The sequence below is a fragment of the Herpailurus yagouaroundi genome, unplaced genomic scaffold, assembly GCF_014898765.1.
Source record: "Herpailurus yagouaroundi ecotype Mexico unplaced genomic scaffold, PumYag 216, whole genome shotgun sequence".
Lineage (NCBI taxonomy): Eukaryota > Metazoa > Chordata > Mammalia > Carnivora > Felidae > Herpailurus > Herpailurus yagouaroundi.
Window position 1 is genome coordinate 9,039,371 of NW_024412447.1, and position 68,945 is coordinate 9,108,315.

Below are 68,945 nucleotides of genomic sequence, written 5' to 3' on the forward strand. Positions count from 1 at the left end.
TCGCGCTCTTTCTCTCTAAAATAAAACAAAACAACAAGAACGACACAAACCTGGGTTTCCCTGTTTGGTAAGTAGCACTACCAACCACTAGCTTAAGCCATGAACCTGGGTGTTATCCCCAACAATCTCCACCCCCCAAAACCAATTAGTCACCGAATGTTACTGATTCTATCTCCCAAACCTTGCTGGAATCTGTTCACTTCTCTCAGTCCCCCCCCCCCCCATTTCTTACTACGGCTTCTTCACTGTCTCCCCGTCTCTAGCCTGTTCCCCATGCCACAAGAACAGTGAGCTGTTTACAACCCCGACGGTACCACTCCCCTGCTCAAACCCCTCCCATGGCTCCCCAGTGCTCTTCCTCAACTCTTCAGCTCGGTTTGCAAGGTCCTGTCCAGGCTGGCTCTGCCTGCGTTTCCGGCATCATCTCTTGCCACTTGCTGCCAGGATCTCGCCAGGCTGAACTACTTTCAATTCCTCTAATGTCTGGGCTCTCTTCCCACCAGGCCTCTGCACATGCTGTTCTCTCTGCCTGGGATACGCGTCACCCTCTCCCCTCCTTCCCCTGAGTCAACTCTTTTTAGCCTCATGTCTCAGCTTTCATTTTCTCCAGAAGGCCTTCTCTGATACCACCTCCTCTCGGTCTGGACTAGAAGCAGCCAACATCGCACCCTGTACCTCCCTGGGGACAGCACTCACCCCTGCTGAGACTGCTGACTTGGCTGTCTCCTCTCCTAGCTCAGGGGGCCTTTGTGGGCTGCGGCTGGGGCTGTCGTGCCCAACTTCGTGCACAGGACTACACATAGTAGTTGCTCAAATAATATTTGTTGGGTGAATGGAGGACATGAGCAAATATTTCTGGAGCACCTGTGTGCTAGGTCAAGCACAGTGTCGTGCTCTGGGGCTCCAGAGCAAGAAGAAATCTAAAGCAGCTTCCTGTCTGCATGGCACAGGGATTACCTTCAAGAGGAGAAGACCAGTGATAAGCCATTGAACATATAAATAGTTGAGAGAGAGGCGCCTGGGTGGCTCAGTCAGTTAAGTGTCTGTCCCTTGATTTTGGCTCAGGTCATGCGGCTGGGGCTGTGACTCCTGCCTTTTGGTCATTGCGCTTTTTTTTTCTCTTTTAAATAAGTTTCATCGAGATAAAATTTGCTTATTGTAAAGCTCACCCTTTTCAAGTACACAGTGCAGTGGTTTTTTGAGTATATCCACAGGGTTGTGCAACCATCACCACCACCTAACTCCAGAACGTTTCATCACCCCTCCCCCCAAAAAACCCTTATGCCCATGAGCCATCGCTCTTCATTCCCCTTCCCCCAGCTCCTGGCAACCACTAATCTACTTTCTCTGTGGATTAGCCGATTCTAGACATTTCATAGATGTGGAGTCATGCAATAAATAGGTGGCCTTTCTAGTCTGGCTTCTATCACTTAGAATAAATAATGTTTTCAAGGTTCATCTGCGTTATAGCATGTATCAGGACGCCATTCATTTTCTTTTTCTTTCAATTTTTAATTTTTTTAAATTTACATCCAAATTAGCATAAAGTGCAACAATGTTTTCAGGGGTAGATTCCTTAGTGCCCCTTCCCCATTTAGCCCATCCCCCTCCCACAACCCCTCCAGTAACCCTCAGTTTGTTCTCCATATTTATGAGTCTCTTCTGTTTTGTCCCCCGGACGTCATTCATTTTCTGGTGGAATAATATTCCTTTGTGTGGACTCAGCCAATTGTGTTTATCCATTCGTCTGTTGATGGATAGTCGGGCTGTTTGTACCTTCTGGCAATTATGAATAGTGCTCTGTGAATATTGACGTACAAGTATCCATTTGAGAATTTCTTTTCAATTCTCTTGGGTACGTACCTACGAAGGGAATTCCTGAGCCATGCGGTAATTCCCTGTTTGACATTTTGAGGCACCACCAAACTTTTCCACACTGGTTGCACCTCTTACATTCCCACCCGCAATGACCTGGGTTCCAACACTCCACATCCTATTAAAAAAAAAAAAAATTCTAAGACAAAAACAAATGAAATTCCAGCCAGCCTAGTGGTTGTGAAGCGGTACCTCCTGGTTTTGATTTGCGTCTTTATTTTTTAAACATTTTGGGGGCACCTGGGTGGCTCAGTCAGTTAAGTGTCTGACTCTTGGTTTCAGCTCACGTCATGATCTCACGATTTCGTGGGGCCAAGCCTGGCATCAGTCTCTGGGCTGACAGTGTGGAGCCTGCTTGGGATTCTCTCTCTCCCCCCTCTCTGCTCCCCCTCCACTCATGCTGTCTCTGTCTCTCTCAAAATAAATAAATAAACTTAAAAAAAAAAAAAGTGTCGCATGCTCCACTGACTGAGCCAGCCAGGCACCCTACACCTTTTTAATGACTAATTATGTTGAGTATCTTTCCTTGTTCTTATTGGCTATTTATATATCTTCTTTGGAGAAATGTCTATTCAAGGCCGTTGCCCACTCTTCAATTGGGTTCTTGCTCATTTCTCATGCAGAACCGTCTAGCTATCTTATCCAAAGCCTAGCCTCCAGGGCTAGCTTTCCAAAACTGCCCTTTTTGTTTTGCTCATCAAAGCTGGCTGTCCTAATTGGAATTTTGCTGCCTTCTGTGTATCTATGTCATTTTGTCTTATTTTCACCATCACAACCAGAGGATGAAGGTAAAATCCTTCTCTGATTTTACACACGAGTCTTTGGCGATTGGCCAGGATCCCACAACTGGTTAACTAGGGGGAGGGATTTGCAACCAGAGTAAATTCCCAAAAGCCCCACGCTCTTTCTGCTAACTAGCTAGTCCTAGCTTGTCTCAAGATCTCCCAGTATTCTTATCTCTACTGCAGAAAAGGGAAACTACAGAGAAGGCTCTGGAGCTTCTCCGGATCACATAGAAAGATCGGGGAATCAGATGTAGGAACTCCCACCCCAACCCACAAATCCTTGCCCGAATCCCACCCGCTCAGTGCTCAGTGCCGCGGGCCCGGAGGGAGCCACACGGCTTGGCCTTTCCGGCCCAGTCGGGTCGCGCCTTCCAGCTGAGTCACCGCCCTGGCGCTGGCGGGGCATGGCGGACAGAGAAAAAGGGAGTAGGAGCCCGTCCCGCGTGGGAACTGAAGCCCCACCCCTGGCTCCGCGCTGGCCTCCCGATTGGAGAGCCTGGGAACGGCACAGCCAATCACAGCAAGCTGCGAAGTGCCGTTGAGACGAACCTAAAGCAAAGGAGACGCCCTCTCCTCCCCTGGAAATAGCCCCTCCCGGGCGCACCCGTTGGAGCTTTTGGGAGTGTTCGGCCCCGGCCACTGGACGGGTGGGGCTGGCCGGAACCTGGGCCAGGGAGCCCTGGTGCAGCCTATCTCGGCGGCGTGGGAAGGAACGATGGGGAATGACCGCCGGGAGCTTGGAGTGCAGGCGACATTTTCTAGTCTGTGAGGCCTTTCGCAGCTTAAAAGACTGGCCCACCACTCGGGCCCGGCTGGGGTCTCCACTCTTGTTTCCAGAGGGGAGGATTAACCTACAGAGGCTTGTTAAAACTGTAAAGCCAGTTTTTGAGTGAACAAATTAGAGAAGGGCACCCTTGAACACTCCCAGACATGCACACTAGACTGAGAGTCTAGCAACCAGCCGCGCTCTTAGAGGCACCCGAGCAAAGGCACGGGGAGGGGCGCAGGGTCATACTCTGAGGATGTGGCCCATGTGGTCTCTGGAGTTGGCTCTCAGGGCTTTCGTGATACAGGCAAGGCTGGGAAGGTGATCTCTGGCTCTTAGTGGATTCTCAAACTCATAGTCAAGGCCAGATGCTCTGTCTCGGAGGCTGGCTCTGCCCCTCTCTCCGGCCACCCATCCTGGCCTCTGCTCCTGCTTGCGCTTACTCTCAAAGACTCCCTGCAGTCTTTCTTTCCAGCTCACTCAGCTACTCATCAAATATTCTGAGCCCCTTCCTTGTGCCAGGCAGGGATGAAAAGCTCCATCGCAGGGCAAACCAGGTCTATGCTCTTCAAGAGTTTACAGTCCAGGCGGGAGATGAAGCAAAGATTCCATCAAAGCCCGATGAGCATTGCAATGGGAAAGAACAGTGTTAAGTGAGGGTCAGGTTACAGGGGCCCCTAATTTATACTGGGGGGAGAGGCCAGGGAAAACTTTGAGAGGAAAGTTACTTTTCAGAAGAGGAAAAGGAGGCTGGCCTTATTGGGGTGGGAGGAAAATCGGATGGCTGGAATGGAGGTTCAATCGAGATGGTGGGTTTAGAAGGGAGGAGAGCCTTGTAGGCTCATTAAAGATTATGGAGATTATCGTGAGGGTACCAGTTGGCTAACTAGCGGTTTATAAGCAGAGGAGAGACATAAGATCTGAATTTTATAAAGATCACCCTGGGCATCCTATGGAGAAGAGAGAGCTTGTCGGGTAATAATATAGAAGTAGAGAGACTAGAGACTGCCGCATTAATGCAGGGGAGGCGAGGGTGGTTGGACTCTGGTGGGAGTGGTAGACAGTGAGCACAGGATGAGCTGTTGACCTGTCTAAAGGGAGCTCTAATGCTTCCTGGGTTCCTATTCATTCATTCATTCATTCGTTCGTTCATTCTCCCATTCAGCAAGTATTTGAGCACCACTCTGGCCCAGAAATGAATGCCCAGTCTGCCAGGGAAAGGGGCTGCTGTCTGACCCAGTCAGGATAGAAGGCAAGAGGCGATGTCTGCAGAGGGGTTGGCGCACTCCTCTTCTGTGACCCCACAAGTGCACAGTATTTGGACACTGATGTGGGGGTTCCTACGCATTGCAGCCCTCACCGGGGCCTCGCCTCCTCTCTGCTGCCCAGCCCGGAATTACTATTCCCGCTTGGCAGATGGATAACCTCATGCTCAGAAAAGGGACTACCCCGACCAAGGTCACTCACCTTGAGCTAAAGGCAGACTTGGAAACTGGGTGTCCGGGTTCCCACAGCTTCTCTCCTGCCCCTGCAGTCTGGCTGCCCACATTTGGGTTGTTTCAGGCTCAGAGAACCCCTCCACACCGTCAGGCAGGGGAAGCTGCAGACAGAGGGGCGCCTGCTCCCTGCCTCTCTGAGCCCAGCTCCGGCCCTGAGATTGCTATATTATTAGCAACAGCCCATGGCTGCAAGGAGTGTAGGGCCTCCAGCTTGCCAGGGGACCTCGCATGCAATATCTCATTTGATCCATCTGGCCACACTGGCAAGTGACGATTATTGTCCTCACTTTACAAGTGAAAAGACTGAGGTTTAAAGACAGTAATTATTATGCATCGTTGGGGTTCAAAGACTGGCAAATATGTATCCTTCGAACCCTGACCCCTTGCTACTGTGCTGGGCTCTGTAGGAGGCAAAGATGAACGGGGAGTGGGCTCTGCCTCCAGAAAGGAGACCATCTACAGGGATATAATGCATATACGTTCCTAGACCTTGTATAAGACCCCAGGGTGTGGGTCTTTGGAGAAGTGTTATGGGCTCAGAGGTGGAAAAAGGCCTCAATCCTAGTAGATGTTATGGGAAGCCTTCTGGAAGAGGGAACATTTAAGCTGAGGTTTGGATAGGCGGGGAGAGGGTGATTGATCCCCTCTGTGTCCTCTTCCCGCATCCTGGGCTCATCACACCTACCAGTGCACCTGGTAGATGTTCGATGTTTGAGTGAATGAAGGGGTAAATGAATGGCAGAGAGACTGGATGAGGCTAGGGTGCAGGTGGCCTTGGTGACCAGGAGCAAGAGTCTCTCCCAGTCCTGCTGCTGAGGGCTACTGTCTGGAGTAGAGCCCTTGGATGGTTAGGACAGAACGATGAAACTTGCCCCTGTCTACTTCCCTGTTGCTGTGGGGGTTGGCACCGAGCATAAGTGCCGGGGTTTGGAAGTAAGGGGAGCTGGATAGGAGCCCTTTACTGGTGGGATCTTTATCAGTTGTGCAACTCTGGGACCTGGGGTCACAACCTATTCTCCTGACTCACCACCACCCTCAGCCCAAACTGCTTGGCCAGATTTTTGGAACTAGCCCCAAAGGGTGCCAGGCACAGAAGGCATCTGTTCCCTTCATGTTCCTGTTGGACCTGAAGGACACTGTGACGTCCCAGCTCACCCAGGTCCCTGTTTCTGCGGAGCAGGTGAAAACATGTCAGAATCACTGAGGACCGGGGTGGTGGTTCTCATTTTAGAGCTGGGAGTGAAGACAGCCCAGGGAACTCGATGGCCTCGAGACCTCACAGCTAGTGAGAGGCAGAGCTGGGGTCCGTGTCTCCAAAGCAGAGCCCTTCCTCACCCTCCTGCTGTCCTTGAGGAAGCTCCGAGGGCGCACCCCACCATCGGCCTATTGGGAAACAGGGTCAGCTGGCCGGGCTTTCTGCAGCGCGTCGTGCAGATGGGAGAGACGGCCCAGCTGCCCTGCCTGGCGGCCTCTCGCCCTCCCAAAGCAGCCATCCATCTTGCACTGATTGGGTCCAGCCCAGCAGCTTCCCGGATGAGCCGTGGGCACCTGGCCAGCCTGCTCAGCACCTTCTCTCCCCGTCTCTGTCTCAGGCGGTCTGTCTTCCTGTCCGTCCCTCTGCTGAATCCTTGTCTCTCTCCTTCTCTCTCTCTCTCTGGGTCTGTTGTCTCTACTACAGTGTGTCTATCTCTCTGTCATTACTGTTCTCTAATCTCTGTTTTTTTCCGGGGGGGTGGGGAGACGGAGCTCAGCCTCAGGACCTTCTCCCTGCTCTTTCCCCTCCCTTGGGAGGATCCCCAGGACATCCAGCCCCTTGGGAATGCTCTCTACTCTGCATAACCCAGTGGATAAAAAAACTACTAAAAACAAAACACCCCCCCCCAAAAAAAACCCCAAAAAACAAAAACAAATAAAAAAACCCCACAAACGACCAAGCAGGGTGCACCGTGGTCACGCTCCTATTTGTTCAAGCCCTTGACTTCCTCTTCCCTTTGTTATGAAGCTCAAGAGGGCCTGAATCGTACCCATCTCGGAGGCGGAAGTGTGCCCCAGAGATCAGTTAGGGGAACAAGACGTGTGAGTGGCAGGCCTCTGTGCCAGGCAGAACGGAGAGGTATGATGGTCCAAGCCATGAGGTGTCCTGCCAGTTCTGCTCCTTCCAAATGCCTCGAGCAAGTCCCCTTCCTTGGGGCTCAGGCCTTGCAGCTCTGTGACTCGTCCCTTTGCCTAAACAGCCGGTCCCGGGTGGCATTCCTGAGGCCTGTGGCCTGATGGGAGTTTGCCTTTTCCCCAGGCCCTGCCTCCTGGGATTCCAGCATCCACAGGACAAGCGTCTTGCATCAGAGCCTCTCGGGGAAGCTCTTTAACCTTTAACCTTAGCCATGACTACTCCCCAGAATTTTCTTCAGGCCTTGGGGGTCCTCTGAGAATGACGACACTCCTATGTCACATCCACTTCCCTCCTCCCCACTCCCTGCTCTTCCCTGTCCCTGAGGCCTCCCGTGCCTGACTCCCTCCTGGCCTCTATTTCCCTTACCTAGCTCAGTCCTTGGCCCATCTGGGCCCTCACTCCTTTGCTATATCAGGCTCCCTCCCTGTCCCCCAGACCCTTGGCCCCTCAACAACTTGGCCACAGCTGACCACTGCCTGCTCCGGGTGATCTGACCTTCGCCTTCTTAGCTAAGACTCACATTGCCAGGGCTGCAGGTGAAAAGCACAAGTCTGTGCGGACAGGGGCCCTGTGTGGTGGCCTCTGGGTCCAGCCAGTCCTGGAATGGCCGGTCTTTCCCCAGCTCACTCCCCCATCCTCCCCAGATACTTCCTCAAACCTCCCTCCTCCTCTCATGACTCAGCAGCGAATGACTTCAGCTTCTCCTTCTCAGAGAAAGAGGTTCCCAGGAACCTCCCTGCTTTTCACTCGGAGACCCATCCACCCACCTGCCATCCCAGCTGACCCCTCATCTGGGGACCCTGCCCTCTCCCACCTCAGCTCACTCCCCTGTCCCTCCCAGTCCTTTCCTCTTCCAGCCACTCCTCTGAGCATTGAAACAACCCTCAGCCTCCTCCGGAACAAATAAAACCCTCCCTCTGCCTGAGCTGCCAGAACATAGGCTTCTCTCTCCTTCATCTGACCATTAAATCGCTGATGAAAGCGGTCGGCTCCACATTTTAACTCTTCACCCCTTTACCCCTTGCTGTCCAAATTGCTGGCCTAGGTCAACAAGGACGCCCTAACTCAAGAAAAGGCCTTCCTGGGGCTCCTGGGTGGCTCAGTGGGTTGAATGTCTGACTTCGGCTCAGGTCATGATCCCGTGGTTCGTACGTTTGAGCCCCGCATCGGGCTTTGCACTGACAGCGTGGAGCCTACTTCAGATCCTCTGTCTCCCTCTCTCTCTGCCCCTCCCCTGCTTGCTCTCTCTGTCTCTCAAAAATAAATATTGAGAAAGAAAGAAAGAAAGAAAGAAAGAAAGAAAGAAAGAAAGAAAGAAAGAAAGAAAAGGTCTTCCTTTCTGCCCTCACATGAGTTTTCTGCAGGCATCTAGCAACATGGCCATAGAGCACCAGGAGGATCTGGTGATCACATCATTCCATGATCCCTGAGACACAGGAACTCTGGTTTTCCTGGTGCTCCCTCCAGGTCTCCTCTTTTTTTTTTTTTTTTTTTTTTTAATTTTTTTTCAACGTTTATTTATTTTTTGGGGGGAAGAGAGAGAGCATGAACGGGGGAAGGGCAGAGAGAGAGGGAGACACAGAATCGGAAACAGGCTCCAGGCTCTGAGCCGTCCAGAGAGCCTGACGCGAGGCTCGAACTCCCGGACCGCGAGATCGTGACCTAGCTGAAGTCGGACGCTTAACCAACTGTGCCACCCAGGCGCCCCCTTCCAGGTCTCCTCTTGAGCCCATGCGTGAGGGCCTGCTGTTTCAGATTTCTACTTCCGGCCCCAACCTGGGCATCTCATTCGGATATTCTTTCTTTCTTTCAACTAAATTAAATTTTAAATTTTATTAATTTGTTTTTTTATATTTTCAGCCCAGCATAGTTAACATACATATAGTGCTGTATCAGTTTCCTGTGTGCAATACAATGATTCAACAACCCTACACTTAGATACTCTTTTTTAATTTATTTATTTTTGAGAGAGAGAGTGAGCACGAGTGGGGGAGGGGCAGAGAGAGAGGGAGAGAGAATCCCAAGCAGGCTCTGCCATGTGAGGTGGAGCCGGATGCAGGGCTCAGACTCAGGAACTGTGAGATCATGACTTCAGCTGAAACCAAGAGTCAGACGTTTAACTGACTGAGCCACCCAGGCGCCCCTAGATAACACTTTCACACTTGTCACTTCCCAACTGAGCCCATCACCTTTCCCTTAAGCCTGTTCTATCTCGGAAAATGGGATCATCTTGGGAGTCATGCTGGGTATGTCCCACCTCCCACAGCCACTACAACTGCCAGCCCTGACCCAACCTCCCACCTCTCACAGGAACCCCCCAAGTGGTCTCCCTCCCTCTGGCCTTCTTCTCATCCAGTCCATCCTCTGTCCCAGCTGCCACAGTGCCTGTGTTCTAAAATGCCAATTTTTTCTGCCTTGCGTGAAACCTCTCCTAGCTGAAGATTCTGAAGGGCTGGTCCATTCTGAGATTCCCAACCTTGGTTCCTCTTGGCACCTTTTTACTTGTTCTCTCCTCCCTAGAACCCAGGAAAGCCCTGTGATATCACAGATAGCCAGCAAAGCCCCGTGACATCATTGGGTGCTTCTGATCTGCACGGGAGAACCTGAGTTCAGATCATTTTAGAGAAGGTGTCAAAATGTAAAGGTTTTAGTATTAGCCCAAGTGGCTTGTTTTGACCTGATGCGTCATGAGTCATTGGTTCCTCATTTGGCAAAGGAAGGACAGAGTTCCAGAGAAGAGAAGTAATTTCCTTAAAGTTATTCAGCAAGTCATTAGTGGAGCAGTTCTGTTCACTGTCCCAGGGCCCGGCACCCAGCACGGATGGCCACCCCCGTGGGCTGTACACCTGGAAACTGCGGTCCCTCCAACTTCTCTGGGAGGGCTTTTGCTCTGATTCACTCCCCTAGAGACCACACTCCTTCCTGTGAATGAGTAAGTCACTTACTTCCTCCCTCCGTTAGAAACAGACCCAGCTGGGGGCGCCTGGGGGGGCTCAGTCGGTTGAGTGTCCACCTTTGGCTCAGGTCATGATCTCACGGTTCGTGAGTTTGAGCCCTGCATCTGAAAGTGCAGAGCCGGCTTCAGATCCTCTGTCCCCCTCTCTCTGTCCCTCCCCCACTTGGGCGCCCTCTCCCTCAAAAATAAACATTGAAAAAAGTAAAAAAACAACAACAACACTGGAACATTGAAAAAACAAAGAAACATTGAAAAAAGTTAAAAACAAAACAAAACAAAAACAAAAACCAAGAGGGGCGCCTGGATGGCTCAGTCAGTTGAGCCCCTGACTTCGGCTCAGGTCATGGTCTCATGGGGTTTGTGAGTTAGAGCCCACGTCAGGCTCTGTGCTGACAGCTCAGAGCCTGGAGCCTGCTTCATACTCTGCGTCTCCCTCTCTCTGCTCCTCCCCTGCTCCCACCCTGTCTCTCTCTTTCTCTCTCAAAACTAAATAAAAACATCAAAAAAGAAAAAGAAAAGAAATAGGCCCAGCTGGGTGCTTCCAGATGGTGGATAAGGAGTAAGAGACACATGAACCTCCTTTATGACCCAAAGCCTCCACTTACTAGCTGTATGACCTGGACAGGTTACTTATCTTCTGTGTGCCTTGGGTTCTTCATCTGTGCTATGGGTTCTCTAGTGTCTATAGGGGCATGGGAACAATCACATCCGCTCTCTTGTTCTTTTTTCTCACCTATTGGCCTTTGCCGGCTCTCTGAGATTAGAGACTAAGGTGAGGACTTGGGGGGAGGAGCATCGATTATAGACCCCCAGGTAAGACTTGGATGTAGCTGGGCACCCAGCCTGGGTTGGGGGAAGGGGCGCTGCTGCCATGAGGTTGGAGACCAAACCCCTCCTCTTTGTCACAAAGTGTCCTTCGGCCTCGTAGAAGCCTCTGTGTGCAGGGAATCGGTACTGCGTGTCCTGGCAATCTCTTTTTGGCCATCTTTCTGTTTGCATTGCATATCAGGCACTCTGGAGGCAGAAAAGCATGTGCTCAAACCTACTTTCCACTGCTGGGGAAACCGTCCAGTGTGGAGACCACAGGGCTTCAGCGTTCTGGCCTTACACATAAAAGGTTTTTGGGGAGAAGCCTTCTCCTCCTTCTTGCAATGCTGGGAGGCAGAATGAGGAACAATGGACAGATGCTCTGGGAACAGGAGTGCTGTCCCGAAGAGGAAGGGGGACCTCAGGAGAACAGCAAATGATCTGTGGCTGGAGGGGTGCTAGCAAGGGCTGACACCCAGGAGGTGGGGTGCCGCGTAAGGAAGGGATTCCTCTCCTGGACTAACAGGAGTCCTCCTATTGTCCCTTCCAATTATGAACCCCAAACTCCAGGAAGACGGAGAGGAAGCCTGGCTGGGCCCAAAACTCAGAGCACGGTGCAGGCCCCATGCTCTCGAGTCGTCTTGGCTTACTTGAGGCTTGCATGGAGGGAGTGCCTCTGGCCCCTGCCTGTCCCGGGGCCCGGAGTGAGGAGTTGGTGCAGAGTGTCTGTCCCCTGGTGCAGCCTGGGCTCCCGACTGCCTGCTGCGTCAGCACCAGTGTTCCTATTACATGACCGAGTGGGATTTGCACTCTGGAAGCATTAGTGCTGGGCTGACTCGGCAGAATGGCCAACACGAGAAAATGCCAGTTCCCCCACCTCTCCCAGCCAGTTCTCAGAAGGCCTCATGGCCGCTTGACTTCCTCTTCAGGCAACCCAGCCTCTCCTCCTTCAAAGTCGCCAGGGCCTTTTGAGGTTACCCTGGCAGACCATGGGTGACAGGAAGAATCCCCCAGAGAGCTTTGAAAGCATACAGTTCCCCGGACCCCACCCTTAGAGATTCTGACCCAGGATGTCTAAGCTGCACCTGGGACTCTATATTCTCGACACACTCCCCCAACCCCAGGTATTGGGAAGCAGTGATGTCCAGCCAGCTTGAGAATCACTGTTTATCTGCTGACCCTTGACCCCTGATTCCTGCCCCAAGCCCTCCAGACCCGCTCGTGTCATCACCATACAGCTCCAGCTGATGGAGAAATTGCTTCCTTGAGATGAGCAGGCATTGGTGGGCTCTCTGAAGCTTGCAATCCTCCAAAGATAGAAAGGTCCACCTCACTCCGTGTGATCAGTTGGCAGGCTGCCACCGCCTCATCACTATCAGTCTCCCACGAGTCCTCCGTTGGAGTTCGAAGCCTCAGAACGTTGCTTCAGACCCCTCTACCAAGTCAAAGAACATATTCCTGCCATCGTACAATTCAGAGAGCAGGGTGGAGATTTCTCTTTAAGATTCGGTGGGGAGGGTCACCTGGGTGGCTCAGTCGGTTGAGTGGTTGAGCATCTGATTCTTGACTTCAGCTGAGATCATGATCTCATGTTTCATGAGTTAGAGCCCCATGTTGGGCTCAGTGCAGAGCCTGGTTGGGATCCTCTCCCTCCCTGTCCCTCTGGCCCTCCCCCACTCGTGCTCTAACTCCCTCTCAAAAAATTAAATAAACTTAAACAGAAAAAGATTCAGTAGGGAATCTGAGGTCCAGATTGGTGAAGCATTTGGCCCAAGTTTACATAGCTGAGTTTTGGGAGAAGATCCTAGCTCAGGCGCCTCTGCTCTGGAACACCTATCTCTTTCTTTTCACTTTATTATTATTATTTTAAAGGTTATTTATTTATTTATTTAATGTTTATTTACCTAATGCTTATTTATTTTTGAGAGAGAGAGAGCATGAGTAAGGTAGGGCAGAGAAAGAGATAGACACAGAATGTGAAGCAGGCTCCAGGCTCTGAGCTGTCTGCACAGAGCCCGACGCAGGGCTCGAACCCAGGAACCATGAGATCATGACCTGAGAGGAAGTCGAACAGAGCCACCCAGGCACCCCTATTTATTTTTTGACAGAAAGTGCACCACAGCAAGTTGGGGAGGGGCAGAGAGAGAGGGAGAGAGAAATGCCAAGCAGGCTCTACATTGTCAGCACAGAGCCCAGCACAGGGCTCGAACTCACGAACTGCAAGATTACAACCTGAACTGAAACCAAGAGTCAGATGCTTAACCCACTGAGCCACCCAGGTGCACCAGGAACGCCCATCTCTTGGGAATGGCACAGTTTATCTCTTTGTTTGAGACAATGACCCTTTTTTTTTTTTTTTTTTTTTTTTTTTTTTTTACTGTGACAGACATTCCATTGGTGTGGTAAATTTTGAATTTGGTTCTTTTTAGGGGAATGCAAAACTTAAAATGTAAAGATATGTCAGGAGCACCTGGATGGCTTAGTTGATGAAGCATGTGACTCTGGATCTCAGGATTATAAGTTCAAGCCTCACATTGGATGTAGAATTACTTAAAAAAAAAAAAAAAAGAAAGAAAATGAAATCTTCAAAAAAATATATAAAGATCTATTAGACTTTTCAATCTCTTTCTCTTCATAGGAGATTTTAGGGGATTTGAGAGTTTGGTCCTGGAGTAGGGAAGCTGGTCTGGTGAGGAGTGGTCAGCCTCCAGGGAGTCAGAACAGAGAATTTCTGCTGGTAGTGAGCCCCATGTCAACAGGCCCTTCTTTGAAATCCTATACGGATGCTCTTCAAAACTATCCTTTCTGGCCATAGCCCTATCTGTTCCTGGGATTGTTTACGGTTCTGCTTTCCCGAGTTTTTGCTGCAACTTGCCCATGACTATTGCTTTTGGGGTAAAACTTTTCAAATCCCCCTCAAGAGGCTAGACCATCACCGGGCCAATCCTTTCTCGAAGTGGAGAGTCCCTTTCATTGAACCAAACTGCCCTGAAAACCTGCTCCATGCTAGGCTTGGAGCTCAGAGGTGGCTCAGGTGGAGCTCTGTCTTTGAGGAACCCGTTTGTAAGACCTCAGGGAAAGACAGACTCATATATATAAGGGTAATAAGGAGATTTAAACCCCTTGCCGGAAGTATTGTAGCATAGGAGCCGGTAGGGGCTCCAAAAGGGAGCAGTTCAGTTTAACGTACAGTATCTGAGTCTGAAAGATAGGAGGTAAGGATTGAATGGGGGTAGGAGTAGAAGGAGTTCCCTGCAGAAGGCATAGCTTTTGAGAAGGCCCGGAGTTGGACGAGGGTACTCCATGGCTAGGAAATGCCCATCGAGTGCCCTGTGAAAAATGAAGCTAGAGACGTGGGCAGGGGCCCTTAGGAAAGCCTTGAACTCCAGGCTAAAGCAAAGTGACTTTGGCCCATATGCAAGGGGAGTGACATGTATGGTGGAGCCAAGGCAAGGGAAGAAGATGGGATGTCTATTTGGAAAGATCTTTTAGATCTTTTACTGGAGAGGCTGGGAAGACATTGAGGCGGGCCAGCTGAAAGGCTGTTGCTACCGGCTGGCAGATCTTAAGAAGCAGCCGTCTAATTCTATTCTTTTATAGATGCACAGTCTGAGGCCCAGAGAGGTCAAGTGACTTGCTCAAGGTCACCCAGCAAGATCGATAGCAAAGTCAAGGCTTCAACCTGTGGGTCCTGCCTCCCAGCACAGGCTTCCTTCACTGCCCCACACTCCTCAGGAGGGTGGGCCACCCACTGAGATTTCTTTTTCGTCCTTCGCTTCTGAATCGGTTATGTGCTCTGCCCCTACCACAGCCCAACCCTCGAGGAGAGTGACAGGGAAGTGTTCCCAGAGGACAGGGCGGGGAGTATTGCCTGCTTCAGAAGATGTTGCCGCTGCTGCTGCCACCGCTGCTGCCGCCTCCCCGCCAATCAGGGAGCTTTCTAGCCGCAGGAGGAAGCCAGGAGCCAGGGGATGGGACTGCAGTGATTTATGACTGCACAGAAACAGCAGGACACTAATGTCTCTGGCCGGCCTACTTGTCTGCCAGCTCAGCCAGAGAGCATGGATCTAAAGGTCACGTCCTTCAGGGCTGGAGATGGGGCAGAGGGTCAGCCATACAGGGTGCTTGCCCAGGGCCCTCGTGTCAGGCCCATCACCAGAGGGCAAGGCCCCTCCCTTCCTGAGCAGATGCCAAAGGGTAGATCCTCACAGCCTGGGCAGGGCAGGGTGCCCTTGCCATTGGGAGTCTGGACGATCTCCCTGGGTTTGAATTCAGTCACTGATCATCTCAGTCACTGATGTGTGATCTTTGGCTGGTCATACAGCCTCTCCGTGCCTCAGCTTCCCGATCTACAAAACAGGGATGATTTTGAGCCTCTCAATCCTTGGGATTGAATCATCTCCCAGGTCTGCAGGTACAGATTCCCTGTTGCCGAGAGGCTAAAGAAGAGGAACAAGCCGAATCTAGAACTTTGTCTTGTCGCGGCTGGGTGGGGCATCTAGCGCTCACTTCGTTTGATTTCTCCCTTCAAAGTTGGGGAAATTAAAACCCTGAGAAGGGGCAGGCTTTGCACACAGAGCCGGGGGGGGGGGGGGGGGGGGGGGGCAGGCAGAAGCCAGGATGCTAGTTTCCACCTCCCTGCTCCAGGTGTTTTTCAGCAGTACCAGGCAGTGGCGAAAGAAGCCAGAAGATTAAGCCATTTGTTCTGTGTAATGTCGCTCTACCTCTGAAGCAGCCCTCTCAACATCCAGGCACGGCTGGGCTGCTGCAGCTTTAAGCTTAGAGTCTCAAAAAAAAAAAAAAAAAAAAATCAAAAAGGAAAGGAGGGCAGGGCCAGCTCTCCCCTGCACCATTGGAGGGAAGCTTTGATGTGGGGATGCTGCAGATGTCATTCCTCTTTGGCTTTGGAACATCCTTTTCTTTGCATCTGATTTCTTTTCCCAACCAGATTTGGCCTGGATTTTTATAATAATAATAATAATAATAATAATTATTATTATTATATGAATGCACATTAAACTGGTGGGGGAAGGAACTGATGTGGAGAGGTCAGAGAGGCAGCCTGAAATGAGCCAGGAAGTTCCCAAGATTTTGCATCTGGGGCCTGAATCATTGACACATTTAATGCACAGGAGGACAAGCAGGGTTGGCTATGAGGGCTCATTGCCACGGACCTGTGATGCCCAGGCCTGGACCAGAGAGGAAGAGAGAGGAAGAGGAATGACTTGGTGAACACTCACGTAGGAGACAGGAGAAGGCGGAGAGTTTATTCACCCCCAGGACTGCATTTTGCTGAGTGTTGTAGTAAGAGAGGAGGGACTAGATGCTATGTCAGTGGTGGGGAGAGCAACTTCTAGACCCTCTCCTCACTCAGTCCATCTCCTCCACTTCTGCCGGGGCAGCCTCCCTAAAGTGCATGCGTTCATTAATTCATTTCTTTATTTCATACATTCTACAGATTTACTCTGTGCCAGGCACTGTGCAGTGCTCTGAGGAGGCCACGATGATGGACGCAGGATGCAAATCTCATCATTTTTTGCCCTCGTTAAAATCTCTCACAGGCTTCCTACTTATTTCAGGATAAGGACTTCACTCCCTTGCCTGCCATTCAGGGCTCCTCCTGTTCTGGCTCCGGATTCCATCCCCAACCCCACTCCCGGTCACTTAAGGCAACAAACACTTTGGATTCTTTGCCTAACAATAAATATGTCAGGGGAAAACGTGCCTCTGAGTCCTGCTGCCTGTGTCCTTTCCATGCTCTCAAATGCTACACATCCTTTTAAGAGCTGGGTTGGAAACGTTACCAACCTTCCTGGAGAAGCTTTTCAGAACCTCTTCCTATCCAGCCTGAAAGAATTAACAAACAAACGAACAAACAAAACTTAACAGCACTTAAAACATTCTAAATTCCTTGAGGGCAGGATTCTGTGCCCTCTTCCTCTACCATCTAGCATAGAGCCTGAATAGTCCTTCACAGAGACTCCTTCATTCTAGATTCTCATACACAACACTTCATATCCTGTTGTTGTTTTAACTCCTTATCACTTCCTAACATTTTACTCGACATATTTATCTTTATCTTACCTGTTTTTTGGGGGGTAGGGTTTTTTTGTGTCGTTCCTTGCTGTACCCCATTGCTTAGAACAGTGCTTGGAACACAGTAGGTGCTCAACAGATAACTGCCGGGGGAAAAAAATGAAGCCAATAAAATGTGCAGTCAAAACTATGGATGTGTAAGCTCCACGGAACGTTGAAAATGGAAGCCTATGAGCAAGAATTTGTCAGCCCGACCTCAGTGTGTGCGTCTTAGGTGGGGAGAGAAGGGTTGGTCAACCCTCAGATAACAACCTCATGTGAAGCATACAGTAGGCTCTTGGCAACAGAACTTAATCTTTGACACTCCACGCTGGAGAGGAAGGAGCTCCCCCGGGGGTCAGCCTGAAGACAGCTGCATCCTTTCTGTAAATTAACCAGTATGCCCGGCCAGTATTTGTCCTTCCATGTTTTCACCTCATCGGGTCCAAGAACCTCAAAGTGCGTGTGGGGAAATGGAAGCCTGTGGGGGAGGGTGACAGTTTAGCTCCCAATATTAAGCTCCGTAACTCAACCCATCCTGCCGGCGGGCACCACCCCGGCAAGTTTGGACCTACGGTGGACGCGTGTCCTCTCCTCTGTCCCTCCTCGGCCTGCTGCTACTTTATCTCTGAGACGGGGTCCAGGGCTGAGGTCCTGGCCCCCTCACCTCGTAATTTCCCGGAGAATATGGGGCGGGGCCGTGAATCAGCACTCGCTAAGACTGAAGCAGCCTCAGTCCCCGCCAGGGGTCCCCCGTGGCCGCGGAATTAGAACCCCTCCCTTCACCTCCGCTCGCGCGCTATGACCATTGGGAGATGTAGTCCTAACTGCCCCTTTGTCCTTGATCTCTCCAACATATCACCCCACTGCCGGGCAAACTACAATTCCCAGGGGCCCACGCGCTGGGGACCTGGCAGGGCGGGGGGCGGTGTGAGGGGCGAGGTTGGGGGTGATCTGGAGAAGCTGAGGCGCAGGAACCGGGGTAAAGTGAAGAACGGGGAGCACTGTGCGGGGGGGCAGCGGGGAAGGGAGGGACGCCCAGAAAGCGAAGGTAAGCTGAGTCGGGGAGAAGCCCGAGAGGCGGAAGGGCCGGGGCGGGGCCGGAGCGGGGTGCGCGGGCGGGTAGGCGGGACCGTCTGCGTCACGCGGCGTGGGCGGGGCCGCAGGGGGTTGTCCGCCCGCGGCACGCACAGCAGCCGCAGCCGCCTCGCGCCTGGTCCCGCGGTCGCAGCTCAAGCCGCAGCCTCCGCGCCGCCGCCGTCGCCGTCGCCTTAGCTGCTCGCTTCGTGGGTCGGTCTCTCCGGCACACGGGCTCCAGCCGCGCCGTAGCTGCCCTCCGAGCCCTTCAGGCCGCCCCGGTCTCCTCACCCGGCCCGATCCAGCCCTCGAAGATGGTGGACCGCGAGCAACTGGTGCAGAAAGCCCGGCTGGCCGAGCAGGCGGAGCGCTACGACGACATGGCCGCGGCCATGAAGAACGTGAGTTTCTCCTCCCCTCCCCCCGCCTCGCCCCAGTCCCTTCGCAGACGCGGGCCTTCGCGTGGACGGCCCAGGGACTAGTCGCCATTCGCGACTGCAGCGTTGACTGCCCCTCCCCACCCACTCGGGGAGCTGGGGAGGGCCCCGGCAGCGATAGGGACCCGGGTTGTGACGCGGCCTCTCCCCGAGCGTCCCCCAGGGCCGGCGGCGCTGCCTTCTCGGCCCTCCCCGGCCTCGGGCTGGGGCGGGATCTTGCAGGGCTGGTCTCGGGAGCGGGGTCTCTGGCCCCCGCGTCTCCGGGTCCGCTGGGGACTTGAGCGGGGGCCGTGAACATCCTTTGTGCCCCACTTCCCCTCCTCCCAGCCTGGGCGTGGGGGCGGGGGGACCGCATGGATGCGGTTCCTCTTTCTCTCCCTGGTGTCTGGGCGGCGCCTTTCCCATTCACTCATCAGGTCTCCTGGTTTTCTACTCCCCCCCCCCCCCCGATATTCCCCATTGCCTCTCCTGACAGATCCTTTAGAATCTCCACAGAAAAAACGTAGGCTCTCCTGAAAACCTGGGCTCAATGGTGCAAAATCGAAACCTTGCTGCTCTCACGTTTTTGTTAACAAAAGGCTCCTCTTTCTCTATACCCCAAAGCACGTCCTCTTGCGGGGAACGTATTTCTCGCTAGCGTTTTCATTGATCGTTCTCGACATGTCATCTCCGTTTTTTCCTAACGTGTTTTGTATTGAAAAGGGTAGGTATTGTCTTTAAAATAAAGGTTATGCATTTAGCTGACTGGTTTAATTTGTGACAAATGCTGTTTCTTTTTTAAATAGGCACACATCTGTTCATCCTATAAGTCGAAAAAATATTCTCCCTAATCTGATATTGCAAACAAAGCAGTGGTGGGAGGCAGTATCAAGTCATTCTAGAAGATTCTGCATTTGTCATATTGCAGAGAGCCTAGACTGGGTGGAGGCTGGGAGGAGTTATTTTAAAGGAGGAAAAAGTCTTTTTTTTTTTTTTTTTTTTTTAAATAATTTGTTCTGTTAGATACATCCGAGGCTTAAAAAAAAAAAAAGCTAGCGCATCCTCATGCTGATGAAAAGAGAATACTGATCGCCAGTTGTCGCATTTTGTCTGGGATGCAGATTCCTGCCTGTATTGCACCATTTTGCCAGTAACACTACATTTATCTAATTGGCTATCAAAGAGTTTGATATTAGAGGAGGGGGCAAATATTGAGCATTATTAAATAAAACATGGGAAATTATCTGGTTAATGATTTAGGTCTCCCACTGTCTTAACATTTAACTTCCTGTCTTATGTAACAAAGGTTTTTAAAATGCATCTCCAGTGTGAAGTGGATTCAGGAGTGTATCTTGCGTGTTAATTTATTTTAATGAAGCAATGTAGGTATCCCAGCTTAATCCTTGAACAACTTTGCCAGTTCATAAAAGATAACAATGCTTTTTTATTTAAGCCGGCTACCTTACCAAAAGATTTTTATCTCATTAAGGAAGAGACTTGATTCTGAAATGGGGAGTATTGCCGTGTTAATGTATTGCCACAGATGCTACCTTAAAACATTTTAAAGCTCAAATGAGAAGTTCTGCTCTTAATAGATATCAGTGTTGGAAATATGTTTAGTTCATGTTATTTAGACTCTTCTAATTTTTCCATATTTCTAGTTTCACAGGAAAGTGAGTGACCTCGCACCTATATCCATAGCAACCCAGTGATGTCACACACAATGACACAGAGGCTGCAATGCACCTAAGGGCTGGTAGGGAGTATGCAAGTGGCATTTGTCCAAGGTAATGCAGAAATTAGCAGATAAGCAGGTGGAATTGAGGACTTCATCTTATCCACCAGATAAGAATTGGTCCAGAAAATAAGAATATCATTTACCTTTAGGCATGCAGAGCAGTGACCTCTAGATATGCCAATTCATTTTCCAATTTCTAGTTTACCCACAAAAGTTTATAAGCTACATTTGTATTTTTAAACATTTGTCTCATTGTTAAAATTGGACAATAACGGAATAAAGATAGAAATTTTAAACAAGAATATGTCTTAATCATAGTGCTGGGCTGGGCTGTATACTTGGGTTTTTTGCAGATTATTAACTTGGCAGGTGTTAATAAAAACCTTAAAAAACTCTTGACTTCCTACTGGGTCGTTTTCAGTAATGTTAGAGAGTGAGAACTGGTTACAAAACACAAGGCAGAAGTTCTCTTGTGCCTCTGGTCCTTGTCAGTATGGAGGAAAGGGCAATTGTAAAATAAAGCAGACCTTTCTTCAAACCCACTTATGAGGAAGTGTGCTTACCTCTCCGAGCCTCATTTTCCTCATCTGTGAAATAGGTCAATATCCCCTTGAAAAAGGTGTGAGGAATAAGAAGTTAGTAGGTGTTCGAAAATAGTAACTATTTCTAAAACTTTGATTCTTCCCCTGTTTATGAGTCATCTCCTCATGGAGAATTTGGGAAAGACAGAAAGATACAGAGAAAAATACTCTGTCCTGTCACTCAAATGAGTGTTCTTCTAAGGCTGAAATCATCCTAATGGTAGAGGGATTAAGATTATTTGCATTTAATGAGATTATCCTAGTAATAATGTCACTGGGGCCTGTGTGGAGGAATAAATTGTGTGTGGGTGACATAACACAATAGGAATGAAAATCGGCATGCAATATTTTGAAAAGGAAGAAAGAGGGAAGTTTAGTGTTGGGTTTTTTCCTTAAGTTATTATTTTTTGTGTTAGTAATCCCTATGCCCAGTGTGGGGCTCGAACTCAGGACCCCAAGAGCAAGAATCACACGCTTCCAAATGAGACAGCCAGTTTGTTTATTTATTTATTTATTTATTTGTTTATTTATTTATTTATTACTGTCTATTTTTGAGAGAGGGAGAGACAGCATGCAAGTGGGGGAGGGGCAGAGAGAGAGAGAGAGAGAGAGAGAGAGAGATCTGAATCAGGCTCCAGGCTCTGAGCTGTCAGCACAGAGCCCGACGCAGGGCTCGAACTCACAAACTATGAGATCGTGCATGACCTGAGCCGAAGTCGGATGCTTAACCAGCTGAGCCACCCAGGCGCCCCAAGGTTTAATTTTTAAGAGAAGTGTGTAGTCTTCCATTTAAGGGGAGAGGGAACACCTAGATGTTTCTTGTTAGATGGTTCTGTCCTGTCCTTTGGATTCTAATAGCCTCTGAAGAGAAGTTAATAATCTAAGTAGGATACTAGTATTTGCCTCCGGAGGGAGAAAAGCTTCTGGGCTCCTCTTGTTGAAGTGACCCGATTGGGGGGTTTGCTTGCAAAAGGCCTTCTTAATTCTATTTAAAAAAAAAAAAAAAAAAAGTCTTGCTGGAATCAATATAGTTGAAAATTCTTCCTATCTTAAATATTGTGTTTTTCCTACTAGCCCTTCCAGGAGGGGCCAGATCAATAGCCATTATCACTAATGGAGTAATGACACCTCTGTAGACTTCAGAGGTGGAGTTCTGCCAGCCATTATTCTAAGTCATGTGGTTTCAATTGTTCTCTTTGGGGTGGGAAGGATACAGATAACAGTTGGCTTTTTATGTAGTAGTCTTTGCAGTAACTGAAATGACGATTAAGTGCGTTTTCTAATTATTAAAAAAAAAAAAGCAACCTCCCATGGATCTTTTGAATTCTATCCAGATAAAAGGTGCTGCTAAACGTGTATTCTTGTTAACAGAGCTTTGTGTTAACAGCAGACCGTGGGGGGAGTTTCATCCCCTAGTATTGGCAGGAAGCCTTATTTATTTGTTAAGCCTAACTCCTAATCGTTAAGAAGAAAAAATAATTTTGTTTTGATTGAGGTAAAAGTCAACGTAACATGCAGCAAACCGTTTTCAAGCATACGGTTCAGTAACATTTTGCACATTCGCAATGTTGTGCAACCGTCCCCTCTAGCTGAAAAACTGGGAGAATGCCGTTTCTAAAAAGGATGATGGCTTGGCTATAACTGGCTGGATTTCAAAACATTACTGATTCAGGAATGTGTCAATAATGAAGTAACCACAGCAGCTTACAGCCACTGGTAATCGGGATCCTTCTCTTTGTTTTCTAACATCTGGACCTTTTTGGCATAAATTGAAAAGAAAAGAGACTTGTCTCAGCTAGATTAAGATTTCCATCGAAGTTCCAGAGCTTAAAAACCATATGATGGTCCCCCAAATAAGTAACAATGTATCTGAAATTGGAACAAACTATTAATCATTTGGAGATTATGGAAATTTTGCTGGGTTGTACTAGGACTCGTTTTCCACTCCAGTGCTGACTTCGTTGTAAATGATTTCTCTGCTGTGTGGCAGCAGTCCCCTAATGAGCACCGCACGGCACCCTAATGAGCACCGCGCAGTGCTGAGAGGGTGAGCTGTTCAAACACGGATGCTACACTGATAGTCCCGCGTATATGATGTCACACACATCGTTTGGGGGCTTCTGAGGCTGCCAGGAGCTTCTCCCTCCCATAATCACCAGCCTTAACCCTTTTATCTGGCAGGGCATCTGACTGTTTCTGTATTGCTATCAGGTTCCGTGGGATGTGGGAGAAAGAGAGCACAGGCCATCTTAGGTACTTAATAGTCAAAGGAGGAAAAAAATTACACATAAACCACCGTCTTTTGTCCTTTTGAGTAAGCTCTGTGCCCAACGTGGGGCCTGAACTCAGGACCCTGCAATCAGGAGTCACATGTGCTACCGACTGAGCCAGTCAGGCGCCCATCTTTTGTCTTATTTTCTAAGTTCTATTAGTGCTTAACCAGATATTTAAGGTTATAATCAGAGGATGCTATGTTTGCTGCCTTTGTAGGTTGTGAAGGCTGTCAATATCTGCCTTTTGGCCTTGCCTTTCATAATCCCTTTCCTCTTCTCCCCAAATTCTGTTTTAGGTATGAGCTGTTGAGTTTGGTTCACTACCACCACATCATCCTACTTTTTAAATTGGGCACTTGTAGAGATCCTTGAGTTTTGTTTTTTCTAATTTATAAATTTGAATGGTGCACAAAACCGTTCTGTGAGAAATGATCAGTAGAAGTTCCCAAAGGAGAGCTTTAGTTTAAAGGTAAACGGTTAAATAATTGGTTTGGTCCCACGATCTTGCAGCAACAATAAAAATTACGTCTTAAGGACTTGGCATGAGTCTTTTGTTTCTTTCCTTTTTAAAGAACTGGTGAAGTCTAAGCTAAATTTTCATCACCATTTCACCTGTAAGGGTGTGTCCTACAGAGGGAGACTTTTCCTCGCATAAGTTGAATACTGTTAATGTGCTGCGTAACGTTAATTCGGTTGGGACTAGGTAAATGGAAATGAGAGTGTTCTCACATACACAGATTTTTTTTTTTTTTCCCTTCTAAATTTTTACTTAAGTGATCTCATGACCCCGAGATCAGGAGTTGCGTGCTGTTCCGACTGAGCCAGCCAGGCACCCCACATACAGAAATTTTTAAACATGAGGTTTAGAAAATAAATTTCCAAAGAAACTCCTCGGTCTTATCCTCCTAATCTTTGGAGTAATACTGTATTTTTGGAGAGATGGATGAAAGCTGAACTGAGTAGGACCCAGGTGTAGTGTCAGCTTTCTCTTAATTCTGTTACTAGAACGGGGGTGTCAGAGCTGGGAATAGGACAGTGACAGCAGTGGGCAGCTGCACATGTAATGACAGGAGCTTAAGAGGAATCCCTTAGCCGCCCTCCCCCACAGCCAAGTGTGTAGGGCAGCTGTGGCGGTGGAGAGAAGGGTAAGAGGTAATCAGAGGAAGGCTTTCATTTTTATTTATTTTAATGTTTGTTTACTTTGAGAGAGACACAGAGTGAGCGGGGGAGGGGCAGAGAGAAGGACACAGAATCCCAAGCAGGCTCTGCACGCTGTCAGTGCAGAGCCAGACTCAGGGCTCGATCCCACAAACTGAGATCATGACCTGAGCCAAAACCAAGCTTGGACGCCACCCAGGCGCCCCAAGAGGAAGGCTTTTTTTTTTAAAGACGCAGGTTTGTTTTGAGATATATCATTTAAATGTCCAACACCTGAGCTCCCCTGCTTTCATAACCTGGATCTAGGAAACCGTGGTCTCTGGTGCCAGTACTTTAAGGATGTGGAAATAAACTTTCTTTTGCCTGAATTGTTCCAGTTCCGGACCCTTCAGTTCAATACAGTGCGCCTTTTGTAGCTAACAAGAACTAGCAAATGAGTATGTGTGTGCCCTGGTGGCCCAGCATGGATGGTAGCCTTGCAGGTAATCCCATGCCCCCTGCCAGTGCAGTTCTGCTGCTTGAGCTGGACAGGCTGGGTGGGATAGAAGCTATTGCGAATGATGCCTGCCCCACTCTTCACATACGACCTATATCTAGTCTTTGTAACTACATCTGTGTAATAGAAATAGACGTTAGACACTAAATTTTTTCTACTAAGTCGAAAATGACCCAGTCCAGAAGGGCAGGGAGAATTCATAGGATAGGCTCAGAAAAGAGCATCCTGAAGCAAGGAAAAGCTAGTTGGGAACAAGTGGGTAGTAGAGAAGGAATATTCCTTTTTTAGTGGGTTTTATTTATTTTTTAGTTTTTTAAATTTTTTAGAAAAGGTTTTATTTTTTTTTTAATTTTTTTTAATGTTTATTTATTTTTTGAGACAGAGGGAGACAGAGCATGAATGGGGGAGGGGCAGAGAGAGAGGGAGACACAGAATCGGAAGCAGGCTCCAGGCTCTGAGCCATCAGCCCAGAGCCTGACAAGGGGCTCGAACTCATGAACCGTGAGATCATGACCTGAGCTGAAGTCGGACGCTCAACCGACTGAGCCACCCAGGCGCCCCAGAAAAGGTTTTATTTTTAAGTAATCTCTATGCCCAGCGTGGGTGCTCAAACTTGCAACCCTCAGATCAAGAGTCACATGCTGCACCAACTGAGCTTGCCAGGTGCCCCTAATTTTTTTTTTAAGTTTATTTATTTATTTTGAGAGAAAGAGAGAGAGGGTGGGTGGGGAGTGGGGGACAGAGCATCTGAAGCAGGCCCTGTGCTGACAGCAGAGAGCCGGATGCCAGGCTTGAACTCACAAACTCTGAAATGATGACCTGAGCAAAAGTTCAGACGCTTAGCCGCCACCCAAGCGCCCCTAATTTGTTTTCTTTTGGGAAGGAATATGGTAGAGTATCTTGAATTTGGGGATGCTGTTAATTAATGGCCTTTTTTTTTCTTTTTTTAATTTTTGAAAATTTAGTTATTTTGAGAGAGAGAGCGCGCAAGTTGGGGAGGGGCACCGACGGCTAGCACAGAGTCCAGTGCCAGGCTTGAACTCGTGAAACTGAGATCATGTCATGACCTGAGCCAAAATCTAGAGTTTGATGCATAACCAACTGAGCCACCCACCTACGGGCCCTGGGATGTTGTTAATTTCTGAGGGAGTCTTTGGAGTCATCGTTGGGAGTGATGACTGATGACAAAAATGTCTGACCTTTATGATGCTAGAAAATTTGGGGGAAAAAGATAGGTATCCCCATAATTCCCCATGCAGGGGTATATGTCCATCATGTCTTTTTTTTCCTTGGGGTTTAGGCTTGCTTTTGTACCGTGCCTTCCTTGACATTCATTATTTCAAGGAGTTTTTTTTTTCTGTAACTAGTATGTTCAATGGCTGAATAAGTCTGTGGATGTGTCATAATTTACTTATATTTTTATTTAACATCCATGCTCTTTGCAAATTTGTGGTAATGTTGCCATGAATATCTTTGTGGCTAAAGCTTCGACCACAGTTGATATATTAGGACCAAGACCCAAAAGTGGAATTTTTGAAAGCATAAAATTTTAAGCCTTTTGAAATCATCAGTAGTACTGCATGTTCTTAAAAGTAGTGAGAGATGTGGGGCGCCTGGGTGGCTCAGTCGGTTGGGCGGCTGACTTCGGCTCAGGTCACGATCTCACACCGTGAGTTCGGGCCCCGCGTCGGGCTCTGTGCTGACCGCTCAGAGCCTGGAGCCTGTTTCGGATTCTGTGTCTCCCTCTCTCTCTGACCCTCCCCCGTTCATGCTCTGTCTCTCTCTGTCTCAAAAATAAATAAACATTTAAAAAAAAAAAAGTAGTGAGAGATGTAACTGAATAGGTAAACATACACATGGTTCAAAATTCAAGGATGCCCTGTTGCCCTTTTACTACATGAAGAAAAATAAACTGAAGACATCTGCTCTCAACAGATCTCCCTTTTGTTACTTTTTTCTGGTTGGAATGACTGCCTTTAAAAAGAAAACCCTGGGGGTACCTGACTGGCTCAGTCTGAAGAGCATGGGACTCTTGATCTCTAGGTCGTAAGTTCAAGCCCCACGTTGGGTGTAGAGATTATTCTAAAAAATGGACGTTAGGGGCGCCTGGGTGGCGCAGTCGGTTAAGCGTCCGACTTCAGCCAGGTCACGATCTCGCGGTCCGTGAGTTTGAGCCCCGCGTCAGGCTCTGGGCTGATGGCTCGGAGCCTGGAGCCTGTTTCCGATTCTGTGTCTCCCTCTCTCTCTGTCCCTCCCCCGTTCATGCTCTGTCTCTCTCTGTCCCAAAAATAAATAAATGTTGAAAAAAAAATTAAAAAAAAAAAAAATGGACGTTAAAAAAATAAAAAGAAGGGACACCTGGGTGGCTCAGTTGGTTAAGTGTCCGACCTTGGCTCAGGTCATGATCCTGTGGTTCATGGGTTCGAGTCCTGCATCAGATTCTGTGTCTCCTTCTCTCTCTGCCCCTCCCCCATTTGTGCTCTGTCTCTCTCTCAAAAATAAACAAACATTTAAAAAAATAAAAAGAAAACAATGATATGGAAATTTTCACAACATTTGTTGAGATGAATAGCGGAGTAAACCTCCCCATAACCTGCTTCACCAGGTGGCAGCATAGCAGTCAATCTTTTTATCTACGTACTTGCCTACTGGTTGGTCCCCTTGGGATTTACCATCTTGGAAGATGGCTTCTTACCGACCTAAAATTACCCCTTTTTTGCTGTAAATGGTCAAGTTAGCAGCAGGGTCTCCCTACATTTATTTAAATTTGGCACCCTGCAAAGTAGTTTCTTGCTTAAACCATTTAATCCAGATGGCAGCTGATTGTCACTTTTCCCTGGATTTTAAGGTGCTTCTCTTCAGTTGACATGCAGGTAATGTGTTATCTGTGGGGTAAGAGTGTGATCACTACAGGACTGGGATTCCTTTCTTGCTGCCTTTTTTCTTTAGGGTGGGGGAGGTAGATTCTTCTGACAGAAGAGCTAAAACCCAATGAACTTGCAGAGGATGATGCAAGTAAACACGTTTTGCTTTTATTTTGCCTTGTTACTTGCCAGGCATTTTTTAAAAATCCTTTTTGCCTTAAGGTCAGTGTCCTGCTGAGTGTGGGGATGCATGGGCGGGTAGATAGTCAGCATATGTAATAGCTGTCTGAGCCCAGACAACCTGGCTTTGAATCCATGCTCAGAAGTATGGAGCGGACCAATCTAATGATGTTAGCAGTAATTTAGATGGATATGCTGCCGTTCTATTTATTTTTTGCCATCTGAAGGTCCTGCAGTTAAAACTTGAGATTTTTGGGACAGGATCCGTTTATTGAGGAAAGGAAAATAATATAGTAAACTTCAAACAGGTATAGTAACGGCGTAATAGAGTAACAGGGCACTGAAGTCACACTGGACTTCAGTGGCTCTTTCCTAAAGAAGTGATGCTGGCATAGTCCCTTGGGGGACTGCAAGGGAGGGGGGAACATGTAGAGGAAGGACTGTCCTGGGAGAGGGAATAGCATGTGTAGGTTCAGAAGAGCAGAGTGTGGTGCGGGATTCATTTATTCACTGTTGCTGCAGTACTGTGCATTTGAGGGAATATTAGCAAAGGAGTCCAAAGAGGTAAGTAGGAACCAGTTTATTGAAGGGCCTTGTGGAGTTTGAGTTCTTTCTCTAAGCTCTGGAGAGTCATGGAAGGATTCTAGGCAGAGGAGGATCGTGATCTGATTTTTGGCCTGGAGAGATTTGGAAACTGAAGGACAGTGAGACAAAGGGAGGGAGACTAATTAGAGCATTAGAAGGGGTCTAGTTTGAAGGAGGAGAACCTGGACAAGGATAGTGAGGGTAGATCAGAGACAACTTGATGGTCGGAGATAGAATAAGAAAGAGGAAGAAGGAAAAATGATGGAGAAGAGGAATGCAGCTGTCCTGCAGAGTTTGGGGAAGCATTTAAGTGGAAGTAGATAAAAGATAATGGCTATAAGATAGTACATGAGGAGCACTTAGAGTAGTGCCTGGCACAGCGTAAGCGTGTGTGTGTGTGTGTGTGTGTGTGTGTGTGTGTGTGTGTGTATTTTTAGATGTTAAATATTTTTATTTATTTTGAGAGAGAACGAGCAGGGGAGGGGCAGAGAGAGAGGGAGAGAGGATTCCAGGCAGGCTCTGCAGAGCTGGACGTGGGGCTCAATCCCACAAACTGAGATCATGACCTGAGCTGAAACCAAGAGCTGGACTCTTAACCTACTGCGCCACCCAGGTGCCCCAAGTAAACATATTTTTTTAGGACCAACTATAGACTACGTTCTGGTCCAAGAGCTGGAGAACACGTGTCCCATTCCCCTCCTAGAACTGCCATTCCAGTGGGGGTCACTATATATCCATGGTGGTTAAAACCAGGCGTAGTAAGGTCACCTAGGGAAAGCAGAGAGTTGGAGTCAAAACATGTAACCCTGGGGAATAGCACTTCTATAGTTACCAGAATGAGGAAGCTGAGTTGGTAGTGATGAAGGCAGAAAACCAGGAAAGAATGCTAACAAAGGGAAGAGAGTGTCAAGAAAGGGGGAGTGGTCGGCAGTGTTGGGTTCCTTTATGAATAAAAATTTAAGTTGACTTAAGGGAACATTGGTTGGGGATATGAAATGGGAAGGATAGTTAATGGCATTTTATTAGATGGGTACAGGGGTGGTGAGGTGGGGAGTGAATGAAAGGAAATGCTAGGAAGTATAGACTTACTTTTTTTTTCATTAAAAAAATTTGTTTTTACATTTATTTATTTTTTAAGAGATAGAGCACAAGTCAGGGAGGAGCAGAGAGAATGAGACACAGAATCTGAAACAGTCTACAGGCTATGAGCACTCAGCACAACCCCAACGCAGGGCTCAAACTCACAAACTGTGAGATCATGACCTGAGCCGAAGTTGGACGCTTAACCGACTGAGCCACCCAGGCGCCCCTAGACTGAACTTTCAGAAGCTTGATTTTGTAGGAAATAAAGAGATGGGAAAAAAATGAGATTAAAAGGCATCACTTATTTTCACCCTAAACTTGGGTTATATGTTAATGGGAAAGAGCAGGAGAGGAGGAGGGAACATACAGGGGAGAGCATGACCACTGGGCACATAGAGGGAAGAAACACTTAGTTGACGCATAGGGAGGAGCCAACGATAGAAGTTGTTTGCCAAGAAAAGGCCTTGGAATCTGCTTACCTGGTGGTCGCTTTCCTCTACAAAGAGGCAGTGGTAAGCAAGAATCGCTAGGCAGTGAGTGCAGAGGGTCAGAAAAACCCTAATGCGCAGCGGCTGGTCTTCTCTTGGTGTCTGTCTCGGTCTCCCTCCCTGTCTTTACTCGCTTCAGTTTTGGGTGGAAGAATAAAAAAGGCTGAGTGGTTGGACTGATTGTGCATTTGGATGCTTTAGAGCTCGTAGAACAGAAGGACAAGGCACAGGAAAGTTTATATTTAAACAAAAACAATTGAATTGGTGAATCTTAGAAGAAAGGAGTAAAGTCTGAAGGGGAAGAGAAAGGATGGGATTCAAGAGCACGGTGGGAGTGAGGACTGGTATTACTGGAGGTTGTAAGAGTTTGATTTTAAAAGTGAGTGATTTCTCTGGGGGTCGCCTGGGTGGCTCAGTCAGTTAAACATCTGACTCTTGGTTTCAGCTCAGGTCATGATCTCATGGTTCGTGAGTTCGAGCCCCACATCAGGCTCTGCATTGGTATTATGGAACCTGCTTGGAATTTTCTCTCTCCCTCTCTCTTTGCCCCTCCCTGGCTTGCACTGTCTCTCTCAAAACAAGTAAAATAAACTTAAAAAAAAAAAAAAAAGCGAGTGATTCTGGAGCGCCTGGGTGGCTCAGTCAGTTAAGTGTCCCACTCTTGATTTCGGCTCAGGTCATGATCTCATGGTTCATGGGATTGAGCCCTGCATCAGGCCCCATGCTGACAGCATGGAGCCTGCTTGGTATTCTGGCTCTCCCTCTCCCACTTGTGCTCTTTTTCTCTCTCAGAATAAATAAGCAAACTTGTAAAAACTTAAAAAATAAAGTGAGTGATTCTGAACAAAGAGGTCAAGGGTGTAGCTTGGGTGAGAAGTTGTCAAATTTGATGAGATAGCTGAACTATTGTTCATAATGGATTTGGGGGAATAGCCTTGGATAATGGAGGTGGAACAAAAGATATGGACATAAGTGAACAATCCCAACGAAAGTGAACGTGATGTTGATTCTGGGAGAAGTTGTAGAAGCAAAGAAAAGGCCTAAAAGTGGAACTTATTGTAAAAGAAAGTCCGTATGGGTTTGTAGAAGAAGCTGTTTAATTTTTAACTAATTTTGATTGAATTACTTTTTAGAATAGGGTTATTTGACTACCAGCCAAGGGAACACTGGAATATGTATACCTGAATTTTTTCAAGACATTCAGGTCAGGTGTTTTTCCTCCTATGTGGGGTTACACAGCAAAGTTTTGACAAATGTCCTAGTTGTTAGAAAGTGAGATCAGACTGGAGCAGTGGGTGGAATCTAGGGTAATGAAATGGCCTTATTTTTTTGCTTAAAGTCTTGTATTTTGGCCCCCAAATTCAGCTTTTCATTATTCCATGTGGTGCGGATGGCACTTAACAATAGCACCTGTTGGGGGCAAAGAGACCTAGGGTGTTGATTGAGATCGCAGTAGGAATTCAGTCTGATTGATTTTCAGAAGTTAATTTAAGCAGAATTTAACACTGCAAGACAATATTAAAACAAGTATATAAGTTAGTTTTTGTTGATATCAAATTACCCCAAACAAAGATTTCTTACTTCTCATGATTCTGTTGGTTGGCCAAGTATTTTTGGTTTAGGCCAGCCTCAGTTTGGCTAGATGAAACTACAGTGGCCGTGGAAGTTTCCTAGCAGCAAGCCCTTCCTGACTCTCGAGCACTTTTTAGGCCTTTGCTTGCCTTATACTCGATAATATTCCACTAGTTAATGTAAGTCACATGACCGAGTGCAGCCTATGGGGTGGGGAACTATATTCCATTTCTTCATATGAGGAGCTACAAAATCATAGTGAAAAGGAAGATGTGTACAGGGTTGGGAAGAAATACTATTGCCACTTTTGCAAACAGTCTGGGCTTGATACATCATGTGTAAATTCATGTCACTTACACATTCAGAAGTGACTGTTAGGTAACATGGTGATTCATTGGTGAGTGCAAGGTGGTACCTGCCCCTTAAGGACTTCAGTCTTCTTGGGGAAAGGAAAGGTATACAGTTAACGGTACAAAGTGTTAGGAATCGGCAGCATGTTGGGGCGCCTGGGTGGCTCAGTCGATTGAGTGTCTGACTCTTGATTTCCACTCGGGTCATGATCTCACAGCTCGTGAGTTTGAGCCCCGTGTTGGACTCTGCACTGGCAGCACGGAGCCTGCTTGGAATTCTCTGTCTTCCTCTCTGTGTTCCCCTGCCCTCCCCCACCCCCCGCCCTCAAAAATAAATAAATAAAAATTTACCAAAAAAAAACAAAAAAAAAAAACCCAAAAAACCCAGTATTAAAGGTGGAAGGTAAAAGTTACACAGAATAAGCAGTGATTAGAGCTGCCTGAGAATTTTTCAAGAAGCGTATGTAGTATTTGAATTAGGACCTGATGGATATATAATTTTTCTTTATGGGTTCTGGAAGTGTGTTTAGGTGGTTGGAAAAGCATGAGAGCAAGAAGTGTGTGGTATGAGGAAGAATGTGAATATCATGACCCGAGTGTCGGTAACTTGATGCAGGGTTTTTCTACATCGATATTTGGACCGTATTGTTCTTAGCTCCTGTAGGATGGCTGTCCTGTATATTGTGTGGCAATAGCATCCCTGGCCTTTGCCCGATAGGTAATATCTCAGTAGAGTGGTTTTCAAGAAACTGCTGTGCTGTACCATAGTTTATACAGCACTTTCATACATGCCAGTTTGTTTCATTTTCAGCTGGGGGAGTTCCCCCTTTCACACCAAAACACAGATCTGTCATAAAAGCAGCAGTTATAAATATTAGCTCATTTGTTTGCTGAAGCTTGCAGTCTTGTATTCTTTTTTTTTTTTTTTCAACGTTTATTTATTTTTGGGACAGAGAGAGACAGAGCATGAACGGGGGAGGGGCAGAGAGAGAGGGAGACACAGAATTGGAAACAGGCTCCAGGCTCTGAGCCATCAGCCCAGAGCCCGACACGGGGCTTGAACTCACGGACCGCGAGATCGTGACCTGGCTGAAGTCGGATGCTTAACCGACTGCGCCACCCAGGCGCCCCCTTACAGTCTTGTATTCTAAGTAGCAGGCTGAAGGGCAGTGACCAGGGAGCCTCTTTGGGGGAAGAGAGTCCGGATGGGCAGGGGAATTGTATCCAGATCATAGAAAATAGTATGCAGGCGAGATCCAGAGATAGGAGGGCTCTCTTCATCTGTATGAGGAATTGATTCTGGCCCCAAAAGATAAAATTCTTAAGGCTAGCCCGTGGCAGTTGTAGGGAGATGAACTAGGTTTTAACATGAAGTGAATCTCTAAAGGTGGGTTTAGGCTGAGTTCTTCCGGGAAGCATGCAAGTAGAGGGTAGAAGACATTCACTCAGTCTGTAAGAGGGAAGGGAGTTCTGGTTTGCTATTCGTGTGGATTGTCTGTATTTCGGGAAGTTAAGTAATCTTAGTATGTTTCTCTCCTTGGCATTTCCCTCCCCTAATGGCAGGATTGGATGCTTATTATCATAATGGAAAAATAACCTGTGGTAGGGAATGTAAATTTCTTAGCCCTTTTCAGGTTTATGTAAGTATGCGTGAGCAATAAACATAACACAGTACTCTTGTTCTCATTTTGAGGAGAATTAAAAACACAAGGTTTGTGCTCTGTTATAGTTACTTTTCTTTGTATAAGCCCATGTATTATGAAGCACGAAGTATCTGGAATTCTGAACTCCTCAAACATGTGAGTTAATGTTTAATTGCTGGTATGTGTGAAAGTGCTGTGTAGACTATGATACAGTGCAGCAGTTTTATTTTTATAGCTTTATTGAGGTAAAATCCACCTACCAGTCACCCATTGAAAATGTACAATTCAGTGATTTTTTTCTTTTTTAATGTTTAATTTTGAGAGAGAGAGAGAGAGAGCCAAGAGCACGAGGAGGGGAGAGCAGAGAGAGAGGAGACACAGAATCCGAAGCAGGCTCCAGGCTCTGAGCTGTCAGCACAGAGCCCGACTTGGGGCTCGAACTCAGGAACCACGAGATCATGACCTGAGCCGAAGTCGGACACTTAACTGACTGAGCCACCCAGACACCTCTCAGTGGTTTTTAGCATGTTCAGGGTTGTGTAACTGGCACCAGTGTCTGAATCCTGGAATAAATATTGTCATTCCCCACAAAGAAACCCTGTACCCATTCGGAGTCACTCCCTACTCCCCTGCCCTCAAAACCCCTGAGCCCTAAGCTACCACCAGTCTGTGTTTCTAGAGATTTGCCTATTTGGGACTATTCCTAAAACTGGAAACCTACAGTATGTGGTCTTGTGAGGGGCTTTTTCGTTCAGCATAGCATTTCCAGTGTCCCCCATGTTGTAGCCTGTGTCCCTCCTCTGTTGTTTGGATAATACTGCATTTAATTTTGTCTGCTCACCAGCTGACAATTAGATTGTTTCCATTTTGGGGCTGTTTTGACTAGTGCTGCTGTGAACATTTGTTGACAAGTTTTTGTGTGGACGATACGTTGTCAGTACTCTCCTCTGTACTTACCAAAGGGTGGAATTGCTGAGTCACGTGGTAACTCCACATTTTGAGGAACGTTGTGCCGCAGTTCTTAACCTGGAGAAACAGAAGTATGGATTCCATTCACTACTGAGTCTTCAAGGGTTAGGGCTGCGTAGGGAGATACTTTAAAAAAGCTTCCCCCTCCTTGGTTAAGAACTAGGCCTATAGTGGAAGGCATATAGGATTTTGAGCCATTAGGTATGGGTTCCATTCTGGGGCTCTGAGCCTTAATGTTCCTAACTTTAAAATGGGAATAACAGGGGCGCCTGGGTGGCTCAGTCGGTTAAGCGTCCAACTTCAGCTCAGGTCATGATCTCGGGGTCCGCGAGTTCGAGCCCCGTGTCGGGCTCTGGGCTGATGGCTCAGAGCCTGGAGCCTGCTTCCAATTCTGTGTCTCCCTCTCTCTGCCCCTCCCCCATTCATGCTGTGTCTCTCTCTGTCTCAAAAATAAATAAACGTTATAAAAAAATTAAAAAAATAATAAAAAAATAAAATGGGAATAACAGTACTAAATCATAAAGCGTTATCTGGAGGACCAAAATAGAAGTTACAGTTTGGTAAAGAACCCATTTCTAATATGACGAAAGTTACTTAGAAAGATACGGAATAGATGGATACTTTCTCAACATGGTAGAGAAATCTCTTTTAAAGCGAAAGTCAGTATTTAAGAATGAAACGCTGGAAGTATTCCATTAAATTCCAAACCAAACAAAGATGCCCATGATCAGCGATAGTAACATTGCCCTTGTGCATGCAGGAAGATGTGGTTACAAGTATAAGAAATATAACTACGGGAAAGAGAGTGATACTTGGAAACCAGAAGATTATGTAGGGAATAGGGGCACCTGGGTGGCTCAGTCAGTTAAGCCTCTGACTTCAGCTCAGGTCATGATCTCAAGGTTTGTGAGTTCAAGCCCCGCATCGGGCTCTGCTGACAGCTCGGAGCCTGGAGCCTGCTTCGGATTCTGTGTCTCCCTCTCTCTTTCTCTCTCTCAAAAATAAAATAAACATTAAAATATTTTTTTAAAAATTGAAAAAAGTGTTGGATTTAACAAAGATTATGTAGGGAATAAAATGGGAAAATATACGAAGTAATAATTGGTTTGATGACAGGGCTGAAATCTATGGTATATATACTATATACTGGTCCTAATCTGTATAAAGATACAGTGAAAGATTTTTATACAACTAAAATGAACGGAAAAAAGTTGTTCTTGGTAGGGGTGGGGTAGTGAGCACTAACCAGCAGATGTACAATCATTTATATCAATAAACTATATAAAATTACTGGCTTCAGCTTTTTTTTTTTTTTTTAACTCGTTTTTCAAAATTGGCTTTAAACTTTAATTGTAGATCTGATTAACAGGGTAAATTGTGGAGCGGGTTTGTTTGGGTATACCGTAACAGGTCAAAATTCAGCCTTCTCAATCTTGACTGCCTCTCAGCCACTCTGTTTTCAGACCTTTCTAGAAAGTACACTGAGAATACACAGATACTTTTTTTTTTTAATTTTTGAGAGAGAAAGGGAGGAAGACACAGAATCTGAAGTGGGCTCCAGGCTCTGAGCTGTTAGTATAGAGCCCGATGTGGGGCACGAACTCCTGAACCGCGAGATCATGACCTGAGCTGAAGTTGGCCGCTTAACCAACCGAGCCACCCAGGCACCCTTACACAAATACTTTTTGATTGGCTGTCTTAAGAATTCCACTGTATGGATGTGTCCTAATCTAATAACTAGCCTCTTACCGAAGACCATTTAGGTGGCTCCAGACTTCAGCTGTTAGCAATAACGCAGTGAATCCCTTTCAAGAAAGGGAATTGCAGAGGGTCGCCTGGCTGGTTCATTTGGTAGAGCACGCAACTCTTGATTTTGGGGTTGTGAGTTCAAGCCCCACGTTGGGCATAGAGCTTACTTTGAAAAGGGGGGTGGGGATTGCAGAGTCAAAAGGTTGTTGAGCAGTTGTAATTTTGATAGTCCTTTCCAGATTGCCCTCTGATAAAGGTCTTGCCCGTTTATAGTTTCCCACTGTAAGCGAGTGCTTTACCCACACCATCACCTTCATAAGTCGTCTGACTTGAGATATTGCCCATCTGATCAGAGAAAAAAATGAACATTTGTAATGGATGAGGTTTGGGTGCTCTGCTTGTGTTTCCTTTTCTTTCAACTGTCCGTTCCTTTTACTCCTTTTGCTATTGCTGGTTGGTCTGAAATTCTTTTTTAGGTCTGTGTTAGAGAAATCAGCCCTTTCTCTGTGATGTGTCAGCAACGTTTATATTGTCAGAGAAAGAACACAGGGCTTGAAGCCACAGGGCCCACGTTTATGTCCCGTCTCTGCTGTGTGTTCGTGGTGTGCTTTGGGGGAAAAATCATTTCGTATCTCTGCCTCACACCCGTGAAGTAAGTGTAATGTCCGCCTCTGTAGAGTGGTTGTGAAAAAAACTCAGGACTTGGTGGCTGTCAGAAAAGCCCCGGTGCTTGGCCAGCTCTCCTGTCACCTGTGAGACCTTGCAGTTGGCCCTGATGAATATGAAGTTACATGACTGTTTGTAGGATGTTCCTCTTCCTGAAATGTTTCCCTTCCGCACAGTGTTTATCCAGGATGGTTGCTGCCGGGTTTTTTTTTTTTTTTTTAAAGCCCAGCTGATGTTATTTTCTAATTAAGATTTCCTCTAAACTGCCCAGGTAGCGTGCTACTCTCAGAAGATCCACCTGTGTGGCTGGTGACCTAAAGTGAATAAGTGTGTGCCCCCTCCAGGATGTCTGTTTTCTGTCTTCACAGAGTGGTGGCGTGGGACACGTGCTAGATAGATGCTCAACAAATGTCTGGTGGATTATCTGATGGCATGGCTTTTCAGTACATTTTCCTTGTCATCAGACCTTACAGGACACATTCTATCAAGTTTTCCAGAATGAGTGTACTGGTGGTCTCCAAGACTACCCCCCACCCCCTGGGATGTGCATACAGTTGTGCTCAGGGCTGTTGATTTATTACGGTGAAGCCATGGTGAAGCCATACTGAGCGCATACTGAGCGAAATCAGCAAAGAAAAAAGGTGCCTCGGGCAAAGAGTAAACCAGGCCCAAGCGAGAATCCTCTCCCCCAGGGGACTCCTGCTAGGGACTCCTACGTAGGGTGTGTGTGTGAAATGGTGTCTGCCAAGGAGTTTCATAAGAGATTTAGTGACCACGGGTTTTACTGGGACTATTCACATAGTACTTCCTGCCTAGCACATACCAAAAATGAAGGCTCCTAGAAGGAAAACAGGTGTTTACCATGAACCACATTGTTTGCGCAAACAGTTTAGGGACAGGGAGCCATTCTTATCTGGGAATGATGGGAACCCTTCCAAAATTCAAGTTCTCAGATGCCAGCCAGGGGTCAGCTTTGCCAGCAGACCTTTCTAAAGATAGCAGTCTCCAGTTAACTCTTCCACGCAGACTGTAATTCAAGTTTTTCAAGTTTAAAGGCGTTTTACTCAGGCGAGACATAGCTTCAGGTTATTTTGTAAAGTTTTTGTAGTTATTTAGTAGACTGGTCATCTCTAGAATACAGGATTCGTTCTGTATTCAAGCAGAACACTTGAAAGTGTTTCTTTCCAATGGTTTATTCTTCTGTCTGTACAGCATATAGATACTGTGTCCGTTACATGGATGCTGATGCCCATCCTGCACGTTGTCACCTTGTTTTTTCTGTTTTTGGCATAGGATGTTCCTATACAGCAGTCATTGTGTTTATCTTTTTCATTTCTTCTTGGCCCTTCTGGGTGGTTAGTACTCCACACCTGAGGGCCCTAAAAAATGGAAGACGGGGCCAAATGTTATACCTAGTGTCTGCTAGCCCTCTTTTTTCTACTTTTCTTTAATAGATTTTTCTTTTTTTTTTTTTTTTTTTTTTTTTAAGAGCAGTTTCAGGTTCACAGCGAAATTGAGTGGAAAGCACAGAGTTCCCATGTGCCCCCTACCTGCCCTGCCACTGCCTGCCTGCACAATGCCCTGTGCTGTCAGTGTCTTTTGACTGGTCTGTTAGAGTCAGTGGGCCTAGACCTACCGTCCATGATTTGTTTACATTAGGGTTTATTCTCAGTGATACATGTTCTATGGATTTTGATGAGTGTGTAATGACATGTACTCGCCAGTAGGGTATCATACAGAATAGTTTCATGCCCTAAACATCCTTTTTTCCACCTGTTCATCCCTTCTGTCTTATTTTTTGGGGATGTGAACTCAGTTCTTTCTGGAGATTTTCAGCTTTCTTAAATCAAGATGTTTTGTGGTCACCACCATAACTGTTGTTTTGTAACTTCTTCGTAAGCTTCTGCAAGATAGGAATAGATATTATTTATTTATATATTTTTTAATGTTTATTTGTCCATTTTTTGAGAGCACAAGCAGGGGAGAGGCAGAGAGAGAGGGAGACAGACAGAATCCAAAGCAAACTCTAGGCTCTGAGGTATCAGCACAGAGCCTGATCTAGGGCTCAAACCCACAAACCATGAGATCATGACCTGAGTGGAAGCCAGACACTCAACCAACTGAGCCACCCAGGTGCCCCAATAGAAATAGATTTTAAGGGGCGCCTGGGTGGCGCAGTCGGTTAAGCGTCCGACTTCAGCCAGGTCACGATCTCGCGGTCCGTGAGTTCGAGCCCCGCGTTGGGCTCTGGGCTGATGGCTCGGAGCCTGGAGCCTGTTTCCGATTCTGTGTCTCCCTCTCTCTCTGCCCCTCCCCTGTTCATGCTCTGTCTCTCTCTGTCCCAAAAATAAATAAACGTTGAAAAAAAAAAAAAAGAAATAGATTTTAAATAAAGTAAGCCTGATTCAAGTTTTTTCTTATTTAAGAAGATTAAACATTTGAAGTTGTGTTCATTACGATTTAAGGTCCTTGATAGAGAAGTTGAGGAAATTGTAAATGACTCAGTGCTCTGAATCTTGGGGTCAGAAAGTCCTCTAAATAGCTTTCCAAGAATCTTGAGGGTTGCTGATCTTTGGTTGAAAAGTCTCTGCATCAACTCTTAGGGGAGAACAGTTGACACTAATTAATATCTGATTCCTTAGCAGCTGGGATTTGGGGAGTTCTAGTTCTTAACCTGTCTGAGAATATCAGATTTTCTGGGTCTTTTTACTTCTCTGTTTATCTTGAACTCACTGAAAGAAATTTGAACTTGGACTAGTATCCTAGGAGTTGAAAAGACGGAAAGTTTCATTTTGTTTTTAAGCGGAACATGTGACACACCAGAGAATACAGACTTTCTACATTTTCCAGCCGCCGTGACAGTATATTTTGGGGACCATATTTAAATGTGTTGCATTCGTAGAAACAATTCAGTGACTGTTTTTGAAAAATAAGCCTCTCCCTTCCCAGATGATACATCTCTCTCATCTTCCCACATCGAACACTCTCCTTCTATCTTGGTTAAACCTTTTTTTGGACACTATGAGAATAATTTTTTTTCTCCCCTTTTCAAAAGTTCTCTTGACTCCTAAAACTAGCCTGTTTGGGATCTCTTGTTTGAACATAAAAATCACAGGTTAATTCTCACACAAGTCATTTTGATCTTAAGGAGTTTTTGAAGTGCTTGTTTAAGGCTCCTAGAGGAACCTCATCTTTCCTTTGAGCAGACTTTTTAAGAGTCAAGGTTTTTCCCTCTCACTTAGTTCTTCAGTGGCAGAGAACATCTGGGTATGTTCCAAATGTGGTCGAGTTACTATATCTAAAGGCGATACGGCCGTTTCATAATCTCCGTGTGCCCGTCTGGGGCAACCGTGCCGTCTTGACATAAGCACATTTCTGCCCGTGGGCTCTGCAGCCCTACTGCATTTGCAGCAGGAGACCTAACAGTATAGGGTACTGGTGAGGTCATTTGAGCTTTAAATAGTTGCCGGCTCTAGAAATAAGGACAGCATGATTTAGGGGAAAGGCCAGAACTCGACCTCAATGGCCTTAGGCACTCTGGCTTCTTTTTGCATCAGAGACAGTTATCAGGTTGCACTAGAGGCGAGTGTGCAGTGAATATAGGCTGGAGTCCTATGGTTTGTGTGGCTGAGGCTTACAGAGGCCTCTGCCTGTTTGAAAGCCAGTCTGGGGAGGTTTTTGTTTTTGTTTTTTTTCAGGCTATATGATGTTAAAGTTTCTGGAAAGGAAGTGATGTAAGGTAGCTAAAGAAATTTCAGCTTTGAACAGAGAACAGGATGAAATGGAGAAGCGATACTTGATACAGGGATGTAAGCTAGCAGATTGTTATGTAAGAAATTTAGAGCCTTCTTATGCTGAGAATTAAAATGGAAAACTATTCAAAGCATTCTCAAAAGTAATTGCTCACCTCTTTGTCACTTTATTGAGTCAAGAGCACTTTACCATTCATCTGATACGCTTTTTTAATTTTGAAAAAAATTAAAAAAATTTTTTTAATGTTTTATTTATTTTGAGAGAGAGGTGGGGGTAGAGTGAATCCCAAGCAGTCTCCATGCTGCCAGCACAGAGCCTGATGCAGGGCTCGATGCAGTGACCCATGAGAGCATGACCTGAGTGGAAACCAAGTCAGACACTCAACTGACCGAGCCACCCAGTCGCCCCTCATCTGATACACTCTTAATAGTAATTTTATGAAAGAGGCAGAACTCTTATTTTAACGGATAAGAAAATGAGATGCCAGGAGGATGAAATGCTTGCACCCAAGGTCACTTAGTAAAATGGTGGGCCTGGGAAAACCCCAGTCTTCTGGGTTATCTGAATATGCCTCAAATCATCAGGAGTGACAGTGTGGTCTGTGGGCTGAGAATAGTGTCTCCAGAGCCTAGAACATATAAAGAATTGGACGTGAGATGATACAAGCCGCCTTATTCTGGAGAAGTGGAGTTTCCACAGGGGCACGGGGGTCAGAGGTCATGGAACAGAAAGCAGCCGTGTCCTGATTTCCTTCTGCACAAAAAGCCTGTCTCGGGGCGCCTGGGTGGCGCAGTCGGTTAAGCGTCCGACTTCAGCCAGGTCACGATCTCGCAGTCCGTGAGTTCGAGCCCCGCGTCGGGCTCTGGGCTGATGGCTCAGAGCCTGGAGCCTGTTTCCGATTCTGTGTCTCCCTCTCTCTCTGCCCCTCCCCCGTTCATGCTCTGTCTCTCTCTGTTCCAAAAATAAATAAACGTTGAAAAAAAAAAATTAAAAAAAAAAAAAGCCTGTCTCCTCACTCTGTGTCTCATGTAGGCCATGTCTGGGGAAGGTCCTGTTCTCCAGCATTATAATGGGGAACCAATAATGCATAGCAAAAGGGTAACATAAGAAAAGCGGCTGATGAGTTTAAGAAATACTTGCAGATACGTCATTTGCCGGATATTGTGGGAATTAGCGAGCAAAGCATGATTAATTCTTTCAAAGAATGAATTGCTTGCCGTAAATTAATATGCATGATTTGGTTTGTGTTCTAATTTAATTATCTCCTCAGAGATACTGTTTAATTTATACAACCAGTTGCACTAAGCATAACCCTCCCCACCTCCCCAGTTTATAAAAGTGCCATACAGACCGAATGTGAATGATTCACATGTACGAAAAAGTCTCTTGGTATCCCAACTCCTCAAAATAGTTTTGGTATATCATTTTGCATTATGTCCTCCCCCCACTCTTCACATCTATAAGTAATATAACACTACGTAGAGTGGCCAGTTTTTTTTTTTTTTTTTAATTTTTTTTAGCGTTTATTTATTTTTGAGACAGAGAGAGACAGAGCATGAACGGGGGAGGGTCAGAGAGAGAGGGAGACACAGAATCTGAAACAGGCTCCAGGCTCTGAGCAGTCAGCACAGAGCCCGACGTGGGGCTCGAACTCACGGACCGGACCGCGAGATCATGACCTGAGCCGAAGTCGGACGCTTAACTGACTGAGCCACCCAGGCGCCCCTAGAGTGGCCAGTTTTAACTGGGGTTGGAGGGAGAGATGGGGAAGGTTTCAGAGAGGATATGAATAGAGGATATTAACTTTTTTTAATGTTTATTTCTGAGAAAGAGAGCTCAAGCCGGGGAGGGGCAGAGAGAGAGGGAGACACAGAATCCGAAGCAGGCTCCAGGTTCCAAGCTGTCCGCACAGAGCCCAATGTGGGACTCAGACTCACAAACTGTGAGATCGTGACCCAAGCCGAAGTCGGATGCTTAACCAACTGAGCCACCCAGGCGCCCCTTAACTTGGATTCTTGACACTTGTATAGTATTTCAGGGAGGGGAAGAACAAAGGGCAGAAGTGCGAAGTTTTTGTTTTGTTTAGTTGCAATTAAGGTGTCATGACTGGAGCCACAGGTAGGAGAGGACAGGACAAGGGAGGTGTCTGGTCCTCTGTAAGACTTTATGAAATAGTGAATGAATCGTGGTTCCTGATGTTGTGGCTTAGCCATTGACTTAGTATAACTACCAGTGTAGATAGGATAGCCAGACAAATAAAAAATGTGCCTTTGGATAGGAATAAAAAGCCCTATCCTTGTAAAATTTTCTATTTCACATGTTGTCAGACAGTGGTGTCTGGCTCTGATATGACAGACATCAGGTAATATAAATTAAGTCAGTGCAGTGTTACTGACTTTCTTATTCTAAGCAGTTGTGTGGTAGTCCTAAAAATACAGATCATTGGTGGGACATTGCTTTAACTTCCTCAGGGTGATTAATCTTTGGGGTGATGAAGATCGAAACTTGTCGAAATGCCCACATGGAAAGAAACATTAATTCCTATTGGCCACCTCAGCTTAGAAATACCTTGCTCATCTCTCCATTCTTTTGTGTTACTCGTAGCGTTAGGCCAAACACAGCAACAGGTCCGTGTTCTCCCAGTTGCTGACGTATCTCCGTGGCCAGACTCAGCCCCATGCCCCCGGTGGTTTTGATTTCCCTTCTGAGATTTGTAATTCATACGGTCTTAACACAAGAGCAGAAAAGCCTTCTCATTTCTCAAATGTCAACTTGAAGTTGACTCACAATATTCTCCCTGAAGAGGGACGGAACTGAGTAGACAGGACGAGGTTAGAAGGAAAGGGTCAGTCTGATTTCCTAAAAATCTGTTGAGGTAGGTTGGCCACCTGTGCTTAACGACCCCCGGGATTTGGTAGGTAGGTATGTAATGTTACAGGAGAGATCTGTTGACCTTTTGCAACGTAGATCAAATTTTGGTTTGTCCTCTAGGAGCTCAACTTTGATCGTTCTTCGGAACAGCTATGTGCTAAGGCTGTGTCCTTTCCCGGGGAGGAAGCATGGGTTCAGGCACCACTGATGAGCAGCAGTGTTTTCCTTCTTTGTTGTTCGTTCTGCCTCCATCCCCTTCCGTACACCCACACGGCCTCAGTTCTCGGCTGTTAATCACTTTAATCAGCTGATGAGTCTGTTTGTGTTTTAGTGGCACAGAGATAGGATTAATCCACTGCCATCATCTGGACCATAACGACTCCTCATTCTCTCCTCCTAATAGGTGACAGAGCTGAACGAGCCACTGTCCAACGAAGAAAGAAACCTCCTGTCCGTGGCCTACAAGAACGTAGTCGGGGCCCGCCGCTCTTCCTGGAGGGTCATTAGTAGCATTGAGCAGAAGACCTCTGCAGATGGCAATGAGAAGAAGATAGAGATGGTCCGTGCTTACCGCGAAAAGATCGAGAAGGAGTTGGAAGCGGTGTGTCAGGATGTGCTGAGCCTGCTGGATAACTACCTGATCAAGAATTGCAGTGAGACCCAGTACGAGAGCAAAGTGTTCTACCTGAAGATGAAAGGGGACTATTACCGCTACCTGGCTGAAGTGGCCACTGGAGAGAAGAGGGCGACTGTCGTGGAGTCCTCCGAGAAGGCCTACAGCGAGGCCCACGAGATCAGCAAGGAGCACATGCAGCCTACTCACCCCATCCGATTAGGCCTGGCTCTTAACTACTCCGTTTTCTACTACGAGATCCAGAATGCGCCGGAGCAGGCGTGCCACTTGGCCAAGACCGCTTTCGATGACGCCATCGCCGAGCTCGACACTCTGAACGAGGACTCCTACAAGGACTCCACTCTCATCATGCAGCTGCTCCGCGACAACCTAACGCTCTGGACGAGCGACCAGCAAGACGACGACGGCGGAGAAGGCAACAACTAAGGCCCCCAGGTGGACTGGCAGCGCACGCTGATGCTCCTACCGCAGTCTTTATTTTTTTCCCATGAGTGGGGGGTCGGGGGGGGGAGGGGAAGGGAGGGACGACCTTCCCAGGGAGAAGCCCACGACCTGTCCTGTCTTTGATCGCCTCTTTGACGTTTTTGCCAAAACACCACTAGTGGAAAGTCAGGTTAGCTGTGCTGGTATTGGAATAGCAGCCTCACACTGGCATACGGACTGTTCTGTAGATGAACGCAGGTGGAGCTGTCTGTCTTGAGTCTAACTTATTGCCAGAGTAGGGTTTGGAGTCCAAAAGAAAACTGAAAAATGGAATGGCCCTCATTCAGGAAGTTCTGTGGTTCCAGTAAGGATTTGTATGTACATACGCTCTTAATCTTAAGTTCTGGGTACTTCCTAGCTCATCTGTTTTTAGTCGTGCATTTTCGTTTTGTTCTGTTGTGTTTTTTTTCAGGGTGCACTCGACCAGCCAGGGAATAGTTTAAATCCCAAACTGACAGACTTGGGACAGAAGGTATATTTATCCTTGTGGTTTTAGGCCTTGCCAGTTTTCTGAAGTCTCCGATTAGTTGACAGTATTAACACTAAATTGCAGTTTACAGTATTTCTACATGACAGCCATATGTAACATCAAGCCATCGAGTGTGCATTTTTCTTTGCTGGTTCTTTTGGCTTTCCATCCTTAGTCAGCCTTTACCCGGGTTGGTGTTGCTGTTCCCTGTCTCCTAGGCCAAAAAGGCTTGCCTGAGGAGAATCCGAGCTACTTTAGGTTTTGGTTAATAGGTGCTTGGCAGGTGGCTGTGGGATTTTTGTCTTTCTTTCCTCTTAACTTCAATCCGCCACAAAAATGGATTACTCGCTTTAATAGAAACGTTACACACCACAAAAATAGAGAAAATTCAGGTCTGTATGTCATTTATTGTGTTGATATTTTCAGAGAACTCCTGATTTTTAAGCTGCCACAGCTCCTTCCTCAGGGATCATGCTGCCATTTCACTCTTCACTTGAGTGCTCCCCACTGTACCTTCTGCTGGCGGCGCCCAGGGGGTGGAGACGCTGTGGGCTGCAAAGGCTGGGCCGTCCTCCTGAGAAAGTCTGCGGTGCAGTGTGTGAAAATTCAGGTGCTAGAAGCTTACTGGTAGAAAAATCCAGAAGGAAGAGCTCTTCTAGTCATACACATTCTGTCCAATGGCGGGAGCCTCCGTAAGCATGTCAGTCCTTTCCTCCCCGAAAACACTCCTTCCCCGAGTAATTGTTGTAGGAAGATGAACTAAAATCATCCTCGGATAATAAATAACTCCTATTTGACCAAAACTTTTTCTATATATCTACATTTTTTTCTTTTTAACGAAAGCATCGAAGCTGGAGAGCCCTTTTCTCTCGCGCGTGGTCGACGCATGATTTGGAATTGAAGGGAAACGACCTTGCTGTTTTCCACAAATTTGTTCTCAGTTAGCCTTCGGTCCTTCATTTCTCATTTTGGAAAAAATCTGTCTGAAAACGCGAACCGTTGAGTATGTGTTCAGTCTTTTTTAGAAGATCAGTAACAGTGTGAACTCCCGAGACAGGTAATGACGCCAGACTTGTTTTGTCTGTTTCTTTGTTTTATTTAGTCAAGGAGAGGTATGAGTAATAATTGAGGAAACACTGACCGTTGCTTTTGCTGTTACCAAAATTGAACTTACGGTTAGGAAATGGATAACGTGTGACAGGATCCAGGTGACCGTGAAGACCAGAAGTACGACGAATTGATGCTCTGTGGCATCGCACAGTTTATACAGCGTGACTTTCCTTAGAAGGTTCCCTCCATACGCTAGAGCAGAAGTCCCAATTAACTGAACCCTAGCAGTAAACTCCTAGAAGAGAGCTGTACAGCTTTTGTGCCATCACTGGGGCCTAAAGTCAATGCCATGGATGGGAAAAGATTGGGGGTGGGGGGAGGGGGTAGGTGGGGCTTTTCCTTAACTTATCTTCATGTCCAGTGAGCAGTGTTGTGTCCTTTCTTGTAGCATTTGGAAATGATTTACTGGAATTACAAAACCTATTTTTTCTTTCAAATTTCAGCTTTGGCTCTGGCTGCTTTTTAGAATAATGCAAGATAAAATTACACCCGAGGGCTAAAAATGAAGAGGGGATGGGAGACTTGATATTTAAGCAGCTTGAATGGTTTCTTTTCTTTTCTTTATTTTTAAAGAAATGCACTTGCCTCTGATACTGTCTCTCCAGTGAAATGATTACTCCTCCATTACTCTATTGATACAATATTGTGCATGCTAGTGTTGTATTTCTATACAGTAGCTTGAAATTTATTAACTTATACTGTAGGTGTTATGTATTCCTATGACAAAAAAAATTAAGTCTTCAAATTTTTTAAAGTTTTTTTAATTTAATTTTTCCTTTTGGGGGTACAGTTTGCTCTACCAAATAGTGATCGTAACAAATTGATCTGTTTTGGATGTTGCTATAGTGACATGCAGTTATATATTTTGTTTTTAAGGGTGGGGGGGAAGCAAAAGAAACACCAGTGTTAGCTTAATCTTAATGTCTGGTGTTTGTCATGGTGAAATTATAACTATTACAGTGTAGGAGAACAATGAAGATGTTCTCTGAATGAGCCTCTGTGCTTTTTTGTCATGTTATGCAGTGAACTATTTTTAAGGTCTAATCAGTGATTATTTTTCCAACTCCGTGTTTCTCTAAGGAATTCTTTCACACACGGACCATTCTTAGCAGTTTTCCTCAGTGATGGAATATCATGAATGTGAGTCATTATGTAGCTGTCGTACATTGAGCAAATAAACTTACAGATCTGATGTCAGTGCCACTTAGTTTTATTTAATGAGTGTAATTTGCCTTTGAAGGTTTGCTTGGATGGGGGGGGGGCCTCTGTCCCCCTGTTCGCTCAAAGAATGAAGTTGGACTGGGGGCAAGGGACAAGACTATCGGAAAGCGCCTCTAGCTAGGAGTCAGACCGGGTTTGCTGACCTTGAAAAACCATAGCACCTTTGGAGCCTCCGTTGTTTCTCTTACAAGAACGAGCACGTTCAAGTAGATCTCTAAAGGTCCTTCTGGGGGTATCACTTGGGAGAAGCACAGACCTGAGTTTGAATCTGGCTCCCTTCTGCGCCTCGGGCAAATTACAGAACTTCTGAGCTTTGGGGGTGGGGGGGGGGATGTGGGTGTGAATGAAAACTGGGTCACGTGCCTGGTTTGGTAACTCCATTAGTTTCCCAGTATTGTTGGAGATCTCATGAAGTCTTAGATGAGGTGGTTCTTTGCACTTAAAGGTGTTGGTAAGTAAAACTGTCTTGTGGTTTTAGCCCCTCTGAGGTGGCCAGCAGCCTTAGTTGGTGTGGGCTGAGCTCTCAGTAGCCCACTGTCGGCTGATGGCAGCTGTCAGACTGTGGCCATCATGAGAATTGCATCCCTGGGTGTGTGGGGTGTGTCCTGCCTTGATCACTGTGGGGAGGGATATTTGTAGGAAGGAAGGATGCCAGGACAAAGGCTTTCCTCGTCAGGTTGGGTTTGCTCCAGGAAAGAGGTGGAGGGTTGTGGGTTTTTTGTTGTTGTTGTTTTAACTTTTTGAGTAATCAGAATTCACATTTTAGGAATAACAATTTGTGTGACCGAGTTTTTGCCACGTGCTGGATGAATTCACCCATGTTGGCTCGTTTGTCACTCAGAACCACCCTGAGAGTGCCCCTGCAGGCATAGCTGTGGAAATAGAAGTGGCTGCCGTGCCCAAGTTCCCAAGATGTCACAGCCCCAGTCCTGGGCCCTCCTGAACTTGGCCTACAAACACCAGGCTGCTTTTGTTCAGCCAGGAAGACTAAGAAACTGAGCGTCAGCCAGCATCAGCACATGGTGATTGAGCTCTTTCAGTGCAGGAGATATTGAGGGTATAGACCATCAGACAACATTTTGCCAATAGGACAGTGGAGGTGCGGGCATCATCACAGCAGTCAAACTGGGTTAAGTAAAGTAACAGGCCCACCAAGGCTCATCAGAAAGAAGGGTTAGCTCCTGGAAGGTGCTGCCATTATACTCCTATTTCTTCCGTGTAACTTCCCATTATGAGTGCCTGGAATTTGCTCAGAGTACTTGGACGGACACTTAAATTTCTCTTGAGCTAGGACGCTGTCTGTTGCTGCATTTCTATCCAGTTTCGAAGAATATCAAAAACCAGATATTAAAAATAACTCATTTGTTTAATAAAAACCCATGACATGTTAAGTAATAACTTCAAGAACAGTAATTGTGTGCCCCGCTTCCCCCCCCGGCCCCCCCCGCCGCCAAAAAAAAGAGCATTGTTGGGTTTTTTTTTTAATTTTTTTATCTTTTTAACGTTTTTTATTTTTGAGACAGAGAGAGACAAAGCATGAACGGGTGAGGGTCAGAGAGAGGGAGACACAGAATCCGAAACAGGCTCCAGGCTCTGAGCTGTCAGCACAGAGCCCGACGCGGGGCTCGAAATCACGGACCGCGAGATCATGACCCGAGCCGAAGTCGGCCGCTTAACCGACTGAGCCACCCAGGCGCCCCAAAAGAGCATTGTTTTTACAGTTTTCCTGATCTCTTAGTAGAGGTCAGCTGGACTCTCTATACCTGCTCCTGCACTCGATATGTTGTGATGTTTTTTTGAGCTGAAGTATTTGGAAAGGGGAAAAGAAAGGAGAAGTAGTTGGAAATGGATGGCCTTAAAGAGGTCAGGAACTGAAGGATGCCCCATGTTAGGCACCAATGATTGAGTCCTCTTCCTCAGTGCACTCCAGAGTGTTAAAAATAACATTGTGTGAAGCAATTAAATAATGGTGATGGGTAGGGGTAGGAGAGCAATTAGGAAGAGTGGATCCACTCTACTTGGGGCGTCTCTGTAAAGCAGAATTCTCCATTCCAAGGCTGGGGCGGAAGGGCTGTCAAACAAGATTTAGTGGCAGGGCACTTGAGTGTAGCAAGCGAGTTGCTGTTCGGTGCCAGTGCAGTTTTCCCGCACTCTATTTATGTGTAATTACCACACGCGTTGGCCTCTGCGCTGGTCAGCTGAGACTGCGTGTTGACTAACGCTGGCTGATCGGAGTGGCTGAGAATGGCGGCCCCCTCCTGGGTGTACAGTTCTCCAAGCATGGAAAAACAGCCTGCCGAAAACTAACTGGGTAACACTTGTCTAATTCTCGGAGTTGACAGGGAGCGGTAACCCAGCCTAATCAGAACATTACAGTGTGGTATACCAGCTTGCTCATTAGTCTGCTGGTTTGAATTTTACAGTTCTGGTATGGATTGGGATAAATGGTCGAATGGGAACGGCCACAAACCCTGCCTCTAATGAACCGGATATCTGTGGTCAGTGAGAGAGAGGGTGGGGGCAAGAGTGGCTGGGTCAAGGTGACAAGAACCTTCAGTACCAGGTCAGGTTTGTTGGTATCTTGTGTTTGTACTTCATCCACACCTGGCAAGACAAACGGGTCAGGATTTCCTATTTTAAGTAGTACTCTGAGGTGGCATTCAGTTATCCACCTGCAGGAGAGGAAAGTCAGGAATTTGGGGAACATTAGCTGGTTTGGGGGGTTTTATATCAGTAGGTAGTGCAGGCACATGAAAGTACACCAGGGTGTAGTCTAAAACAGGCTTTGGTATTGTCTTTGAGCTAAGACTGGTTTTCCATTTTAAAAGGGTTGTAAAAAAAAGTGCAAAGGGACAGTATATTGCCCACGAAACTTAAAACGTTTACCATCTGGCCAGCAGTTGGGTGACCCCTGGTTTATCAATAACTCACTCTCCCACACCCTTTTCCCAGCCATCCGTTTCCTCCTCTTAGAGGTAAACCACTGTTCTCTATTCTTACCTGGCTCAGTTTGAGACAGTAGAGTTGACTCTGGCTTTGAGATGGAAGGATTTCTGCTTCCGAGCAGTGACTATTGGTCCAAAGAAGGTTTTGCCTTGTGATTTTAAATACGGTGAATTGAAATTTGGTGATCTCAGTGAGTACTTCTTACTTGGATACTTTAACCGTGTTTAGGGGCACCTGAGTGGCTCAGTCGGTTAAGCATCCAACTCTTGATTTCGGCTGGGTCCTGATCACAGGGTTTGTGAGTTTGAGCCCCACATCAGGCTCCGCACTAATAGCGTGGGGCCTGCCTGGGATTCTCTCCCTCTCTGCCCCTCCTCTGATCATGCCCTCTCTCATTCTCTCCCCAAATAAGTAAGCTTTGGGGGGGGGGTGGATTACTCTAAAGATATAACTCCATTTAAATGGAGGTGGTGTTGGGTGGGGCACTGAACCTCCAGCATTTTGAGAAATTTCAGACAAAAAAGCTGAAAAGAATGGTATAACCAAATACCCACTGCTTAGTACGGTAGTTAGCATTTTGTCATCTTTGCTTTATATTTCTCTGTATCTTGTGGAACTTTGAGAGTAATGACATTTACTCCCTATATTCATATTTCTCTCAAATATCAGGACATGCTCTCACATGACTACCCCTATTGTCATCACACCTAAGGAAATCAATAATTGCTAATGTCACCCCATATTCAGGTTTCCTTAAGTTATCCCCACAATGCCTTCCCCACCACCAGCTCGGATCTAATTAATTCATTAACTGGATTTCATTATTAGGTTTCTTTAGCCTCTATTCCTTCCACCTCTTTTAGGATAATGACTTTTTCAAGAAACCAGGCATCTTCACAAGATGGGTCTTTTTTAGAGATTTCATTTAAGTAATCTCTACATCCAATGTGGGATTTCAACTTACCACTCCCAACATCAAGAGCTCTACTGACGGAGCCAGTCAGGTGCCCCTCAAGAGATGGTCTTATGGAATGTCCCACATTGCAGGTTTGTCCAGTTTCCTCTTGTGTCCTTTAACTTGTTCCCAGCTCTGTGTGGGCACTTGCCTTGCACAAGGGTTTTGCTTTGCCCCTCCGTCCAGTCTTCAATGGTTTACGTGAAATTAAATGGGAGCCTCATAGTGCTCTACTGAGAATCAGGTGATCTTAAGCAGTAGCCAGCACCAGGGCCTGTCCCCTGAGCCTACTGGACAGGCTAGAGGGAGTGCCTGCTGCCCAAGGGAACCGGAGTCTTCTAGGCTAGGATGTTTTGCCTCCTTTCAGCCCTCTCGTCTCCCCCAGATGGAGAAAGTCTTATGTAGGCACCCAGTCTCACTCTGACTTCGCAAGCCAGCACACGTGCACCACACAGGGTGAGTCCTGGCGGTCTGCAGTTCTCCCCCTCTGCCTGGGGAAGGTGGCAAAACAGTGTCGCCCACCATGTTCCCAGGAGTTCTCAGGAACAGGCAGGCATGTCTGAGAGGCTGTCTTCATACTGAATGAATGTACATTAGGAGAATAAATCTAGACTCGTTTTAAACCAACCTTGGTATAAACTGGTTCTTCCCACAATGATGGACAAGTTCCCCTACTTACTGACTCTTAGGGACCAGGAAGAGACTTCAAACCCTTCCTTCTACCTCTTAGGCGCTAAGCCCAGATTTTAGGGATGGGGTTTTGATAGCTGGTGGGTTCCTTAAAGCCTAGTGGGATTCTGGGTTCCATAAGGTTATCAAAGCATATTGCCTTCCAAAAGTCCTTGCCTCCCCAAATATGGAAGTATAAGGTCATCATGGTTTACAGGGTTTTTGCCTTCTCCATTTGCAAACTGCTTAGTCTTAAAAACAGTCTAATTTTTAGGCTTTGCGCCCAGTGTGGGACTTGAACTCAGAATCCTGAGGTCAAGACCTGTGCTGAGATCAAGAGTTGGACGCTTAAACCGACTGAACCACCCAGGTGCCCCTGAAAACATTTATTTTGGGGAATGTTGTGGTCCCTCAGTGATGAGTTCCAAGAGCAGGGCATTGGATTGTAGGCAGACTGAGAGTGAAACATATTCTCTTGCCCTAAATTTGAAGATCGCATTGAAAAGAGAGACGAGAGATGTAGGAAATAATGGCTGGGTAGCTGGGTATAAAGGACGAGCAGCTTATGGCTGACTCATTTGGGGGCGAGTCCCTTCCCATGCAGTCTCCCTAAATTCTGTCCAGATCCCCAACATCAAACCATCTACTACATCCCACTGCTGGGCAAAAGCAAAAGGAGCAATAATAATTGCTCCCCCAAGTATTCTTTAGCCTGGTGAGGACAGGGCCAAAATAAGCCTGCATACCAGAAGTAAAAAAAAAAAAAAAAAAAACCTTGGCCCATCCCTCACGGCTTCCCCCCAGAATTGACCAGCGACGAGGTCAGGCCGCTCTCGCACCATTACTTTGGGGGTGCTGAATGGTTTGCTGGGCCCGAGACTCGGGGCGCACGCGGCAGCGGGTTGGGGGGGGTGGTTCGGCATCCACCTGGGCCCGGCCCCGCCTAAGCGCTGTTCCCAACTGGGTCCCGCCCGGCTCTGCAGCAGGTCCGCGTCTACGGAGCCCTACCCTCCCCGGGATTCCGCCAGGATCCCCCCAGGTTCTGCTTCTTGCAAGCCTCTGCGACACCGAGGCTGGACCCAGACCTCTGGGCCGCCTCGGCGCCAACCCACGTAGGAGCTCCATCCTCCGGCTTCTCGGGTCGCCTCCCATCCCAGACACCCGGGCCCGCCAGGCCTCAGTTCTGCGCGGGCACACGGGCGAGGCCGCGTGAGTAAGCCGCACAGCCCCGCGCGCTCCCCGCAGGTGCTCGCCCCCACCACGGTCCCGCCGCGGGTCTAAGAACGAGCCCGCGCGCGCTGTCAAGAACTGGGGTGGGGAGAGGGAGGGCGTCTGACCAGCAGGAATCGCGAAGGTTCCAGGACCAGCCAGATACCCGGATGTAGGCTGGGCGGGACACGGCCCGCCTTCCAATCTCCGGCAGTGGCGAAAGCCAATCACGGGCCGGTCTGTCCCTCTCCTCCAATGGCCGGCCTGTTGCTAGCCCCGCTCCCCGATCTGCCCCCGCAGCTGCCTAGGTCCGATTCGCTCCCGACCCGGCGCCCCTCCCACTCGGTCCTCCCTCTTCCGCCCTCCCCCAGCCCGCCTCCACTCTCCTCGTGCGCGGTCGTCACCCAGAGAGCAGCCGGGCCTGGGCTGTGTGGGGGGTTCTGAGGCCGTGTAGGCGATTGGCCATGTCTCCGGGCCCTGTCCATTGCCGCGGTCTGTGAAGGGAGCGCGTTGGAGGGGACAGGGCCTCAGGCGTCAGCTTTCCCCCTGACCCCGTGCCTGCCCCTCAGTTTGTGAACGGCCGGCACGACCGCAGATGCCCTGTGCGGGTTTGCGGTGCTGTCTTACCTCCGGAGCCGTCATCCGGCGCCGGCCCCAGCGGGCACGTTTCCCGCAGCCGCAGATTGCGGAGGAGGAAGCCGGGCTCGGCACAGCCTGCTCGACCCGCACAGCTGAAGCGGGCTCAGGGCTGGTGGCGACTTGGGTCTGGCACATGCTGGCTCCGTGGCCCCGTAACCTGGCGTCCGGATGCAACGAAGCTCCCCCCCCCCCCCCCCGCCTGTCTTTGGCGTTCAAGGTTTCTCCAGCCTCACCTGCCGCCCCCCTCACGTCACAGCCTCGTCCTCCTTCGGCCAGTGCTTGTTCCACCCCTGAAAAAGCCCTTTCTTCCCCGACGCCTTTGAAGAGAGACTCCCAACTTGGAACTGCGTGGTGGCCGCCCAGGGCCAGCCCCAGAATCGGACGTTGGAAAGGAGGGCACGCACCCCAATCTCCACCCCAAACATCTCCCCAAGCAAAGGGCTAATTCAGCCTGAGGGCCCGGGAGGGGAGAAGGCTGGGTCAGCTTCAGCGTGGCTGGCTACGGTTCTCGAAGGTGAAATTTCTGTCGCTCAGCCATGTCTGTCGTGTTCCAAACGGAAGGGCTGTGTCAGTGGCAGAAAGTTTAGGAGGCGGGGCTTTGAATGCCCACTTTACCCCGTCCTAGCTGTGTGGTGTAATCTCTCAAGTCCCTTAGCCTTTCAGGCCGACAGTTTCCCGATCTGTAAAATGGGACTAATACAGTCTACCTCATAAAAATGCCTAGTGTGGCTGGGTGTCCAAGACTTGTATTTGTCCGTGTAGTCGGCTTCACTCTGCAGAGGAAGAAACCAAGACTTTGTAACTTGCCCGAGTTCCCACAGTTAGTATGTGGGCCCAATGAGGGGTTGACCCAGGCAGTTTTGACACAAGAGGCAGAAGTCGTAACCACAATCCTCTGCTGCCTCTCAGTGGCATAGGGTTGCTCCGAGGATTTCGTAAGCTAAGCAGTGATTGACAGCTAGCAGGTGCCCAGTGCTTGCCAATTGTGATAAGAGAAATGGTGGCGAGTATCTATGCAGCAGGGCAGAGAAGAGGCCTCCAGGCCTTGGCTGCCAGACCCTGCAAAGGCAGAGAAAGGGGTGGCTGGGGGTGAGCTGGGTCCTCCAGACCCGAGCTTCTAGGAGGCTTGAGGGCTCTCAGAGACTGAGGCCCAGAGCAGAGAACAGGGCCAAAGGTACGGAAGGCGCAGAGCTGAGGGTGCCCGTCCCCTGCCCCATTTCTGCTCTGGGCCTGGCAGGACCTAGAACGAGGGCAGAGACTCCTGAGGGTTCTGGGGTAGGCCGTGTTGGCTCTCTGGGAGAGCACCAGGGGGCAGTCCTTGACTGTCCTCTTTGGGCCTGGAGGAGGGGAGGGTGAGGAAGCCCAGCCCCAGAAGGTCCGGCAGGGGGCAGTCAGAGCCTGCCTTGCTTGGCACTTGGCTCCGTCCCCCCTCCCAGGTGGGGCCTAGGCTGGGCTTCCTTTCTGGAATTGGCCAGTACCACCAGCCCAAGGCCCCAGCTGGCAGGGCCTGCAGCATGCTTGGTGGGGATTGGTTTCTCCTCCTCCACAACCTCTCTTCTACCCAGGAGGCTCCAGGGCCCCTGCTGAAAGATTGGCCTTTGGGGCCACTCCTAGGGTTCAAGGCTTCCAGGCTGCTCAGGCCTAGAGAAGGGGGTTTTCAGCAGGCCCACTGAGGGGATTGTAAAAAAGATAGCTTACCCACCAGGGCTCAGAGAGAGATGGGGGTGGAGTTCAGATGGGGAGGGGCTCAGAATGGAAGGGGGCATGATGAAGTGAGAAAGTACAGCGATGGAGGGTGGGGGTTCAGTGAAAATGGAAGAACTCTGAGAAAAGGGGGGGAGGTTTGGAGAAGGGGTTTGGGGGTGGGGAGGGATGCAGTGAGGGGTGGGTCTGAGTAAGGGGGGTGCAGTGAGAGAGACAGGGAGGGGCAGCAGAAGGTCAGAAGGGTCTGGGAGAGGGTGGGAGAATTCAGAGAGAGAGGGGGCTTAGGGGAGAGGGCTCACTGACCTCTCTGGTCATTCATTCACCTAAGTAAGTCCTCAATGTCCCTGTCCCATTGCCAGCCTGAATGAACACTCAGACTCAGCCATCCTGGAGGGACTTTCAGAAGACCTTTCAACCTATCTTGTGGAGGGGAAGGATGTGAGAAGGGAAGGGTTAGCCGGACCTGCCCTGGAGTCAGGGCCAAGACTGAAGGAAGGCCTTCCTTCCCCATGCCAGGCCTTGTTGGTCCTGCAGAGAGCTGTCCTTATATCCTTGGGCGCCCCTGGGACTTTGGCCTTCCTACCATTGTTAGGAGACCCTGGGCAGCTGCCAGTCTTCACGATTCTCCCTTGATGCCCGTTCTGCATAGGGCCGACAACACTGACAGCTCAAGGCAGGAGGGGCCTCAGAGGTCACCCAGACTCTCAAAATGGAAACTGAGCCCAGAGCAGGGTGGGCCCCAGACCATATCTCCAACAGGGACGGAGCTGGCCTCAGCCCAGTGCTTTTTCCTGAACACAACTGCTTATGCCACCTCGATCCATTTTGTTTTTAAGTTTTATGTATTTAATCTCTACACCCAACTCGGGGCTCAAACTCACAGCCCCGAGATCAAGAGTCGCATGTTCCTTGGACTGAGCCAGCCAGGCGCCCCTCAATCCATTTTTTAATCCAAGCCTTCCTAGTAAGTTCTGCCCTGTTTGGCCCAGGGGAAGGGGCGGGGGTAGACTTTCTTCCTCTGAGGCAGCCCCCTGGACCACTGGTGCCACATCTTGATCCAATTACTGCCACCGTAGTCCGGACAGGGTGGTTATACCAGGCTGGTAGGTGTGCAAGGCTGGAAGGAAGGGTGGCAGGGGCCATTATGCTACAGAGACTCCTCCTAGGGCTGGTGGGTTTCCCCAGGGTCCCCAGACGTGACCTTTTCTCTCTGGGTGTTGGGAGCCCTGGCTGGGCACTTGACTTTCCTTTGCCCTCAGTCTGCCCCTCGGAAGAGAAGGAGGTGGCTGGCTGGCCAGGGCTCTTCTGCCCTCCGTGCTCCTACATGAAACCATCCAGCGGTTCTGTGACTGATCTGAAGCTGTCCCTTCTTCATCAAGCCTGGGATTCCTGGCATTTTTCACGCTGCCCGCTCTCCCAGCACAAGGAATGGTTGGCAGAACTGTCTCGTGAGAAGCCCATGAGAACATGGCTCATCCTTGGGATACAGAGTGAGATGCACGCAGTGAAATCCAAAGTCACCTGGCCAGGTGGAAGAAGGGAGGACCCAGAGCCCTTAGCTAAGAGGGTTGTGCTGGGGATGGAGATATTTCCTGCTCACGTGTGGGTCTACCCCCGTGCAGCCCTGTGCTCCTCAGGACTGGCACACAGGGGCATTGTCTGGTGGACAGACAGACAGTACATATTTTGGGGTGGGGGGCCACTTTCCTGGGAGGGCAGCATGGGAGGGGGAGTGGGGCTTAGCCCCCATTTCACTGGGTCTGAGCTGCCAGGCCCAGTGCCAGATTCTGGCTAAGACCAGCCTAGGCTTGCCCTTACCTATGCAGCTTCCTCCCTGCTTTGGTCCTGAGCTGGCAGCTCACTGCTGCTGTGCAAGTCTGGGCCAGAGGCCAAGCCCTGAGCTCCGGAGCTGTCTCAGATCCCCAGGTCCCACCAATTGCATGGGGTGGTGGGGCAGGGTAGGGAGGTGTAGGGGAGTCCAAGGTGTAAAGTGAGCCGATAGGACCCTGACCAGCCTGAGCCCTGCCCTGTCTTAGGCTCTGCCAGGAGACTTTGGGTGGCTGCCAACAGACCAGGGGGTCCGGGGTCTCTATCAACCATGGGCCAGGCTCTGGTCCTGCCTTCTTTCTCTGCCTGCTTGCCCCTTCCCCATCACACAGGCGCTCTGACCATGCCCTTTGGACCCAGCACTAGGGTCCTCTGCAGCCATTCTTCGGGCTTTTGCTTCCCACCCCAACCTCTCCATGGAGAAGTCTGTGCCTGGCAAACCCTGAGTCGATTTTGTAGCGAGGAAGATGATGCTATCTGGAAACAATTCATTCCCCAGCAGCAGAGGTCTGGGGGTCTGCCTGGACTTACGGAAACTGGGATCAGCAACCTGGGCAGGAAGCCACGAGAGTCCATGGCTCAGAGCCTCAGCAGATCCCTTTCTTCCCTGCCCCCCACATCCCCACGCTGCGGTCTGTTACCCCACACCACGGAGCCTACTGCTGCCACATCCTGACATCTGTCCTCCGTTCCCTCTCCCCCTGGTGGGACCCATGCCCACTATACCTCAGCAGCACACTGTCCCCTGCCTTTTGACTGGTTCCTGCCAGCCACTCTCCTCTAAGATCTGGACCCTTTTTCCTAAAGCAGGAATGCTTAGGGAACGCCCGGGTGGCTCAGTCTGTTAAGCGTCTGACTCTCGATCTCGGCTCTGATCATGATCTCAGTTTGTGAGATCGAACCCCATGTCCGCCTCTGTGCTGACAGCACGGAACCTGCTTGGGATTCTCTTTCTCTCTTCTTCTGCCCCCACCCTGCTCGCTCTCTCTCTCTCTCTCTCTCTCTCTCTCTCTCAAAATAAATAAAATAAACTTTAAATAAATAAAGCAGGATGCTTAAACCTCTCCACTATGGTCGCTTACACTTAGCGTGGCCTTCAGGGCCCTCTGAGATGGGCCCCACTCACCTCCCTCACTTGCCCTCTTGCTCTCCTTCCTCCAGGCTGACCTTGCCAGTTTGCCAGCCCTGGGCTATGTGATTCCCCCTTGCCTATCCAAGGGTCACTTCCGGAAATCCTGCCCCCACTAAGACCCCACAGGATGTCCTGGCCCCCCCCCACCCCTACCCCATCTCTAATGGTATAATACTGCTTGTCACTGAGAGGTTTCCTCCATTTGGTCCCTTGAGCAGAGACTCAGACTGACTGGCTGGGTCCTATGCCCAGAGGCAGTGCCAACAGGGATGGCAGATTTCACAACTGGGAGGGAGAGAGGAAAGGAGAGACCCAGGGATTGGCCTGGAACTGAGGATGGCTTGTGCACTCCACAGATCCTAGGGAGGCTGGAGCTGGTGAGAGGTGGCCACGGGGACTTGAGGTCCTCATCAGCCTGGAGCACAGAGCATTGCCTCTCAGGCACCCTTCTGCTGAGCAGAGGGGCCCTATCGCTAGTATTCATTGAATCAAGGCCAACGTCTGGAGTCTGCAGACCTGAAGGACATCAGAGGCTTTTAGAGAGGGCCCAACTGAAAATCAGGGAAAGGCCTGGAGAAGCTTGGAAATGCTCCTGGACCACAGCAGGTGTCCCAGTGCCCAGTGCCAGCCTGTCCCGGTGGAAACCCGCAGACAGGAGCCAGCCAGTCTACCCAGGGGTGCTGGCCCAGACCCCATATCTGAGTGGTGGTGCTCTGGGCATAGGGCCAGCCCAGCCTCAGACTCCCCTCTTGTCTCTGCCCCATGGTGGCCCAGGCAGGCTACAGTTTTCCTTGCCTTCTGCTTCGTTTCCTCTGGAAACTGGGGCCTGTTTCCTTTGCAGGAACTGAATCCCTTCCCGCCCACCTACCCTGTGCCCAGCTGTGTCCCAAGTGATGGCCTGAACCCTCAAGACCTCAAAGCTGCTGCCCTTGGACTCACTCCTGTGGTAGGCACTGACAGTCCCCTGAGCGCTGACCTCTACCTGCCCCAGGCCATGGCCTTGGACACTAGGATCCCTCAGCCCCCTCGAGCAGCCCTGGCCCCTAGGCTCACTGCATCCCCCTTCTGCTGTGGCCCCACCGAGCCTCTTTCGGTTGTACTTCAAGCTTGAAGCGTGGGACACTTCGATATGCCCTCCTCCTCTCCAGCCTTCCTGTCTGAGCTAATCTGCCCTCCCCTGCCTATGGCCACACTGACGTCCCTCCCCCGCCTCCAGGACTAGCCGTGTGGACCCGGGCAAGTCCATTCACTTCTTTGAGGCTCGAGGCGCCCAGGTGGAAGGCAGGACCAGCCACACCTCTTGACGCGAGGATTACCTTGTCAAAGCTTGGCACCAGCTTTCCCACACTTCCAGTTCGCTGGCAGCCTTGCTCCCACTCTGACAAGACGTGAGGAGGCAGCCACACCCCTGGAGGCCAGGGCCATCCTGCTGCCAGCCAGAAGGGAGCTGTTGAGCAGAGTGAGGGCGAGCCCTGGACGGGCTGATTCAGTTGGGACCACAGGAATGTGGACACGTCCAGGAGACACCTGAGATGCGGCATGTGTGTTGTCAGGGAGGAGGATGGCAGATTGAGGAGATAGGAGCTCAAGAAATGAATAGTGGTAGGGCTGGGTAGATGGGGCAGTGCCCTGGCCAACAGGCCCAGACCTGTGCTGCCAGCCGGGCCGGCACAATCCTCGTTCCATGTGTTTATTTACTTCCCTTGTTGGCTGCCCTCCAGGTCCAGCGAGGCCTTCAAAGCCAGGGACCTGCTTTGGCCTCCTGCCTGCTCCAGATTGTGGTATCCCAATGGGGAGCCCTGCACCAAGCAGTGGCAATTAAGGAGCCGCGCAGTGTTGAGGGTAACGCACTCGTGTGTGTGTGTGCACGTGGCTGCTCTCACAGACCCCGGGCAAGCCGGGCTGTGGGCTTAGAATGTCACGGTGTCTTGCCGCAGCTTCAGGCTCTGTGACCTTGTAGGTGGAGATGGTGTGGGATCTCTCAAGTTCTCAGAGACTTCACCCTGGGCTCCCAAACCCCCATCTGCTCTGTTCCTCTCCCAGATCCTTCCGAACCCTTCTTGGGCCAGGTGAGATGAGAGGGTGGTGGGTAGGACGAGGGCCAGGGAGAGGACCCAGGTAGGTGTGACTCTTCCTACCTGGGCTCGTCAAGGCAGGCCCTTCCTGGAGTGCATGTCTTCCCTGTCAGGGTCTTTGCCTCTTTTCCATCAAAGCCTGGGCCGCACTGCCCTCACCCTCTGCGGAGCGCCCTTGACCCGAGAGCCCAGGCCTGCTTCCTGCATGCGTGGGCACTGGGGGATGGAAACTTCGACAAGGTCAACCTCCTCTCAGAAAGTCACCTGGAGTGCTACACCTCCCATACCTTCTACAGGGTCCTGCCCCTCCCGGGGAGAATAGTGAAGTCTCACTGAAGTCAGCAAGGGACTCTGAGCTCCCAAGAAGCTCCCCTCCCCTGGCCCTGCTCTGTCCCTCTGCACCTGACTGCAGCCTCTGAGTCCCTGACTGCCCAAGCCTGGACCTGTAACAGCTAGTTACAATCATTTCTTCTCTCTTCGTGGACTCCGGGCCTAGCATCGGGCTCGGCACACAGGAGACCCTGGGCAAAAGTGATCAGTGTGTCAGCCAGCAAATGGCATGGAACCCCAGGCCATTAGAGAGGGCCCAACTGAAAATCAGGGAAAGGCCTGGAGAAGCTTGGATCTGAGGCAGAGGCAGAGGCAGAGGCTGGCAGTTGCTTCAAACTTTATTTGAGAAAAACAGAAGGTTAACGTATCAAAAGAGCATACAGGTTGGTGGGTGGGGATGGTCAGTGATGGCTACTGAGGCAAGGGGCAGTAGACAGCAGGGCTAAGGTCTTTACTTGGCTGCAGGCTGCTCCGACTTCCCAGCTTCTGGGCCCCCAAGCTGGGCACGTGCCTCGAAGGTGACAGGAATAGTGATTTCTGCCGACTGTGTGGCTGGCTTGGGCATGGGGGCCTCCACGGTGAGCGTGCCCTCAGGGGACAGGGAGGAGGAGACCAGAGTGGGGTCCACACCAGGGGGCAGCCTAGACAGACAGAGGAGGAAGACAAGAGTTACACCCCCATGCCTCACTGCCCCCTCCGCCCCGCACCCCTCTTCCCGCCCCCCTCAATCTGGGGCCAAGACTCACGTGTATTTGCGAGTGAAGCACCGGGAGATGTAGCCGTGCTCATCCTGACGCTCTTCATGCTTGCCTAGGGGGGAAGGGGAGGGGAGGGGAGAAGGAGGTCAGAAGCTGCAGGGAGGGGCCCGCCCAAATCCACACATGCCCCAGTGAGTGGCCAGACTAAGCCCGAGGCCCCTCAGAAGCTTCTGGAAAGTTGGGTTCAAAGTAGGGTGGGGCAGGGCGCCGCGCCAAGGAAGCGCACACGCCCCCTCTGCGGACCCGGGCTTAGGGCAAGCAGCAGGGCCAGCGCCAGTCCCCTCTGCCCGGGCCTGCGGATGGCCCCGAGGAGATCTGGTCATTTGGGGGCGGGGCTGGAGGTCTCCTCCGGAAGGAGCCATTTCTTCCCTCAAATAGAGCACTTTTCGGGCCAGAAGGGCCCTGAGGAAGCCGGAGCTTTCCAGAGCCGGAGCCAGAGCCTGGGGGCAGGGTGAGTCCCAAGTCTTCCGGGTCCCTTGGTGGAGTTTCCCTGCCCAGTTCCCCCGCGCCCACGGCTCAACCTCCCACCCCGCCCGCTTGGTCCCCGCAGGGCCGGGGGCTCACCGGTGATCTCCACCACGCCGTCCTTGGTCTTGACCGTCAGCTCCTCGGGGGCGAAGTGGTTGACGTCCAGGGACACGCGCCAGCGGTCGGCCGTCTGCCGGATCTCCGAGACGCCGCTGCTGAGCTGCCGGCTGAGCGCGCGGCTGTAGGCGGGCGCGGCCACCGCGGCGGGGCCCTCGACCGCGGGCAGCGGGCGCACGTAGCCCGGCCAGCCGCTGTGGCCGAACCACTGCGCCCACTCCTCGGGCAGCCGGGGCAGCCCGAAGGCCTGGTCGAAGAGGCGGCTGTGGGCCGGGTACCAGTCGCGGAAAGGGTCCCAGCTGGGGCTCCGCAGGAGCGAGAAGGGCACTCGGCGCTCGGTCATGTTGGCTCTGCTCCGCGCGTCTGGCTGAGGCTTGGAGAGAGAAGTGCAGAGCAGCGGCCCCGCAGCGCTTTTATGCGTCTCCAGCCGGGTATTTTTAGCAGGCGGTGTTTCAGGTCTCTATTAAAGGCAATGACGGGCTGGGGGCAGCCCCTCCCCCTGCATTCCTCCCCTGCACTCGGGGCGGGGGCGGGCCGAGGAAGGCCCTGCCCACATCTGGAACCTTCTCTTGTTTGAGAAAACAAATGATTGGAGCACCGGTGCTGGTGCAGTGCCCGCTGCCGGACACTCGCAGGCCTGGACGGTAAAACGCTGGGTGGCGCGGCTGGTGGTCAGTCCTATCCCTTTGCCCTGGAGGACAAAGCCCAGAGAGGCTGGGCTACTTGTCCCAGGCCACGGGTATCTGGAAGTGGCAGAGCCGGGATTTGAACCACAAGGTGTCTATGAAATAATGTCTTTAAAAGCAGCGTGGTGTCGTCGATGAGAGTGTGGGCTCTGTAGCCAGGCTGTCTGACTTCACATCCTGGTTCTGCCACTAACTGGGTGAATGTGCCCAAGTCAGACTCTGTGCCTCAGTTTCCCTATCTGGAAAATGGAGATGGTGATGATGATGATGATGATGATGATGATGATGATGATGATAAAAATGCTTACATCATTGGGTTGATGTGAGAATTCAGCAACTTAAAGCAAGTAGAGATTTTAGGCCAGGGCCAGGGCCTGGTACCTGCTCATTGTTCATTGTTGTTATTTTATCTATCTGCAGTTAAAGGGGGGAAGAGGAAGGAGAGTGTGTTATGTATCTCTGTTGCAGAGGCAGTGACCCAGGTCGGAAACCCACTGCTGACAGGGGGCAGGAGGAAAGTTGTTGCAAATCCCCCCATATATCTTATTTTTCCTCTAGGAGCCCTGGACCGGGAACTTGAAAGGCAGTAACTTTGAATTTAGCCTGGGCTTTGCTGTTGACTTACTGTGATTTGGGGCAAGTCCCCTCCTTTCTCCAGACCTCAGTTTCCTTTTTTGTAGATTCTTATCTCAAAGTCCCTTTTGTTTATGATTCCCACAGGACCAAGGGAGGGAGAGCGCTAGGCAGTACATTTCTCTCAAACTTGCTTGGAGCCTGAGGCCTGCCCTTGGGCCCCTACCTCCTGTCTGATCACCTGTGAGATCCAGGCCCCCACCTCCCACCTCTGGGAGAGGGTGCTGCACCTAGGCTCCTGCCATAATCCTGACATTCCCTATCTCCTGCTTTCATAGGCATGACCCCCCTCCATTCTTTCTCCTGATTTATACCCTATTATCCCTCCTTTTTATTTTTTTAATGATTATTTATTTTGAGAGCAGGGGAGGGGCAGAGAGAGAATCCCAAGCAGGCTCCATGCTGTCAGTGCAGAGCCCAACTCGGGGCTCAAACCCACAAACCATGAGACCATGACCTGAGCTGAGATCAAGAGTCAGATGCTTAACTGACTCAGCCACCCAGGTGCCCCTATCCCTCCTTTTTAGATGAGGAAACTGGAGTTCAAAGAGATATAGTGACTGGCGTACTGTCTCCTGTGAGACGCTAGCACAGTGAGCCTCTTGCCTCTCTAGTGCCCTAGCTCTTACCCTTGTGAGGCTCCCACCTTGGAGTCCTCCACTTCTGCTCTTTAGGAGGCCCACTCTGCTTAATGCCCCTTTCCCAGGGCTGCGCTGAGGCTGAACCCCGACCAGTTTTACAGGGAGCCCTGTAGATGCCTGAGAAACTAGAAGCCAGACTCCAGCCACTCGCTTTGATGAGCTCAGGGTAGCAACAAATCTCATGCCTTCTCTGTGTCTGTTTCCTCTTCAGGAGAGAGCTCCTGGATGCCTTTCTTTCTTTCTTTCTTTCTTTCTTTCTTTCTTTCTTTCTTTCTTTCTTTCTTTCTTTCTTTTCTTTCTTTCTTTCTTTTCCATCTCCTCCCATCTAGGAAGAGCAGGGGCTGGGGCATGAGTCTGAGGTTGTTCTGGTCACCTCTGAGCTCCTGGGACTTTTGTGGGCCAAGGGTGCAAAGCAGATGGAACCCCTGTTTCTGTTCCACCTCCCTTGCTGGGTCGTGTCATGGGCCCAGTGGGTCTCCTTTGGGAGCAACTGGCTGCCACCCCCCCCCCCCCCCCCGGGCCCACAAGGGTTTCAGCTTTAGCGAGCCCCAGGCCTTCACTCCCTGGCACTCCCAGGCCCACCCATCCCCAGCTCTGTAAAGTGGAGATGAGGTCAGGAGCCAGGGAGGGCCCTTGTCCGCCCCTGCTTGCCCACCTTGACCCAGACTGGAGCCCAGGAGCCCCACCCTACAGGGAGCTGTCAGATGTGGTCATGGATGCTTTCAAGTGTGGTCCTGCCCGGCCCAGCCACGTTGTGGGTGGGGGCTGCTGGGCTGCCTCCCTGCCAACACTTTGTAGACAGAAGCTCCCTTCGTAGCTCCCTGCATCTTGCCCGAAGCCAGGGTGGGGAGGGTCCATTCCTGTTGCCCCAGCCAGGGAAGTTGTGTAAGCCAGGGCCCAACAGTTCCTAGCACCCTGCCCATGGTGGGTGGGGGGGGGCAGGACTGAGAGTTCATATCAATCTTCAGCGGGTCAGTTCTTGAGGGACCCTGCCAATCACAAGGGAAGGGACGTGGGTGGCTCTGGGTGATGGTAAGGGGGTGGGGTGGGGGACAAACTGGGTTTTGGGGTCAGACAAGGCTGGGCTTGAATCTGGGTGCTGCTGTTCACTGGCCTGGTGACCTCTCTGAGCCCGCCGACCCCATCTGCAAAACGTCGGCAATAATAAGGCACCCGTGTTGCCGGGCGGTGGTGAATCTCAAATGTAGTAATGTATGGGAAGTGCCTGGCGCTCAGTAAGTGCTCATTGTTATTAAGGAAAGAGGTCCTTTCATTTTGGATACTGAGATTTAGGCTAATGTGAATTGCCCAGTTGTATGCATTCTAGAGCAGGTCCAAGTATCTTATCAAAGTCTCGTTTCTGAGATGAGAAAACGGAGTTAGAATTGCCCCAAGGTCACAAAGCTGGTAAGGGGGCGGGAGGGGGTGGGGGGGGAGTGGATTGGAACTCAAGCCTCCTGACTGAGGGGAGAGACTTTCCGAGCTGTCCAGGGAGGGCTGTGGTCTGTGAGCTTGTGGGTGCAGGGGGAGGTGTGTAGCCAAGGGGGAGGGAAGGTCGGGCCAGCCTCTCTGGAGTCCCTTGCCACCCTGACCAGTCCCCCTTTTGGGAGGTCACACCGTTATTCCCTGGGCACAGGGCAAGGGAAGCAAAGGCTGAATGTCAGCCCCTACTTGTCTACCTGCCCAAATATTCTTTGACAATCTTCTACTGTATCATTCTGGGCACTGAGCTGCCAGGGCTAGGCTTTCTGGGATTAAGAGGACAACTCCACCCCCAGAGATTTCCCAGTAGCCAAAAGGGGAGTCAGTGGGGGAGGTTGGCACTGCAGGGTCTGGGATTCCTTGATCAGAGGGGCCCCTCCCCTCATCCTTAGCCCCGAAGTCTGTGGTACTCTGCAGCAACCCAAGGCCAGCCTCGGAGCCTCCTTGCCTGGCACTGAGCCCAAGGCCTTGGCCACACTAGCCACACCTTTGACAGGCCTTTGCCAACTGTGGCTGAGCCAGCCCCTCCCTCCCTGGCTCAGCCTTAGAGAAAGCTCGAGAGTCTTCAGGCAGCTGCCCGAGCTCCCTGGAGAGGCCTGACAGCTGATGGGTTGTACCAGTCGCTGGGCTTACTGGGAATTAAAAATATGGGCAACAGTAATTAGAGCACATGGGGGTGGGGGGCACTGGATCTTTCTGGAAGCATCTAGATACTGCCCCTCTGGGAGTATCTCTCCAACCTGCCCACCCCCTAGGCTTCTGGCTAACCTTGGGTGTCACCTCACCCCACCACCACTGAAAGGGGGCCAAGGAGGAGCCATGTGGGGAGGGCTGGGGATCCATCCCCTGGCCCCTCCCGCCCTGCTGTCTAGCAGAAGGAATCTGTCTAGTCTGGGAGTCTGGGGACCTGCACTGTCTCTGGCTCTGTGACCTTGGCCAGCAGCCGGCTCCCGTGACTCATTTTCTTCATCTGTACAATGAGACCATTGGACTGGATGTTCTCGAAGGCTCCTTCCAGCTTGGTGAATCAACAGTTTCTCCTCCACTCGCCCTCACTCCCCCAGCCCCTCCGCACTGCCCGCTGTGCCATCTAATACCGCTGGAAGGGGTGTGTGTGTGGTGAGTGGAGGGAGGCAGAGAGGGAGGACCTGGCGTCCCCTGTGATGTCTGTGGAGGTGGGAGGCCCTACAGCCAGAGCGCCTTCATGTCTTGGGTGTCCTTGAGTGGAGGAGAGGGGCCTAGTGAAGGAAGGGCAGGTGTCTTGTGATCGGGCCTGTTTGCTGAACACGCCCTCAGCCGAGAGGCCGGTGCGAGTCCAAGGGGCTTTCAAGAGCATCTCAGAGAGGCAGGGGATGGGAGACGCTATCTGGGACACCCAAACTGGGCATGTACTCTTGTGACTTGCTACCCTGGGTCTGGGACTGCGGGAAACCAATTAAGAAGAGAAAACACCACCAGAACGCAACACAGGAAGCCCTGCCCAGCCTGACTCCCAGCTACCGTATTGGGAGCACAAGGTTAGAGGGGTCCCTGAGGCCCCCATGTGCAGAGAGACCAGGAGAGGACTACGACACCCCAAAGGCCCATGTCCTGGGGAGGTTCCCCCCGCCCCATCCCCTCCACCCCTTGCTACCCGGTGCAGAATTGGAGTTTACTATTTTCCTGCTTGCCTTCCTAGAGGTATTTTTTTTCTCTTTTCCCAAGCTGTAGAGCAGAGTTTAGGCTGAACCCTCAGTCTGTGGGTGGGCAGGGGCTTTGTCCTCTCCCCCTCCTTCCCCGGGGATTGGACGCTGTTTCCCCAAGTAGCTGGGGTGGGTGCTGAGGACAGAAGCTTGGGGTTTCCAGGCTGACCTAGACCATCCCCCAGGGCTCCCTCTCCATTCAGGCCAGTTTTGTGTCACTACTGGCCAGCCACCAACAGGAAATGTTCCTTTTCTCTCTGTCGCCCTCTAGTGTCTATCTGCCACCACCGCACCTTGCCTTTGGTTCATGCCCCCCCCCCCCCAAGGTTTCTGGAACCGCTCGCTCCCTGGCTCCCTGATTCACTTGTTTACTCAGTTGACAGACATCTCAAAGGTGCTTATTTGGGAGATGCAGAGGCCAAGAAGGCATGGCCTGGCTCCAGAAACTCATAGATTTAGGGAAAGATAGGCATGCCAACAGATAAGCTGAACAAGAGCTTAGGGACCTAAAGGCAGGTACAGACCCCAAAGAGCTGGAGGGACCCAGAGGTGAGAGTGGGCATTGCAGCTGGAGATCGGGAAGGCTCCTCGGAGTAGGAGGCAGCTGAGCTAGGTCCTGAACCAGGAGCTCACCTGAACGTTTGGAGGTGGAGAGGGCATGCATGGAGGGCCCGAGGAGGTGGGTCAGCTGGATGGGGTGTGTTGGAGTCAAGGACAATGATGGGAGGGGAAGCTAGGTGGGGTGTGGGGCTTGAGGGAGGTGGGGGTGTTCAAATTCCACGGGGTCTCCAGGCTGAAAGGAAAGTCTTCTTGGGTCCCCGTTTTCCTCCCCACTGAGCTGCACGCTCCGCTCCAGCACTCAGGCAGGGAGATGGACACCCTGGGTTCTGGTTCCTTCCCGCCAGATCTCCTCTCTAGGGTGGAGTCCGCGACCCTCTCCTTTCTTGGAGGGAAGGACCCCAGGACCTTATGCCCTCCCCACACTCCCCAGGTGCCCAAAGCCACAGAGACCTAGTCTCACCACCTGCCATCCGGGCACCGAGTGTTTATTAGAGTCCAATTTTTATCCGCACCGCGGAGAAAGAGGGAGGGGAAAATAGAGAGAGGGGGAACCCGGACCAGACCCCAGACCCCTCCCCCCCTGTGGGAGCCCAGGGCAGATGCCCTGTTGGGCCAAGGAAGACTTTGTGAGATCCCTGAGGGCCCCAGGAGGAGTGGGCTGGGAGCAGCAGAAGAGGGCTGGGGGGGGGGGGTGCCACTCGAGGTCCCAGGCCGAGGCCCTGCATCTAGATCTTACCCTTTGCTGTAGCACCCCTCTCTGGGTAGCCTCCACTGACTACCTCCCCACCAAATCCCGAGAAGGAAGCGCTCCCTCGGGCAGGCCCCGAAGTGCCTGTTATCCTATACCTGCGGCCCTGTGCTGCCATCTGGCCCATGTCCCAGACACAGGGCACACTGGGACACCAGGGCTTGCTCGGTCATCGGACTGCGTTGCCTTCTCCCACTCCTCACAGGCTCTCTTCCATCTACCTCTTCTCTCTTCACCTTCTGACCTGAACCCCTTTTGATGTCAGGCTCGGATGCAGCATAGTCTATACTTCCCATCTCTTGTCATGCAGAAGGCCTGGCT

The 68,945-nt window shown here is 49.6% G+C and overlaps 3 protein-coding genes and 2 long non-coding RNA genes across 5 annotated transcripts in view; 3 read left to right on the forward strand and 2 right to left on the reverse strand.

Annotated features, from left to right (window-relative positions):
- The first annotated feature begins 9,532 nt into the window (after positions 1 to 9,532).
- On the forward strand, positions 9,533 to 16,582 carry LOC121017701 (uncharacterized). Its single transcript, XR_005784867.1, has 2 exons — positions 9,533 to 10,027; positions 16,317 to 16,582. It is a non-coding gene; the product is annotated as an uncharacterized LOC121017701 (long non-coding RNA).
- A 1,530-nt stretch (positions 16,583 to 18,112) lies between these two features.
- Positions 18,113 to 47,333, forward strand: YWHAG (tyrosine 3-monooxygenase/tryptophan 5-monooxygenase activation protein gamma). Its single transcript, XM_040456089.1, has 2 exons — positions 18,113 to 18,411; positions 43,849 to 47,333. The coding sequence occupies exons 1-2, from the start codon at positions 18,325 to 18,327 to the stop codon at positions 44,503 to 44,505; spliced, it is 744 nt and encodes a 247-aa protein (XP_040312023.1). The 5' UTR covers positions 18,113 to 18,324; the 3' UTR covers positions 44,506 to 47,333.
- On the forward strand, positions 18,418 to 20,463 carry LOC121017702 (uncharacterized). The gene is made up of 2 exons (XR_005784868.1): positions 18,418 to 19,150; positions 20,088 to 20,463. It is a non-coding gene; the product is annotated as an uncharacterized LOC121017702 (long non-coding RNA).
- A 13,835-nt stretch (positions 47,334 to 61,168) lies between the features above and the next one.
- Positions 61,169 to 62,660, reverse strand: HSPB1 (heat shock protein family B (small) member 1). The gene is made up of 3 exons (XM_040456090.1): positions 62,171 to 62,660; positions 61,595 to 61,658; positions 61,169 to 61,489 (listed from the first exon to the last, which is right to left on the reverse strand). Exons 1-3 carry the CDS (start codon positions 62,532 to 62,534, stop codon positions 61,300 to 61,302), a joined length of 618 nt encoding a protein of 205 aa, XP_040312024.1. The 5' UTR covers positions 62,535 to 62,660; the 3' UTR covers positions 61,169 to 61,299.
- Positions 62,661 to 68,332: 5,672 nt separating this feature from the next.
- SRRM3 (serine/arginine repetitive matrix 3) overlaps positions 68,333 to 68,945 on the reverse strand; it is a 56,671-nt gene continuing 56,058 nt past the window's right edge. The window contains 1 exon segment of the mRNA XM_040455657.1: positions 68,333 to 68,945. This exon segment is cut by the window's right edge and continues 926 nt beyond it. The gene's annotated coding sequence lies outside the window, so the exon portion shown is untranslated.

What these genes read in the sequence shown, in the direction of transcription:
- YWHAG (XM_040456089.1), top strand. Translation starts at nt 18,325, where the DNA reads ATGGTGGACCGCGAGCAACTGGTGCAGAAAGCCCGGCTGGCCGAGCAG. An exon ending in TGGCCGCGGCCATGAAGAAC is followed by an intron (nt 18,412 to 43,848) that starts GTGAGTTTCTCC and finishes TCCTCCTAATAG; the next exon opens with GTGACAGAGCTGAACGAGCC.
- HSPB1 (XM_040456090.1), bottom strand. Translation starts at nt 62,534, where the DNA reads ATGACCGAGCGCCGAGTGCCCTTCTCGCTCCTGCGGAGCCCCAGCTGG. An exon ending in CGGCGTGGTGGAGATCACCG is followed by an intron (nt 61,659 to 62,170) that starts GTGAGCCCCCGG and finishes CTTCCCCCCTAG; the next exon opens with GCAAGCATGAAGAGCGTCAG. An exon ending in TGCTTCACTCGCAAATACAC is followed by an intron (nt 61,490 to 61,594) that starts GTGAGTCTTGGC and finishes CTGTCTGTCTAG; the next exon opens with GCTGCCCCCTGGTGTGGACC.